The sequence below is a fragment of the Solanum dulcamara genome, chromosome 12 (genome assembly GCF_947179165.1).
Source record: "Solanum dulcamara chromosome 12, daSolDulc1.2, whole genome shotgun sequence".
In the NCBI taxonomy this organism is placed as follows: Eukaryota; Viridiplantae; Streptophyta; class Magnoliopsida; order Solanales; family Solanaceae; genus Solanum; species Solanum dulcamara.
The window spans coordinates 39,958,152-40,030,240 of record NC_077248.1 but is presented as its reverse complement, the minus strand read 5'-3'; the positions used below and the strand labels follow the sequence as shown (position 1 = coordinate 40,030,240).

The window sequence follows — 72,089 nt, the reverse complement described above, 5'->3', positions numbered from 1 at the left end:
TAATTGCAGAGTGAGTAATAACTTTTCTTAATCAAATACCCACAAACAAGTCTTCATAAATATTATTTTCTCCGTTTTAATTTGTTTGTCTTACTTTTTTTAGTTCTTTTTAAAAAGAATGACATTTTTGGCGATGCTTCGCTCTAGTTTTTCACATGATATGTTTGAAATTATAAGATTGAAGGATATTTTGGTACATTCCACACATTTTTAGTTTAAGATTACTTGTTTTCTCCCTTTTTTTGGGTTAAAATCGGGCCAAGCCTATTTATTAGAAAGAAAACGAGTTCAAGAACTTGGGTCCAAAAGTGGCCCAAGCCCCGAAACCAAAAAAAATCCGCCTACAAGACAAAAGCAACAAATATAGCCCGTTTGGATGAGTTTTAAAAAAGTAACTTTTATGTATGAAGTGTTTTTAGAACTTTGAAGTGCTGAAAGTTATTTTTATAAATAAGCAATTGAGTGTTTGGATAAAAGTGCTTAAATGAGGAAAATGATGTGAATTGTAGGATTAAAAGAATAAAAGGGTAGTTTGAAAATTTAGTTAAAATATAAGAGATATAAAAGTAATTTCGATGGTCAAAGAAAATGACTTTAAGCACTTAGAAAAAAAAGTTAGGAATCTTAACTTTTTATTTTTGACTGAGTTAGCATTAGCCAAACACGTTCAAAAGCTAAAAAAGGGCTTTAAGTTGATTTTGATCAACTTAAAGATCATCCAAAAAGATCATCCAAACAGGCTCAAAATAGGATAACAAAAAGGGTAAATCACCTAAATGTACAATATTCAAAAAATATTTACCACATAGAGCAACATAATTATTTTAACCTTATATAGCAAATTGTTTGAATTAAATTAAGTACGCTCTTTATTCTTCTAAAACTCTCACCCGCTATTTTCTCTTCCATGTTTCTCTCCAAATTTGCCATAGCTTTGAATTTGCCTCAAATCTTCTCACCCATAATTTTTTCCAAAATTAGGGCAATACTTAGCTTCATAGCTTCGAATTTGCTGGATTTTGAGTTGAAAAATAGAGTGATCGCCGGTGTAAACTGATCAGCTGCTGTCAAAGTTGTAGAAAGAGAGAGAAAAGGGAACCACGACTTTCTACAACATTTGTACTCCAATTTTGGAATTAAGTGATGTGTATTCGGTGGAATCTCACTTCTCAGAAGAAAAATATTTGTTCTCCATAACCAAAAAGAGGAAGAAGCAAACATGAGCAACGAATAGTATGATATTTCAACAATATTCATGCGAAATTTTCTCCATAATTTTTCATTTTTATTACTGATTTTCGTTTCTTTGATTGCAGCAATTACTTGTTCAAACTGTTGTTAATCGGTGATTCTTCTGTCGGCAAATCTTGTCTTCTTCTCAGATTTGCCATATGTTCATCTATTTAACTTTGATCTCCTATGTTTACAGTTTATTTGTAATGTGTGAATGAACGTTTTGTGTTGTATAATGATTAATGTGTATGTTATTGCAGAAGAATGACAAAATTTAGGTGAATGCAGATTTGAATCAGTTGAAGAATTGTGATTTCTGAGTAGAGATCTGTGACTACTTAAAGGTTTGAATGGTTGAATGTTTAATTGTTTGAAGGTTTGAATTAGATTGCATACCTAATTCATTAGCAATACACGATTTGTATTCTGTTGTGATTCAATATGAAAGTTTATTTTTGTTTCTACTTTTATCACAATTACTTGTTTACTTATTTAATGTGTGTGCAATACAATTTTTGTTCAAGTTTAATTCATTTTTTTGGCCTACAGATCACTGAAGGTTGGTTTCATTAGATACAAATTTCATTCATGTCTAATTCTCTTCTAATTCAAGTTTAATGTGTATGTAATACGTTTGTTGTTCAAGTCTAATTCATTTTTGTGGCCTACAGATCACTGAAGGTTGATTTTGTTAGTTACATATTTCATTCGTGTCTAATTTTCTTCTAATTCAAGTTTAATGTGTGTGTAATACCTTTGTTGTTCAAGTTTAATTCATTTATGTAGCCTACAGATCACTGAAGGTTGGTTTCATTAGTACATGTTTTATTCGTATCTAATTCTCTTCTAATTCAAGTTTAATGTGTGTGTAATACATTTATTGTTCAAGTTTAATTATTTGTATGGCCTACAGATCACTGAAGGCTGATTTTATTAGCTACATGTTTCATTCGTGTCTAATTCTTTAATTCTCTTCTAATTCAACAAAAAAATATGCAGGAGAAAAACATGGCTAATTTGGCTGTGCTGCTTTACTTTAATGGCCGATGGAATTCTAGCAATAAATATATTAATTACTTGGCAGATGGTATGTTGATAAATACCGATTCAACATTTGCTAGCCTCGTTTCTGTGATTGCTTCTCAATTGTCAATAAACACATCAACAAGTAAAGTTGAAATCAGATATAAGATTGATGAAAGGTCTCCTCTAATTCAAATTCATAACGATATAAGAGTAAAAGTGTATATTGAAACCAAAAAGGAACATAGAGATATGTCAAAATATCCTTTATTCCACCTTAATTCCACTATTATATTCAGACACTTCAGAAGACATGAGGATTACACATAATTCATACTTTTCTAATGCATTTAGTGGTATCGGTGATGCGCTAGAGTTAATTGGTTTTGGATCATGTGAGGAAGTTGATGAGCAAGAGGAAATACAACCAGGCATCATTATTAACCCCAATCAATCTTTTTTTGAGAAAGATCAAGTTTACAAAAATAAATATGTCCTTATCAGTGCACTAAAAAGATATTTCATTCTTAAACACTTCGAATTCAAGACATTGAGATCAAGATCAACATGGTAAGACTCAAATTCAAGTTAGTTTATACTATTGATTGTCTATTAATAAATATTTTTCAACAGCTATTCAATACAATGCCTCGGAGAAAATTGTAGTTGAAATTTACGCTCTTCAAGCGTGAATAAATCTCAAATGTTCGCTATTAGAGATTTTGAAAGCGAACACACGTGTTTGTTGCTACATAATTCATTACGAAAAGACAAGCAACAAAGACAGTTGTTGGGAGTATTATTGTTGCCAAATGTATTGATCCAGATGCCAGCTACACACCAAGAGATATATAAAATGACATGTTACAGGAATATGGTGTGTGGCTCACATATAAGCAATGTTGGAGAGCTAAAGAAAAAGCTCTTGAATTAGTCCGAGGTGATCCAGCTCAATCATATGCAAAGTTGCCAAGTTACTTTCACATACTAGAGGCAACTTTCCCTGGTTCTTATATAAGATTGCACAAATCAGAGGATGACCATTTCCTATATGCATTTGTAGCTCTGTTTACATCGATAAAAGAATGGGAGTATTGTAGACCAATTGTAGTTGTTGATGGAACTTTTCTAAAAGGAGCACACAAAGGGACAATGCTAACAGCTAATACCTTAGATGCAGCAAGTAAGATTTTTCGAATACAATAATAATGCTTCTATAAATGAAATTCTAATTTGTATTAAAAGTCTGCACAATGTATTAAAAGTGTATTACACATGAAATAAAAATGTATTAAAAATGTATTAAACATTGTACCTGATGCAAGGAGTATACGGCATTTTGCTTATGCCATTGTTGATTCAGAGAATGATGCATCTTGGAGGTGGTTTTTTGAACAATTCAGAGAGGCATTTGGTCAAAAATCAGAGATGTGTACCATTTTGGATAGCCATGCAAGAATTATTAAGGCAACTTCAACTGTCTATGATGAAATACCTCATTTCACGTGTATATGACACTTTTTGCAAAACATAATGAAAAACTTCAGAAAGAGTCAACAAAAGGTAACAGAATTGTTCTACTCTATGGCAAAAACATACATCACGATAGAGTTTAATCAACATATGACAATTATTGAGAAGATAGAAAGAGGATTAAAGACTACTTGCTGAACATTGGATACAACAAATGGTCACGTGTTCATGCTCAGGTAAATAGGACTTGGATGATGACATCAAAGATTGCAGAATCAGTCAATTCAAGAACAAGACATGCCAAAATTCTTACAGTCTTGCACCTCCTAGAATTCATGAGACAACTTGTTCAAAAATGGAATAACAATAACAAATCAAAGGCAATATTTTCAGGATTTTACCTTGGAAAAAAGTATGAAAAAATTCTACAACGTAACAAAACTGCATCGGAGAAATTAAGAGTATAGTATCTGTAAATTTCTTTTTGCTAATATTTTTTCTTCTGATTCACATGTAACATCTCTCTTGCTTATATTTCTTCTTATTTTTCATAGGTTAAGGAGACAAATGAATATGTGTATATAGTACTTGATGGCATTACACGATTCACGATATGTCTTCAACAATGTATATGCACATGTGGGAGATTTCAATTGAATGAGCTGCCATGTCCACATGCTTTGGCTGTTTTAACAACAAAACACACTAGTTATGAAAAATATTGCTATGATTACTACACAAGAGGAAATTTATTGTTGACATACCAGTTTCACTTGAATTCCCTCCCAAATGAAAGTACCTGAAATATACCAACGCACATTCTTGAAGAGGTTGTACTTCCACCACTTGGAAAGAAACCTCCTAGGAGGCCAAAATATAAAAGACACACGCAATTGAGAGAAGATGGATTCAAAAAATCAAAAATAACATGCAGCAATTGTGGACAACAAAGTCACAACAGGAAGACTTGTAAGAATGTTAGGCTTTTGAATTAAGAATAAAGAATGACATTTGAAATAAAGAATAAACTCTGTTTGTTTTAGGTCATTAGTTTGCTACAAGAATTTATTTTTTAGTTCAAGTTTAATTCATTTTTTGTGGTCTATAGATCACTGAAGGCTTTTTCATTAGCTATAATTTTCATTCTGTCTAATTCTCTTCTAATTCTCTTTTAATTCAACTTTAGTGTGTATGTAATTCATTTTTAGTTCAAGTCTAATTCATTTTTGTGTTTTATGGATTACTGGAGGCTTTTCCAATAGCTACATTTTTCATTCTTTTCTAATTCAATTTTAGTGTGTATGTAATTCATTTTTGTATTTCTATAGATCACTGAAGGTTTTTTCATTAGCCACACTTTTCATTCGTGTCTAATTCTATTCTAATTTAACTTTAATATGTATGTAATTTATTTTTTATTCAATTTTAATTTATTTTTTATTCAAGTTTAATTCATAATGCAGGTTTCAGTTTGATAACACTACTGAAACACTTTAACATTAACATAGCTATGTATTGCATTATAAAAAAAGATATATTTTACATGAATAAAAAATTATATTAAAAGTGTATTTTACATGTACAAAAATCATCTTAAAAAAAATAGCACAAAACAATCTTCAAAACCTAACTAATACATCAGCTATAAACTGTTTTTAGACAACATAGTTTTCATAGACATTTTAACTAATATAATTACATTTATTTATTTATGTGGTCTTTCATCTTCACTTTAAAGGTTACTCTTTTGCTTCTTCACTGCATATTCCCATAGTAGAGCCCCAAACCTCTTTCGGAGATTGTCTGCACTTAGTTGTTGATTTGCAATATCTTGTCTATTGCTCACTAATTCCGCAAATGCAGCCACAAAAACTCCACAGTCCCTATAAAATTTAAAATATAAAATCATTATAAAAATACTATTGAGTTTAATAAGACCAATACAAAAGATAGTATTTATTTGATAAACAATTAAACTTACAATGAATCTTCTTATTATCTTGGAATTCCTTCAGTTATGAATTTATATTCAATGAGCTCAAACTCATTTTTTCCATTGTATTTAGGTGATTTCTTCAATTCGGGACGCTTATCATAGAACTTGACCACACTCAAGTAGTATGGTAAAATCAATGAAATCATGCCAACAGCGTTTTGAGTCAGAAAATTCACCTCCCTCTAGCCGAAAATGAATCATACACCTTCAAACACCTTTCAACAATATCAAACACAATAAAAATCCAATGATAACCCTATTTAATATTTACTGGAAAGAGAACATAATCCACTTTGTCCCATGGGGTGCTTACCAACAAATGGCATCCGCATATATACTCAGCAATAGCTTCTGAAGTTTTGATTCCAAATTTCTTCTTATTTTCATGAGCTTCATAAAGTTGAAAATAAGATTGAGCAATTTTTGTCTTGAATAGACAATCAGTAGTTGTAAATCGAACATTATTGTTGGTCTCATACTTCTTCTTCTTTCTAATATAATAAAAAATGACGTCAAGATACTGCAAAAGATTTAAAATGATGTCAAGTGTCAGATAATACTTCAAATCTGTAGCAAGTGTCAGTCAATTCAGTGAGCTCATTAAAGCTTGTCCAGAAAAATAGGAGAAGAAGTTGATTCAGAAAAATGAGAGTGTTCAACTGGAGTTTACATAACTAACCTCATCATTCCATACTTGACCAGAATGTGCCAATTTAAAAAACTATTCTTTTACTTGTACATTGCAACCACTTAATTCAAATGCTGGATTGAGGACATTAACACCATCTGGATACGGTTTCTTTCCCCTTTAAAGCATAAAAAATAAATTCAGTCAGTTAACTCATTTAAACTAAAGAAATTTTTTGACATATAAAACAACAAACATAAATAAATTACCTCTTTTTTGTACCCGTATAAAGCCACAAAGTGAATGAATCTATTAAATCAGTTTCATCATCTACTCTGATTACAAGTGAAAAGGGATGTTTTATCTCAAATATTTAACGTGTTACACATAAAGCCCCTCCAGATTCAAAATGCTGTATATAAAGAGATTTAATTGACTTTCTTGGAAATCTTTTCCTTGCACGCTTCCTCGGTGTCTCTTTCTTTTTATTTTCATCAACAATGACTTTCTTTTTCTTTTTCTTTTCCTCAATAGTGGCTACCTTTTTATTTTTGTTTTTCTCTACAGTGGCTTTCTTTCTCAGATATGATGCTTCTGCCTTACAGATCTAGGAAAGATCTTCAGCACACAATATAAATTTATCAAGCGTTTGAGGAGTTTTTTGACAACTCTTTGCCGCATCGACATCAGTAGACGCACCACAATCTAGTTCACCTTTGTTAACTGCACTACTATTAGGTTGCGCCTCAACTGAATTAAGATCAGCAACCTCTTCTCCTATATACAAAATATATCTTTTAATAATGTATTAAGGGAGGAGCAGGTAGAGTAATTAGACATCAAAGAAGTTTATTTGAACTTTCAAAATAAAACTAATACCATTTATATCAGCAACAACCTCAGATAAAACTTGTTCAATAGCAATTCCTGCAATATCTTCATATGTACATAACATGAACAATTTAAACAAAGTTGAATGAAAGTATATGAAATATGTATTATATTTGTATTAAACCCTTCATTACCAATTTTGCTTTCAGAATTCCCAACAGTAGCAAATTTAATGGAAGCTTTAAACACTTGAGATTTTTTATGCTGAGCTGATTCTACAACTTGAGTGTTATGCCCTCTTGACACATGTATTGATGCATCAACACAAGGAGAAAATGTTGTGTGTAATTAAAATATATTACAAGAAAAATATGTGAATAAAAGTTTGGGGAAAAGTGGGAAACTAATTATTTTTTGCAGATAATATTCTATGTTGCTCGGACTCTTCAAAAATATAGTTAGGTGCGTGTCGGATCATCTAAGAATAGTGTATTTTTGAAAGATCCAACATGGGTGTGATAATATTTTTGGAGAGTCTAAGCAAAATAGGCCATTTTTGGTTCCTTGAGGTGAGTAAGGGAGAAGGAAGATTGAAAAAGCCAAATGAACAATTACCCAGCTATCCTGCTGTTATTACAATTCCCTAATTTATTTCACTACCAAACTTGAGAAATGGATGACACCTATCCACTTTTATTTCCACTCCTCTTTATCCCAAGTTACACATAGAATTCGATAAGTATAAGCATTTTCATTATCATGGAAATAGAGAATTTTTAACATATTAAAAATCTCCAACTTCAAACAACAAGCTCTGTTACAATAAAAAATCTCCTCCATCTCATTTACATCCAATTTCTCTATTCAAGATACTTTAACAAAATTTATGGAGTAAAACGGAAGACGATTAACTAGACACTACATTAGAGTATGGAAATCACTAAAGCTAAACTATATATGACAGTGCTAGTCAATGTCACTTGAAAACTATAGCACACAAATAATTTTAGTTTGGTAAAAGAACTCATCCACATTAGCACAGAGAATACAAGTACGCAATCCACTATTCAGCTCTGCAATGCCTATGATTATGAATAGTAACACTAGCAGCTAAATCATATACAATAACAACATACCATGTGTAATCCCACAAAGAAGGTATGGGGAAGGTAGAGTCTTCACAGACCTTACCCCTACTTTGGGAGGTAGAGTCAACTTTAGTGTGTATGTAATTCATTTTTGTGTTTCTATAGATCACTGAAAGCTTTTTCATTAGCTACACTTTTCATTCGTGTCTCATTCTATTCTAATTCTAATTTAATATGTATGTAATTTATTTTTCATTCAAGTTTAATTTATTTTTCATTCAAGTTTAATTCATAATGTAGGTTTCAGTTTGATAACACTATTAAAACACATCACTGAATGCTTTTTCATTATCTACAATTTTCATTCGTGTCTAAATCATAAAAATGTAACTCCTCTACATTAGCACAGAGAATACAAGCACACAGTCCACTATTCAGTTCCAAGGTCTATGATTATGAATAGTAACACTAGCAGCTAAAACCATGCAGTAAATTATATTCATAGTCAAAGTTCACCATTCTTCTAAGTGAAAACATGTGAAAAACAATATTTACCTCAATTGTAAAGCAAATACAAAACTCATCAAGCAAAAGGCAAAAAAAGAGCAAAGACTCACGAGCTACCACCAGCAAAAATGAAGCTAACCTAATTCAAGAACTCCTCTACATTAGCACAGAGAATACAAGCACACAATTCACTATTTATTTTCAAGGTCTATGATTATGAATAGTAACACTAGCAGCTAAAACTATACAGAAAATTATATTCATAGTCAAAGTTCACCATTCTTCTAAGTGAAAACATGTGAATAAAAAATTCAAGCTTAAACTACAACTTAGATAAGTAAAAACTCTAAACAGTAAATAAACTTAAGTCCCTGCCAGCAAGCAAAACAAGATAATATAGATGTATTTAAAATATAAAAGAACCTCCATTAAAGTCTAATCCATCCGAAAATATCTCGCCAGCCTTTTTGTTAGATGATTCCCTGGCTTTTTGAGTAAAAGAACTGTTGATGTCTCTCTTAGCAAACAACAAAGAAATATCCTTCAATAATTGTTTGTTGAAATTCATCACAAATTCTTTCATTTGAATAGATTGTAAGTCTATCTTCTCTTCAAGAGCTTTGTGATTTTCATTCGCCTAGTATATAATCAAATATAACACAAATATTAGAATAATAGTTTTGAAAAAGATAAAGCCTAAAGGCAAGTTAGCTTATGCCTTTACAAGTTCTTTTCTCAACTCTATAACCTCCCTGGTCAACATATCTAGACTATGCTTTGATCCTTTCGGCTCCAATTTCAAGATTTCTGAATGGTAATCACGAGGTTTAGGAAGCCTCAATTTAGATACCTCATCTTCACTCGCCACTATATTCTCAAACTGAAATTAAAATACAGAAACAAATAGATGTATTAACTTGAATTGAAATAATATATATATGTGTCATAAATTGTATTAACTTTGTATAGATACCTTGCATTTCGTAGGCATGAAGATGTCATTTTCAATATGCTTTTGCCAAGGACTTTCAGCAACTGTTTTCCACCTCAAAATTCTTGGAATAGAATCAGAAATTCGAAGACCTAAATCTTCATCGACTCTATAACAACACTCAAATATCTAAATTTAAAGGACAAGAGGCAATCCACCTAATCTATAGTACTGATTGGTTGAATTAAGCTTGTGCCTCACATTATCAAGCAACTTCTTGTAGACATCTAAACCCCACGGGTAAGAATTGAATTGTCCACTTTCCACAAGGTAGAAATCTCTATTACTAATTTCGTATTCATTGTTCTCATATGAGAACAAAAAATCATTAATAAAGAACAAAACAGCTAGTGAAACGGCAGAATCATCATCTATGAATTTTTTTGATAAAAACAACTCGCGTAGATGATTCTTTTAAACAGTAATTTATTCAGGAAAATCATTGCTCAACAACCGATAAGGAGAATCTGGAACATTAATAGAGCAACCATCACTAACACAATTTAAGCTTGTAATTAACCCAAATTCCCTAAACCTGAAAAACAACAGCTTCTCATTTAATTCAACAGAAAACACATCATCTGGTGTGTGTTTTAACTCCCTGTTCATAAGGCAATGAATAAGTTGGAGTTGTGTGGTCACTTTCGGAAGGTCAAGAAAGTAATCAAAATAAATATTCCTAAACAACTCGAGCTATTTTTCAGATAAAGAAAATTTTATTTTCTCAATCACGTCATGATTAGTATATGACGACCACCTACTTGAAGAATACAAAACATCTGGATGTCTCCAGAATTTATGATTCTGCATATAAATAATATCAATCTATCACTATAGATAATTATATCTTAACATGAACCCTCAAATAGGACTTAAAAGACATGTGAGATTTCAAGGAAAGAAGAGTAGCTTTATCAGTGCTAATATTAGCTAGTGAAGAAGAATGGTAATGAAGCATAATGAAAACTACAAGGGAAAACAGAAGATTGCAAATTCTACCCATGACTGTTTTTATATTGGAATGTCTTTTATATGACAATAATTGATAATACAAAGCAATGATCTTAGAAGATCTATTTATTGATATCAATTCTGCCTTTGGTCTTAAGCTCAACAATAAGATAAGATAAATACAAAAGATTAAGGGATTATGAATCTAACGTAAGAAGTGATTTCAAAATAGAAAAACTGCACTCGACAATAAATCAGAATTTTATCAAACTACACATGATTTAAAGTGAACATACAGAGATACTGTAGAGTGTAGATATATAAAAAGGAGCTAGTCATGCAATAGTTATACATCTAAAGATATCTTCAGCAATCAAGGAAAAAGGAAAAGAAACCGGCATGACTCCAATGTAAAATAAAAGCAAATCAAATATTTCATTTAAAAATGAACTACTGCCAATGTGTACTCCTCAAGTTTCAAGGAAAACACATCATCACAAACATACTAAACTTTAATGATTGCTTTGCTTTTTGCAAAAAAGAGGATATTATTGTTTCATTTTTCACTCCTCTTTTAATAATGAAAGACTCTTGAAAGCAGTCTTAGCTTAGATTAAATTATTCTCATTGAAAAACTAATAGTTGTGAGGGAGAATAAGCTTGAAGAATCATATGGTAAATAAATCTGCATTGGATTCATTTTTGCCTGCAGTTTTTGCTGATTTACATGTGGCTAGTTCTAAAAATATTAGATTTATGGGATGATGATGAATGAGATTATTGATTGTTCCAATAAGTAGGAAGATGCTAACATAGGTTGCATATTAGAATTAACGATTACTGTCTCTAATTCTCTTCTAATTCAACTTTAATATGTGTGTAATACACATTTTAGATCAAAGTTTAATTCATTTTTATGGTGTACAAATCACTGAAAACTTTTTTCATTAGCTATAGGTTTCATTCGTCTCTAATTCTCTTCTAATTCAACTTTAATGTGTGTAATACATATTTTCATTCAAGTTTAATTCATTTTTATGGTGTACAGATAACTGAAAACTTTTTTCAATTAACTACAGATTTCAGTCATCTCTTATTCTCTTTTAATTCAACTTTAATGTATGTGTAATACATTTTAGTTCAAAGTTTAATTCATTTATATTTATTTATTTTAAAAAATAAACAAATTGCAACACAAAAAATCTAACAATTCATGGCAAAACTCTCAACAATCACTGATATAATAAACTTGAGCAAATAAATTTAGACTATAATAAAAGTATCAAATACACAAATTTTTCTTCAACATCTAGCACACAAGTTCAAAACAACAACAAACTAAGAAAAAAATACATAAACAGATTGAAAATGCTATCAGTTAAATAGTGTTTTGGTAGAATGACATACCGAATATAAACTCTCCGGTAGAATCATATTTTTGCATAATCGATTTTGAATTTTTGGATTCTTCTCCTGAGCAATTGTAGGTTTCACTTTCTTTGACTGAAATTGAGGAGGTAAATCTTCAAAATCATCATCACTGTCAATAAATTTCTTAGATGCCGATGCAACATCAACTCGTTTTCTTTTCGATTTAGATTTAGAACTCAATTCATTGGTTTTTTCTTACTTCTACCGCCCTTTTTCTTCACATGAAATGCTTGAAAATTTTGATTAACCTTACCACCAGCTTCTTCTGGAGATTGATTTGCAGAAATTCCCAAACTAAAAGTTGGACCGACATTCACTTCACTACTGCCGGTTGAATCAACAATTCGAATTCATGGGCTTCTTTTAGGAGATTTCTGACTTTTCATTACAATTGTGCACCTAAAACCTCTAAGTTCCGTCTGAAATAAATAAGAAGATGAAAGAATAAGGGAAGAATGAAGAAGAGACGAAGGAATAAGAGAGAGACGCAGAAACTGAAGAAAAACCTTAGAGAGAGAAATAACGCCCTTTCCTCTTCCTCAAATAAATAAGATATATAATATCTTCTTTAATTAAAATATTATTATTGATTGTTAAAAATGATAATAAAATAAAAATATATTTAAAAATAATAAATATTTTTTAAAACACATTCAATTAAATAATTTTTTCAAACAAAAAACGAAAACTACTCGAAGGTCTAGAGAAATCGATCATCTACATCTTCTTCAACATCAACTCCAATCAGGGATTTCGGCGGCTTAATCCCACCAAATTAGTGAAAGTAGAAAGCAACCGAGCTTGAGTGGCATCCACCTGGGCGTTTAAAATCTCACAAACGCCTGAATCCAACTCGATGAAGATTTCTTCAGCTCACCGCACAGTTTCAACAAATCCAAATGAGGTATAGCCTAGAACTAGACCTTAAATCACTGATTCAAGTTTAACTGATGGCTTTACCAACAAACCCCTGCTTCGTGCAGGTTGAGCTTCGGGGAGCTAATACTTCTGCATCGAGTTCAAGATTCATTGGTAGAACCTCTGAGCAAGCTCGACTTTACAACACATTCAAACACTCTTAAAATGCAAGACTGGTTCTTTGATTTTGTAACTCATAAACCACTTAGATCTTCAACATTGTTTAACCCTGCTTGACCTTTGTTTCTCCTGTTACTGATAAGTGTTTTCCTTGCCTTCAATTTTATGCTATTGTTATATCTTAATGAGTGCTGAACTTTGAGTTTGACATTTCCTAGTCCGGAGGTTTGGAATGCCTTGTCTATCACTTTGTATGATTAATTTTGCTTGGGTTGGGAGATCATTCATAGAAACAAACTGAATATGATGTGTACCTGCAAAACTAAAAACATAGTTAGTTAAAAAAATCTGTCAAGGTGTTCCCTTCTCTGAAGATATGTCTCACCACCACCTGTCTATCCTTCAATTCCTTCTTTATACACCTTATATCTACTGAAATACTCCATGACACCTCTCACCTCTCTTCAATGATGTTTTTTTACAATCAAGGAGTCTGTTTCCATCACTAGAGAGATTAGATTGTTCTCCACACAATACTATAAATCCTCCTTAAAGACTTTTAGTTCAAATTCTAATGCATTTATAATTCAAACTCTCAGCCATTGCATAAATCAAATCCATTGTAATATCTTATACAAAAAGCCTTAGAACTCAGCGTTAGATGATCCCTGCTAGACCCATCAGAATTGCACTTAAAGACTCCTATAGAAGGACAAGACCATCTCACCATTTTACAAGAAATAATAGGAGTATAGGTTGCAAAAAATTCTACAATCAGAGGACAAGTGTTAGGGATGTTAGATAACCAAGGATATCTAAATCTCGACATTAAGTAGAGAATCCTATAAATCTCTCTAGTCATAGCCAACCTAGATATTTTTTCCATGTTTATAACATTCTTCTTTTTTCAGAGCTGCCATATAATAAAGATTGATACTGCTTTAAACAAAGGCTTCAATTTAGGTATACACTTGCACTCCACCATTTCTTCACTGTTTGTTTCAATTGAATGAAAGGACCCTGTATTCCAGATTCACCTGATAAATTTAACCATAAGAAATTAGCACCAGGACATGCTACAAAGAGATGGTCAAATTTTTTTGGAACTGAGTTATTACAACAAATACAATCCACTGTTTCAGCTATTTTACTTCTAACAAGAAATTCACCAATAGGAATTCTTTTAAACCACATCCTTCATGATAAAAATGAAATCATTAAAGGAATCCCCTTTTCCAAACATTCATTATACCCTGCCGAACCTCCTTCCTTTGTCTCATGATTTCCCAAGCACTCTTCTCTGTGAAATTTCCTTTACTATTTGGCATCCACCGTGGTTTATCCCTTTCTCTGATAACTGAATAGTACCCAACACAGTGTTTACATGTTCATAGAATTTATCATTAAACAGCTCATTCATCTTATTCATATTTCATCCATCAATATTCATTACCTAGTTAACTTCAGCATACTCATCAGTAACCTTATGAGTGACAGGTAGTAAATAGTGTAGTACACCCAGTTGTGTCCAATTGTCATGCCAAAGGCTTGCATGACCACATTTTGGTTCCCACCAAATTTCTTGATCCATGTTATCCCTAACTTGCAACATCAACTTCCAAGCTTGAGACCCCTCTTTCCACTCTACAGTTTGAGGTCCATGTCTCTTGCAGTATTTATTCCATAGGAAGTTGGACCACAAAGAATTCCTAGTCCAGAAACTCCATCATAATTTAGAAAATAGAGCCTTAGACACATCAAAAAGGGACCTGAAATCAAGACCTTCTTCCTTCTTAGGTAGACAAGTATCATCCCAGGAGATATAATTTTTTGCTCTCCCCTCCTCCTTTAAATTCTATAGAAACTTAGCAAAGATTCTATGAATATCAAGAATAATGCATTTAGGGGGCACAACTACAGATAATAGATGAATGAGCATACTCTGTAACACACCCTTTTACAAAACCATATTGATTTTATGATATCAACCTAGGTAAGATCCCTTCCAATCTGTCATGTATAATTTTGAAGATAACTTTATTGATGAAATTACTAAGACTAATTGACCTTAAGTCTGAAAAAAATTGAATAATATCCTTTTTAGGTAATAAAACCAAATTAGTATGAGTAATTAATTTTGGTAAAGTGTGACCCTGAATGAAAGCATGGACAATTTTAATAACATTCGATACCACTATATGCCAACAAACTTGGTAAAACAGACTTGTGAACCCATTAGGCCCACAAGCATTGTCTCCATTCAACTTAAAAATCACAGATTTTATTTCCTCTTCACCTGGCAAGGCTTTGATCAGTGAATTTTTATCAGCAAAGATTTGAGGCTGAATTTGTTGTAATAGACTAAGCTCTTCAGTACACTCTGACCCAGTGAATTGCTCAGAATAAAATCTCAAGGCTTCAGCAGCTATTTCCTCATCTCCCACAGTAGATGAACTATTTGATTTCTAGATCCTTTTTAGTGCTAAACTCTTTCTTCTCCCTTTAACCAACCATGAAAGAATATGGCATTCTTGTCCCCTTCAGTGTACCACCTGATACATGCTTTCTGCCTCCAGAACTCTTCCTCATAGTGGAAATATAACTTGTATTCTACTTGAGCTTGCTGAAAAACCATCTGTTAATAGGTGTGGGATGAACTTCAAATAATTCTTCCTTCAATCTAACAATTTCCTCTATAATATGTAGTTGCTTAAAAATATCCCCAAATTTATCCTTACTCCACCTAGATAGAGCTAATTTGGTTTTCTTTTATCTCCATTTCCATTGTACAAACACATCATCAGATACTTCAGATTCCCAACTATGTTTGACCACCTCCATAAACTTATCACAGTCAATCCAGAATTTTAGAACCCTAAATGGTTTGATAAAATTCTAAACAACACCCCACAGGATAATAAGAGAGGAGCATGATATGAACCTGTTCTAGCTAAGTGTTGAATATTCATGTTGCTAAGTAAATTCTGACATTCTTGATTAGCCACCACTCTGTCAAGCCTTTTAAAATGCACTCCTCATCAGCCCTACCATTCCACCAGGTGAAAGGACTACCAGAGAACTGTAGGTCAAATAGGTCATATGAATTAATACAGAAAGCAAAGTCTTCATATTTTTGTGGATATACAGGAAGTCCCCCAATTTTCTCTTCTTCCCTCCTAATAACATTGAAATCACCTCCAACCATCCAGGACATTGAATAATTATGGCCTATTGAGTACAGATCATCCCATAATATCAATCTCTCAGAGACTGAATACTTCGTATACACCATTGTATCCAAAAACTGATTAACATTCTCTAATGTTGAGTCAATTGTTATTCAGTGTCAGATACTACACCAACTTGAATATGTTCATTAATAAACACCCAAATTTGACTATTGGTGTTATAATTAACATACTGCATACCCAGCCTTCTTTTGTAATTCTGTATTTGCCTACTGTCTTGAAAAGGTTCCATCAATGTAATAAGAAAAAATTTGTGATGTATATGTAATAGTTGAACTTTATGAAATGTATTTTGAGTTCTAACAGACCTGATGTTCCAAAATAATGTCTTTTCTATCATTTAGAAATATTTTTACCTACCTTCTTTGCTTGGATCCTTGTTGGCTTTGATTCAGACACCTTCTTGCCTTTCACTTTGTTCCCTTTAGCTAATATCTGAGGTGATAAACCAGCATCTTTACAAATATTAATCTCTAGCTGAACATATTCTTCTTCCTCATTATCTTCAATAATTCTCTCAACAGAACCATCATTGTTAGATCTCTTATTGCGGCTTCCACTCCATTCTTTAGATGAATTTTTTGGGACACAATGGCATGAATTGTTTCCATAGGTACTGATTTGCTAGACTTAACATTGGAAATGGTATTATCTGTTGATGATCTCATTATTTGCTGATTCTTCTCATTGTCAGGCATCAACTCTAAGTTACAGACAGTACCATCATCACTTTGTAATGCCTGATGCTATTCAGTCTCTGGAGGAAATCTTCCACTTTTACAGGCCACTACTTGAAGAGGTTCATGATAGGTAGTATTTCTTTGCTCAACATCTTGCTCTTGATATGTCACTAACTCCCTACCGTATTCATTCTCCACATTGTTAATATTCTGTCAACCCTTACTGATTGTTCTATTGGATTGGTATCATATCCACTGATAACAACTTCATCACCCTAACTTGTCTTCTCTACTTTGTTATCTTCTGAAGGTATGGTGGCTTGCTGATCCTTTCATGTCCCCTCTTCAAGGCTGCTGATCTCTGGATGATTCTGCACATGATTGGAATTATTTATATGTTGCTCAATGATCATCTTCTGGTTCTTGTCAAATGCTTTAGTGATCCACTCTTTTGTGGATTCCTGTTTGTTGTTTTCATCATTTGTAATAGTTTTCTCAACTTGTGACTGCCCTTTATCTGCCATATTTTCTTTATCATGTTGTTGTAGTTCACCCTCTCCTATTGACATACCCTGTTCCTCCATAGTAGATATATCAGCTAGAGCAGCAAAAGAATTGCCCCTATTTACTCCTTTAACAGGTGTTAAAGCTTGTTCACTTATATTAGCCCACTTTTCCATACTGAATAACCTGTTAATTGGCTACAAGTATCTCCTATTGATTCTTCTCCTTCCATATTGATAATTTTTTTGTCTTTGATCACTCTTGTGCCCTCTTGCTCCTCATTCTGTACTTCCTTATCCTTTGCTTGCTCTTTGTCCTCGTCATTAGTTCTTTTAAGCTCAGAATGACCACTCCTATCTCTTCTTTTGCATGTCCCTGAACTTTATAGTGAGTATAATACTTAGGCATCCTATCATAATAAATTTTAACATGTTCCACCCTAGACTCCTTAGTCTTTTCGTTCACAATCTTCATTTCAACAAACTTAGGGAATTCAAAGGATAGGTCTAACTTAACCTTAATTCTCGCACAACTTGGTCTAGTCTTGTTTATTGTGGCCATGTCTAAGTGTATGGGCTTACCAATTGATGTAGCTAGAGAAGATAATGCTTCCTTCAAAAAAAGGTTGGCTTGAGATATGGGAAAGATATCCAAGCCATCGCCTGAGTAGTTTCTTCATCAACCTTAAACTTTGCATCATAGATAAGAGGCATCATGGTATACGAGTATCCGTCTTTAGCCAATATCTAGTAAATATTCTTTGACATTATGTTAATGAGGTCTTCCTATTGATCAAGCCTTATGAGAACATGCCTATTACGTACCAGACCTATCTTACATTCTCCTTTAATATACATTATCTAGGAATAAGCATCATCAGTTCCTCTAATTCTGGCCAACCATAAGAAAAATTCTCCACTACTGCAAATTCGAGGTTCTCAATTATGTTCCTCCTCTCCACTTTGCCTTCCGTCCATGTAATTCTAGGAACACCATTCGAGTATGATACTTTTTTCAGAGGAATTGGGTCAACCCATTTGGGGGTAGCCTTAGTACTAGGGGTGGCCCTAAGAACATTGGCATAGTTCTCCTGTGAAGGGTTGTTGCCAGTATTAACGATAGGCAAATCAGGGTTAATACTAACTGGATAATTGCAAGGATCTAATGGTGTAAATAAAGCTTCATATAGTAGTAATGACTGGCCAACTCTAGGGATGGGCTGGTGTCACACCCCAAGCTAGACCCTAGGAGTGATACGTCGATCGAAATTTTGAAGGATTCTAACCAAGCCAGCTTAGCATACATTGCATTCAAAAGGTAAATAAAACATATTGAAATCACGCGGAAACAATATCTCAATCACATAGTCTAGATATGAACGAAGAAAACTCAAGTCATATGTCCAAACGGACTACATCTACTCTATGTCTAAACATGCCTCTACATTCTAGATGGGGGCTTAGGACAAGCTCCTAGCTCACCCTAATATAAAAGGAGTCAAAATTAGTAACATGAAAGAAAATCTCATCCTCGATGAATGAGGCCTCACCAAACAACGTGGAAATAATATCAAGCTCTAGCCACGAATAGGATGTATCGGATGATGTCCGTCCCTACATTATGATACAATGTAGGCAAATATGCATTAGTACTACAAAGTACTAAGTATGTGAGATATGCTTGAACAATGAGATACAGACACAATCAATATGAGTATAGGATGCATGACCAATGTAATGAGAAGTGTAAGTAAGACTTAAAAGCATTTGAAATCGTGTTGTAAACATGTGGACAATACATCATAAACATCATAGTAAAACTTACATCACTTCATATAACACTTGTGGGATAGGACCTTTAACCGATATCTAAGACCATGCGAGCTATAACATGAAATTTGATGTAACTCCACATTAAGAAGAGAGAGGCTACTTTCTAAGGTAGACTCCGTGAGAATATCATAAACATCATGAGCTATTTGTGGATCCACTAGCTAAGACCTAAAGGCAACCTACGGGGGCAACGTAGTTTGAGACTTTAGATTGCTACTAGGATTTCCTTGGGTCAAACTTTTGGTTACCAGATCGAAATCCACCTATAAGTCCTCTCGGTGCTTAGTCAATATTTCAACGGAATTCATTGAAACATCATCAATAACATCATCATGAGAATAACCATAAGGGTGGCTCATTAACATAGTGATTCATAAGAACCCATGGATTGGTGAGAATTGTCTTTATCATCTCTTAAATCATGATTGTGTGAGAATTTTCCTTAATCTAAGCTTGACATATTGAAATCATAATTCATCATCATTTATAATCTTCATAAATCATTTATAAAGCCATTTATTGAAACCTTTGAAATTCATGTTCATAGCTTATTGAAATCATAGTCAAAATTGATTTCATGCATGGGTACTTGTAAAACATATCAAAATCATGCAATTGAGATTGAAGTATTCATAATCAAGTCATAGGAATCAACTAAAATCATAATCAAGGCAACCCAATGCAATTTGACAAAATTCTAAAATTTATAGACTTGAGATTAACATTGAATTTGAGAGAAAAACTTTGGGCTCCATGATGAAAGGAATCCATGGATGAAACCCCACACAACTTAGCTACCAAGGCCCTAGCAATGGAGTTTGAGTGATGAAACCCTAGTTTGGAGAAGATGAAGTTCTTGGGAGAGTCTTTTCTTCCTTGCCTTAGAGAACTTGAGAGAATGAATAGGAGTAGGGGGGAATTTTAAGAAAGGGGTAGTTATAGGCTCTGAATCTTTCCCCAAAAGTGTCTAGATTCATTGAACATAAAATAGAAAAGACGAAAATACCCTTTATTAAATGTACCTAGAAGATCTACGAATGAGACACTATGGGTCGTAGAAAGCTTCATGAGTCATCAACATGGGTCGCCAAAGTGATGCACTAAAAGTCAAGCTATTGGAATTTGCACACCTCCCCTACGAGTCAAGTCTACGGGTCGTAGAAAATCTATGACTCGTAGAAGACCCTTACGTTTGGTCAACAACCTGATCCCGGGACTCACCCCACGAGTCCAAGTTATAAGTCGTCATTAGGTCTACCACTCATCCTGTTGAGTTGTAACAAAAGTACTGAGGCTTGTTAATTTTTAGAACTCAGACACTGCTCCTACGACTCATTTCTACGAGTCTTCATCACTTCTACAAGTCGTACATTGACTCGTAGACTCACTTTTTCACTTAGCCGAACTTCCCAACTTCAGTATCAGTCCTACAAATCACTCTTATGACTCGTAGGAGTGCTTAAGACTCATAGGTCGACTCGTAAACTCTAGGACAATCCATTTTCTTGAAATTTTCTTTCTTTTCGACTTTGCAATTTCTGGGGTCTTACAATATCTCCCCCTTGGGATCATTCGTCCTCGAATGAGATTCAACTAGTATAGTAAAGACACGAAACGAGGACTAGCAACCCAACATGAATGTAATGACATCTCGAAAAATGCATAAACTATGACATCTTTAAACTCCATATAAAACATGACTTTAAAACCAACTTCATGAATATGAATGTGTATGAATGACATAGGGAAACTGAAATATAGGAATTTCGTAGACTTAGATCATAAGGAAACTGAATACTTTGATCGGAGATGGAAGGAAAATGATTAGGGTAACATATCATTATGTTGGCCTCGGCCTCCCACGTAGCACCTTCAACCTTTTGGTTCCTCCATAGCACTTTAACGGATGACACTTTCTTATTCCTCAACTTTCTCACTTGTTGGTCTAAAATCTCAACCAGGACTTCCTCATATCTCAAACTCTCCTTAACACCCCAACTTTCCAAAGGTATCTCCAATGCATTTCTTCAACAATAGGACATGATGCACCGATGCCAACCCCGAAGGCAATTCTACCTCATAATCCACTTTACCAATGCACTATCTCATAGAGGCAAACATATCGGGGACTAAGCTTTTCTTTCTTACCAAATCGCATTACACCCTTCATCGGTGAAATTTTTAAATAGATCCAATCATGAACTTTGAACTCAAGTTCTCTCCTTCTCACACCGATATAAGAATTTTGTCTACTTTGAGCGATATTCAACCTCTCTCTAATAAGCCTAACCTTTTTCATGGACTCAAACACCAACTCGGGTCCTAACAAAGTGACCTCTCCAATTTCAAACCACCCAATCGGAGACATACACCTCCTACCATTTAAGACTTCAAAAGGAGCCATTTGGATACTAAAGTGGTAACTATTATTGTAGGCAAACTCAATCAATGGCTGATGCTCATCCGAATTTCCTTTGAAATAAATTACGCATGCCCTCAACATATCTTCCAAAGTTTGAATTGTATGCTCGGCTTGACCATCGATTTGAGGGTGAAAAGGGATACTTAGCTTGACTTTTGTTCCAAGAGCCTTTTGGAGTGACTTCCAAAAATGTAAAGTGAATTGAGTACCTTGATTCGATATAATAGACAATGGATTACTATGAAGCTTGACCACTTCTCGGATATACAACTTAGCATAGTCTTCGTCACCATAAGAAGTCTTAATTGGTAAAAAATGTACTGACTTAGTCATTCGATCTACAACAACCCAAATTGAATCATGTTGTTTTCTAGTATGAGGCAAACCCGTTACAAAGTCCATATTCACATTTTCCCACTTCTTAGTAAGAATCTCAATGTCTTGAGCTAATCCTCCTAACTTTTGATGCTCGACCTTCACTTGTTGACAATTAGGACACCTTTCCACATAATCTGCTATGTCCTTTTTTATGCCATTTCACCAATACACTCCCCTCAAATAATGATACATCTTGGTGGCTCCTAGGTGAATGGAATATTGAGAACTAAGGGCCTCTTACAAAATCAATTCCCTTAGACCATCATCATTAGGTACACCCAACCGACCTTGATAACGGAGCACACCATCTCCCCAACCTTAATGGATTTTTTGGCAATCGACTTCTTCAATTCCACTAACACCAAATAGTTATCTTGATTAGCCCTAACGTCCACCACAAGAGATAATTCCGAACCATTTTGAACCATCACACCACCCTCACTAGAGTCAATCAAATGAATGCCCAAATGTGCCAACCTATGAACGTCATAAACCAACTCCTTTTTCTTATCTTCAACATGGGCAACACTAATCATGAACAACCTACTAAGTGCATCGGCAACCACATTAGCTTTACTTGGATGGCATAATACGCTCATATTGTAGTTCTTCAATAATTTAAGCCATCTCTTTTGTCGAAGGTTCAACTCATTTTGCTTAAACACATATTGCAAGCTCTTATGATCGGTGAACACCCACATACACACCATAAAGATAGTGTCTTCATAGAAGCATAGGCTATCACTTTACTATGTTGCATCAACACACAACCAAGTCCAATCCTTGAGACATCACAATAGACAAAAAAACCATTGTACCCTTCCGGTAAAGTCAAAATTGGAGTGGTAGTAAGATGATCTTTCAACTCTTAGAAACTCTTCCCACAAGCTTCCGACCATTTGAACTTCACTTTCTTTTGCGTCAACTTGGTCAAAGGCGAAGAAATTGTTGAAAAACCTTCCACGAACCTTCTATTGTAACCGGTTAAACTCAAGAAACTCCTAATATCCGAAGGTGATAAAGGTCTAGGCCAATTCTCAACCACATCTATTTTCTTAGAATCAACCATAATACTTTCACCGAACACGATATGACCAAAAATATTAACCAATCTCAACCAAAATTCACACTTACTAAACTTGGAAAACAATTGATGATCTCTAAGTACTTGCAACACTATCCTCAAATAATCTTCATGCTCCTCCTCACTCCGTGAGTAACCAAAATATCATCAATAAACACAATCACGAACATGTCCATGGATTGCTTGAACACCCAATTCATCAAGTCCATGAAGGCCGCAGGGGAATTGGTTAGCCCAAAGCACATGACTAGAAATTCAAAATGGCCATACCTTATTCGAAACGTTGCCTTAGGAATGTCACACTCCCTCACCCTAAATTGGTGATAACCGGAACATAGATCAGTTTTTGAGAAGTAGCTTACCCCTTGCAATTGGTCAAACAAATCATCTATCCTTAGGATTAGATATTTATTCTTTGTGATCACTTTATTCCATTGTCGGTAGTCAATACACATATGAAGCAAACCATCCTTCTTTCTAACAAACACAATGGGAGCACCCAATGGAGATATACTTGGTCTAATGAAACCCTTATCCAATAAATCTTTTAACTGATTCTTTAACTTTTTTAGTTCCACCAGAGCTATTCGGTAAGGAGGAATAGAAATAAGTTGGGTGTCGAAAAAAAGGTCTATGCCAAATCAATTTCCCTTTCGAAAGGAGCACTAGGTAGATCATCGGAAAACACATCCTAGATTAACAATAGGGATCGACTCTAGAGTAACAACTTCGAAATCAGTATCACTAACCCACACAAGATGGTAGATACAACCTTTGGAAATCATTTTTTAGGCTTTAAGGCACGAGATTAATTGACCCTTAAACATGAAATTACTACCCCTCCATTCTAGGATCGACACATTAGGAAATTGAAACTTACCACACAAGTTCTACAATCAATAGAAGCATAACATTCATATAGTCAATCCATACCAAGGATAACATCGAAATCGGTCATATCAAGCTCTACTAGATTACATGAAGTAACTTTGTGAAAAAACAAAATCGGACAATTTCTATAGACTCTTTTAGCCATAACTGACTCACCTACGTGAGTATAAATAAAAAAAAGCTCCAATAATATTTTGGGAGTAACATCAAATCTCCTAGAAATATAAGGAGTAACAAAAGATAAATTGTCACCCAAATCAAGGCATAAACATTATAGTGAAAGACAGTAACACACTGGCAACAACATCGGGAGTCTCCTCCACCTCTTACCTAGCATGAAGAGCATAGAACCGATTATTGTGTTGACCACCTTTTGGTTGAGCTTGGGCACCTTGTTGCACTTCTCCTCCATAAGCAACTTGGACTTGAGGACAACCTTTTTTTACCCTTACGCTCCTTAGCATGATGGACGGCTTGCCACATCTATAGCACACATTTATTCCCTCTAAACACTCTCCCTTGTGATTTTTCCCACACTTTTTACATGCGTGGATAACTTGGGCATTAGGAATTCCTCCTTGAGGCTTAGGGTTGTCCACCCTATCCTTGTCAAACCTTGGAATCAGATCATTTGAAGAACCTTAGCTGGAATTCCTTTGGCGAAATTGAGGATGCCCGCCATTTTCGGATAAGAGAAATTACCACCATCGGTCCTTGCCCCTTTGGAATCCCTAGATTTATCCCTTAGCTTCTCATCCTCTATTTGCTCTGTATAGGTCATGAGTCTAGAGATATCCATTTCTCTAATCAACATGTCCGTCTTGCACTCCTTAGACACCAAATCTAACATGCCCGAAATGAATTATCTCATATGAGCTCCTGCGCTGGCAACCATAAATGGGGCATACTTTGACAATTGGGTGAACTTGAGGGCATACTCCCTCACAATCATATTTCCTTGCTTGAGGTTAATGAAGTCTTATATCTTGGCCTCCCTCAATTCCAATAAGTAAAAGCAATCAAGAAACACTCCTTTGAATTCTTCTAAATTCATAAGACCCGCCTATCTAGGCCTCTCACTCTTTCATTGATCAAAACTATATTCTAGCAACGCCTTTAAATTGGTAAGTAGCCAACTCTGCCCTATCAACTGGGCTAACCCATGTGATCTTCACAATCTTATGCATACTCTCAACCAATTTTTGTGGATCCTCATCCACCTTGGAACCCCAAAACTCTGAAGGATTCATTCTCATAAAAACACGAACCCTTGTCTTTACCATACCCACATTTGGGTTCACGAGAGCAACCACCTCATGATTTTATTATGCTGTCATAGCTTGAGCAAGCACTTGGAAAGCCATTCAAAACTCGACATCTGAGACTTGTTCATTCATGGGATCATTTGGAGCTTGTTGCTCCTCCTCAATGTTTATTCGTACGGCTCTTCGTGGATGCATTCTCTGTAATTACAAAGAACATACGTTAGAAAGGAAATACTTATAGTACCATTCTATCGCAAGACATAGATTATGAACGAAGTGAGATTTTTCCTAAGACGCCTCATTGCCTCTTATTCATAGATGTGGCGTGCTTCACATCCATGGACAAGACTCTACTCGACGCAACATGTTAAACTCCCTAGGACACTCTTAAAATCTTGTACTCTAATATAAAGTTTGTCACATCCCAAGCTAGACCCTAGGAGTGACACAATGACTGAAAAACCCGAAGGATCCTAACCAAGCCATCTTAGCATACATTGCATTCAAAAGGTAAATAAAACATATTAAAATCACACGGAAGAAATATCTCAATCACAGTCTAGATATGAATGAAGAAAACTCAAGTCATATATCCAAATGGACTACATCCACTCTCTGTCTAAAGTTGCCTCTATATACTAGATGGGGGCTTAAGTGTCACGAATCGAAATCCTGAAGGGCTCCAACCAAGAATCTTGACATATTGTAAGCATACATAAGGTAAAGTAAAGCGGAAATAATATAGGAAAGAGTCTAAAACATGAATCATAAAAGGGAGTACAAACTCGACTACATAGACTCTACATCATATGTCCAATAATGCCTTTACTACTTAAGAAGGGAAGGGGATAAGTCATGTCCCTAGATCACCCTCAACATGAATGTAACCAAATTCTTTGACATTAAACAACTCATAACTCACTTTCTATAGATGAGGACTCACCAAAACGTCGCTGGATGGGAACTCTACTAGCCATGTGTAGAAGGAATGTGATCCTCAACCCCTACATTATGAGACAATATAGGCAACAAACATATGGGTATGACATGCAATATAAATCATAATATGCAATGATCAACTAACGTATATGATAAAAGAAGATAAGTATGGTCATGAGAAAACCATAACGATCAAAGCATTTAGAAGACATAGTTGAGATCATAAAAGAACATAAAGAGAGTATACATATGTGGAATGGAACCATAAATGACAATAAGACCATGCGAGCTATAACATGGAATTCCAATGTCTCCACATACAACGGAAGATAGGGGAATCTACTTGCCAAGGTAGACTTTACCCCATTAGGCGGGTGTCATGAACATATGGTATATATGGATCCAGTAGCTAGGCCATATTGGAAAAACAGTGGCACGTAGTTATGAGATTAGAGACTTTATATAAGGATCCCTAAGTCGAGCCCCCACCTCAAGCCTCATTCGGTGCTAAGTCAAATCTCACAAAATACATAACATAGTAATATACTTTAACATATATCATAAACTTGTGAATAGGTCTAACATTCATAAAGTAACTCATTTTTATGTCATAATTGCAACGTGAGTAAAAGTCTCTCAACATTACAAATTATACTTGCATAATTCATGCCATTAGGTTCCTAGGTCACCAATTAAGGATCCTAAGTCACATTTCTTCATAACTTGCATGAAATTCATATGTTGAACATAATTGTAATCCATGATCATAATTCATACTTAAATTTAGAGAAGAAATCGTATACATAGACAATTGAGTGAAAACCATGGGAATACTTTGAAATCTTTGAACTTCATAATCATAATTCATATAAATCATCATTTAAATTAGCTTCATGCATGAGCATTCATAATCCAACTTGAAATCATGCAATTAATGTAAAACCATACTTATAATGACCATTAATAATAATAAAAACATAATTGAAACAGCCAAACACAATTCATCAAAACTAGGATTTAAAAGTAATGAAAGTATAAGAGATTTTTGAGTCTCTAAATTTCCATTACGAGTCAATGTTATGACTCATCAAGTGGACAACAACTCATCGTGTTGAGTCGTAGGGGCTTCTTCAGAGGATGGTCCTGAAAATTTTCAAAGACTTACCCTACGACTCATTCCAATGAGTCATAGGAAGCACTATGAGTCGTAGAGTGATTCGTGGACTTGAAGTCAGTCCACTTTTTGGGAAATCCCTCCTTGGTTCTAACTTTCTAACTTTTGAGGTCATATAATATCTCCCCTTTGGGAACATTCGTCTTCGAATGAGATTCAACTAACATAGAAAGGACATAGAAAGAGGACTGTCATGATCCAAGCCTAGGGCCTAGACGTGACATAGTGAATGAAGCACTCAAAGGTACCTTACCCAAGCCTCTCAACATTCATTGAGAATTTTATTGGTAATGATAAACAATAACAAGCGAAAAGGTAAGGGGGTAATCAGGACTAAGGGGTTTCGCATTTAATAAGAATCAAAGTTGCCATACCATCCTTTACTATGTCCAACAATACCTTCTATATTAAGATTTGGTGGGGGCTAAGACATGTCCCTAGCTCACCCTCAAGATTAGGTCAAATACCAAAATATAACTCAATTGTCTAAACATATCATAAGCTAGATAGGTTAGGAGTGTTGTTCCTGTAACATGGAAACTCACCAAAAGTGGTAGCCTTCAACGATCAACTTAGCCACACAAAGGAGAGTGTGGAGCAACGCCGGTTCCTACAAGGTGATATCATTTAGGAAAAAGTATGCGTTAGTACTTTGAATGTACTAAGTATAAGAGTATGCTATAATGAAGAGCATCAAGACATCTATATAAGCAATATGAAATAATGAATGCATGCATGAGAAATATCATGTGGAACCTTAAAACATTCAATTTTGTAGGGAAGTGATTGTAACTGACATTTAAGACTATACAAGCTATACATGGAATCCAACATAACCTCTTACATTGGCACAAGGAGACTACTTGCTGGGTAGAACTCCGTCAACTTTAAAATTTCTTTAACTTTAGTGGCTTATCGTGGATCCACTAGCTAGAATAGCCGATAAGGGTCCCTATGCTGGCGCATAGTTAATGCATCATGAGACTTTATTTAAGGACCCCTTAGGTCGATTTCCCATCTACATGCTACATTCGATGCTAGGTCAATCCCATAGAATATAATTTAAACATCATAATGGCATAAGCATTTATATAACTTTAACATAAAATCATCATTCAGTGGAATAGCTCATTAAAATTTTTCATTTGATTCAATGCGAGAATTTTTCTTTCACATTGAAACCTTACTTTCACCAAGAAGCCCTTTCATCATTCAATCATTTCATAAGACTCCCTTTACATAAACACTTACTTCATAACTTTCATTTGGAGTCAAAAACTTTCACTTCAACTTCACTTTATCATAAGGAAACTAGGTGGGTTCATTTCATAGAACATTCAAATGAATTTCAAAGAGTTTCTTGCATGCATGAGAGTTATGGAAATACTTCAAAGTAAACATCTCAAAACAACACACCATATACACTTAAAATCACCTACAAGCCTTCATGTAGGTATTTTAGAAAATCATTCATTTTATGGAATTGAGAGTTAATATACATCAATATTTGTAAATAAACTTAAAATACGTCATAATCTATGCATTTAGAGTTATCATGTAAAGACCCATAAAGATTCATCATTAGAAGTGAAATATCAAGTTGAGAAGAAATTTTGGGCTCCATGGGTGGAAGAACCCATGGATGGAAAACTCACATACCTTGGGGACACAAAATCCCTATGGAAACTTAAAGAAGAAATGAGACTCAAAATGCCTTGAGATGAAAACCCTAGCTTTGCCTTGAATTTATTAGGAGAGTTTGAGATGATGGGAAATTCAGTGCATTGAGTCTAAGTATGGAGAATGAGTGTTTTGGGGTTTCTAGATAGAAAGATTCAGCCTCCAAAACGACATCATTTAGAATTAAAATGCAGAAAAGACTAGAATGCCCTTCTAAAAATCTGGCCGAAAAGGACTTCACGGTGACCCCTTCACGGTCCATGGTGGGCTCCCTTGGTAAAGGACTTAGGAATATCTGGAAAAGGGCCTGCAGGGGTAGTATCTAAAATTTTACCACGGAGCCCCTTCACGATTTGTGAAGGGCATTACGGGCCGTGAAAAGTGGACGTGGTGCAGGTCCTGCAAGTGTTCACCACGGTCCATGGAGAGTTCCATGATCCATGATGGCCTCCGTGGTCAACCCTTGTTGCCATTTTCTGCAACTTTCTAAAATTTCATCCTTTATTACTTGGTTTTGGACCTCACACATTTCTGGGGCCTTGCAAGGACTAGCAACCCAACATGAATAAAATGAAATATAGAAAAGCACAAACCATGAGATTTTAAAACCTAACTTAAATCATACTTTAAAACCAACTTCATGAACATGCATGTTTATGAAAGACATACGAAATTGAAACGTAAGAGTTTAAGGCGATTCGAACAAGAACAACTTAATACCTTAGTCCTTAAGGTAATGATATTTTAATGCATTGACCAATGAGTTTAATGTTCTAATGTTTTCATGACTTATTTTATGTTTTAGAGATATTGGTCTCGCATCTCATGATTTATATTGACTATGTCCTATGTTTAATTTTTATGCATCTTCTCACATACTTAGTGCATTTTATGTACTAACACATACTTTTTGCCTACATTATATCATAATATAGGGTCCGACGATCACGTTGATCCTCCTCCCACTCATGGCTAGAGTCATCATACTTTTGTACTTATAGTGAGTCCTCAAGTTTCGAGGACGTGACACTTTATTTTCTTATGAGATTATGACTTCTTTGGTCGATTATTGGGTGAGCTAGGAGATTGTATTATGCCCCCCATCTAGTAGTAGAGACATGTTAAAGAGTAAGAGTCTATGTTGTCACTTTCTCATTTTGAGACTCATACTTTTATTGAGATGTTGCTTCTGTTTCTTTGATCTTGCTTATTTACTTCATTTACCTTATTATTCTCATTAATGATATGCTAAGAGGCTTGGTTGGGGTCCTTCGGAATTTTAATCATTGTGTCACAGGTACACCCTAACTCAGGTCATATCATTATAGTTGATCCGACGAATATTGAGGCTATTCGAGATTGGGATAGACCTACTTCTATAATTGAGGTTCGTAGTTTTGTCAGATTAGCGAGTTACTACAAATGCTTTGTTGAGAGCTTTTCTATTATTATAGCCCTGTTGACTCGGTTGACTCACCAAAATGTTCCTTTTGTGTGGTTAGAGGAGTGTGAGATGAGCTTACAAAGGCTTAAGGAGTTATGTACCACCACTCTTGATTTGACTCTTGTAGTAAGGCAAGGGATTCACGGTATATTATGATATATTCGGTGTTGGTTTGGATTGTATATTAATGCATTAGGGCCAAGTTATTGCTTATGCATCGAGGTAGCTTAAGTTACATGAGCACAACTACCCTACTCATGACCTAGAGTTGGCAGCGGTAGTTTTCACGCTTAACATTTATAGGTACTATCTGTATGGAGTTTTTTATGAGATCTTAATAGATCAAAGGTGCCTTCAGTACATCATGAGCCAGAGGGACCTTAATTCGAGGAAGCGTCGGTAGATTGAGCTCCTAAAGGACTATGACCTCTCTATTCTCTACCATTCGGGCAAGGCGAATGTAGTAGCAGATACCTTGAGCCGAAAGGCTGTGAGTATGGATAGTCTAGCCTTCCTTTTTACTTTGAAGCGATCGTTGGCTTTGGACATCCATTCCTTAGCTAACCAGATGATTTGACTTGATATCTTAGATTCCAGATAAGTATTAGCCTATGTGGGGGTTCAGTCATCTTTGCTAGATCAGATTTGGGGTCATGAGCTTGAGGATGAGTCTTTGGTGGCACTTAGAGATAGGGTGTCAGCCGGTGATGCAGGTCATACTATTTTAGACTCAGATGGGGTTTTGAGATTCGTTAGCCGATTGTGTGTTCTAAAGGTTGGGCATTTGATTCAGCTTATCCTTAGCGAGGCCCATGATTCCAGATATTTGTAAGACCCCAGAAGTTGGAAAGTTAGAATGAAGGAGAAATCTCAAGAAAAGGAATAAATTTCATATCTGCAACTCTTGTTACGGATTATAGTGATTTCTACGACTCGTAGGAATGAGTCGTAGAGTAGGTCCTTGATTTGGTGCAGGGCAAATCTCAGATTTACACCCTACGACTTAACAGGACGAGTCGTAGGGGTGTCTACGATTCGTCAATTCGACTTGTAATGGGAGGTTCAGAACTTAGGAAACTTGCAGGTTCTTAGACTTGCAGGACAATTGAGATGACTTGTAAGGAAGATTACGAGTCATAACAATGACCCATAAGAAAACTTCAGAGATCTTCAAACTTATAGATTTTTATACCTACATGACGAGTCAAGTTGATGACTCAAAATCATGAAGAAAAGTCATAACAACGGCTCGTAGAAGCAGTCTTCAGAGACTTTAATCTCGGGGATTTTCATACCCTGAAAGACGAGTCAAGAAAGTCTATGAGTCATAGGGACCAACTCGTAGGTCCAAAATTCAAAATTATTGAAGGGCAATATTGTCTATTTCCAAAATTTGGTTCAATGAACCTAGACACTTTCATGGCAAAGTTCAAATTCTATATATACCTAATTCTTCAAATTTCCCTCCTAACAATTCATTCTTCAAATTTTCCTACGGCAAGACTCTAAATTCTCTCTCAAGCTTCTCCTTCAAATTCAAGCTAGAGTTTCAAGTTTATCAAGGTTTCCTCTTCAATTCTAGGTCAATTTTACCAAGGTATGTGGAGATTGATCCATGATTCCCTTTCACCCATGGAGTCCCAGGGTTTTCCTCAAAAATCTTATAAAATTTCATTATCTTTAAAACTCTAATTTTGATGAATTATGTTGGGCTATTTTCAATCACATTTTTAATTATTGTCAATGATCATTATAAGTATGTTTCTACATAAACTACATGATTTCAAGTTGAATTATCAATGCCCATGCATGAAGTTAATTTCAATAATGATATACATGAAGTATGATTATGGAGTTCTATGATTTCAAAGTATTTTCATTGTTTTCATCCAAATTGACTATGCATATGAGTTTTACTCTATATTCAAGTATGAATAATGATCATGGATTTCAATTATGATCAAATTGTGAATTTCATGTAAGATATGGAAAAGGTGACTTAAGGTCCTATGTTGGTGACCTAGGAACCTAATGACATGAATTATGCAAGTATGATGTTGTGATGTTGAAAGGCTTATACTCATATTGCAAGTATGATATGAAAATGAGATACTCTATGAATTATGAAGTTTATGAACAAGTTTATGATATAAGTTAAGTATGATTACTATGTTATGTATTCCATGAGATTTGACTTAGCACTGAATTATAACTTGAGGTGGGGGCTCTACCTATAGGTTCCTTATATAAAGTCTCTTATCTCATAACTACGTGCCACCGTAGGTTTTGTCTTATGGCCTAGCTAGTGGATCCATTTATAGCGTATGTACATGACCTACCTAGCTGGGTAAATTCTACCATAGCAAGTAGATTATCCTTTTTCAGTTGTATAGGGAGACATCGAAATTCCATATTATAGCTCGCACGATCTTATTGTTGGTTATTGTTCCTATCCCACATATATATACTATTCTTATGTTCTTTTATGATTTTGACTATGTCCCTTAAATGCTTTGATCATTATGGTTTTCTCATGACTTTACACATTTTCTTTATCATGTATGTTCTTTGATCATTGTATCCTATGATTTACAATGCAGGGCATGCCCACATACTTAGTATATTAAAACATACAAATGCATATTGTTGCCTACATTGTTTCATAAAGTAGGGGTTGAGGACCATATTGATACACATGGCTAGTTGAGTTCCATTCGGTAAAAGGTTGGTGAGTCCTCATGTTATCGAGGGCGAGTTATGACTTGTTCTATTCTAAAAACTTTATTATGTTTCGATTTGAGGGTGAGTTAGGGATATGTCTTAGCCCCTCTCATCTTCATTAGTAGAGGTATTTATTGGATAAAACATGTAGAGTCTATGTAGTCGAATTACACTCACTTTTATGCTTCATGTTAGACTCTCTATTATATTATGTTTCGCTTTACTTTACCTTATGTATGCTTAAATAATATGTCAAGAGGCTTGGTTGGAGCCCTTTGGAGTTTTAATTATCGTGTTACGACTAGGCCCTAGGTCAGATCGTGACATATTCCATCCATCCGAGAACATCTAAGATGTATCTTAATTTAAAGCAACACTATTGGTGGAGCGGTATGAGGAGAGACATCTCAGACTATGTGTCGCGTTGCTTGTGTTGCCAGCAGGTGAAGGCCGAGTATTTGAGGCCTGGTGGTGAGTTTCAGAGATTACCCATTCTGGAATGGAAGTGGGAGCATATCACTATGGACTTTATTGTTGGGTTTCCTCGAACTTCTAGATATCTTGATAGTATTTGGGTTATCGTGGATCAATTAACCAAGTCAGCACACTTCTTACCCGTTCATACTTCCATCAATACTGAGAGGTTGGCTCCTATCTATATTCAGGAGGTGGTTCATCTTGATGGTGTGCTTGTTTCTATTATCTCAGACTGGGGTTCATAGTTCACTTCTTGCTTTTGGAGGGCTTTTAAAGAGTAGTTGGGCACCTGTGTTCATCTTAGCATAAATATTCACCCCCCAGACTGATTGTCAATTAGAGCGCACTATTCAAGTTCTTATGGACATGTTGCGGGCCTGTGTTATGGATTTCGAGGGCTAGTAGGACTAGTTCTTGCCTTTAGTGTGGTTTGAGTACAACAACAGCTACCACTCCAGCATTCAGATGGCCCCGTTCGAGGCCTTATATGGTAGGCATTGTCTCTCTCTGATTAGTTGGTTTGAGCCTACGGAGCCTAGGTCGTATGGTAAAGACTTACTTAAGGAGGCCCTGGATCAAGTGAGGGTGATTTAGGATAGGCTTAGGATAGCTCAAATAACACACTAAAGTTATGCGGATCACATGCATCGACAATAGAGGTTTGTAGTTGGTGATTGGGTATTTCTTTGAGTAATTCCCATGAAGAGCGTGATGAGATTTGGGAGGTAGGGCAAGCTTAGCCCCAGGTATATAAGGCTTTTTGAGATATTGAGAACAATTGGTGAGGTTGCCCATGAGTTAGCCCTACCTCCAGCACTATCAACTATCCACCCAGTCTTTTATGTTTCGATGCTACGTCGGTATGTTCTAGATGAGTCTCATATGCTCCAGTATGATTTAGTTGAGTTGGATGATTGTCTGGTAGAGGAGTTAGTGACCATTCTAGCTCGAGATGTTAGACAACTTCGATCGAGAACTATTCCTATTGTTAAGGTCCTTTGGAGGCACTATCCAATTGAGAAGGCTACCTAGGAGACCGAGAAGGGGATGCGGAAGCAGTTCCCCAGCCTATTTAAGCCTTCAGGTACTTCTTGACTTTTACTTTCGTAGACAAAAGTCCTTTTTAGTAGTGGATATTGTAATGAGCCTCTAGGTTATTTTTGCCTTAATTCCTTCTTTTCATCGTTTAGAGCGTTCCTGTAGCGACCCCAAGTCATTTATGACTTGCTGGCACTAACTATTTGGTCGTCTGATCGTTTGTTCGAGTTTTAGTCTTGTTTCCCTATTTTAGAGCTTTTATAACTTAAAAAGATGATTTTGATCATAACTTCATGTAAACGACCTCAGAACGAGATTTTGACAGTTACATCTGCTTCGGAATGACCAAATTAGACTAGTAGCATAGTCAGCATGAGTATCAGGCAATCGGTGCGAGTTTGAGAATGTAATTGCATGTTGATTAGTTGGGATTCGAGATTGGGTAGTATTGAATCATGCTTAGGCTTTTAGAAATCATGTTTTAGGCCTTTACGGGGTTTTATCGGCTATTTTTAAGCATGCTACTTTCCTTATTGATCATCCATGCCTTGTGGTACATTTGTATACTTATTTTGTTGTCTATTCGAAGTATGTTCGGCCTTAGTCTAGGTTTGACTAGTGCTTGCCTTAGAAATGCATGATTCGTACCTGATAGCCCCTTAGTTTTGCCCCGATCTCGTTCGTTGCCTTAGATCCTTGTAGAATGGTATAACAGACTTGATTATGATAGTTTGGGCCTTAGTTAGGCGATATGCCATCTCCAATGACCTTCTAACTCTACTTCCTCGATTCTGCGGCGACACTGGTTTTGTTCTGTGATTTAGGATTGGTTTGGGGTTTAGCTCTGATGTTTTATTGATTAAGTAAGTGTGGACGGTGATCCAAGGAGTTTGGAAACTATTGATCTTTGGGAGCACTTACAGTAGCTATATTGGGCACCTTTGTCGGACATCTAAATTCAAGCTCCGACCTCGGCCGTATTGGCACTTTCGATGAGCATTTGGTTAGAGGTCCGTCCTCGAATATTCAAATCCTTATAAAGAACATCTGGTTAGAGGTCTGTCTTTAGTTACTTGATACTTGATCAATTACCTGGATATTTCTGATGAGCATCGGGTTAGAGGTCTTGCCTTTATAATGTCAGATTCTACTGGATTGGGTTGAGAATCTAGTTCTATATTCTCTAGTTTTGGATTCTCAGTTATAGTTCTCAAAAGTTGTAGCTATTCTGTGTACTCGTCGGGCTTATGAGAGTCTAGTCAGATTTTTATTTAAACTTGCAAACGAGTGTACCTTCTGGGCTTATGGCGTCCAATTAGGTGTAGTTTAGTTGTAGATTACTTAGTTAGTTCTTTCTACATTCGTGTGCATTCCTTTACTTTACTTTAGTCTTCTGCTCTTGACCTCTGTTTTGTTCTATTCCCTCTTTTTATATTGCCTTTAATTTTTAAGCTCAGTCGGCCTTTGATACCAACTAGGTACATGTTTGATACTCATACTACACTCTATATCTATTTTTGTGATGCAGGTCCGAGCACCAGTAGCCAGCGTTGATTCAAGCTCAGAGCAGTCTGATCCGTAGACGGGGGTGAGCACTTGGCGTTCTGTACTATTTTGGTCTCCATCTGTATATATAGACTAGTCTTTTTCTTTAGAGATAGGTCTTGTTTCAGTAGTCCACTTTTGGGACTTATACTCTTATGCTTAGTCAGCTTTGTACTAGTGACTTCAAAGTTCTAGGAAAGATTAGTTGTATATATTTATTTTGGTCTGTCTTCCGTTTTATTGTGTTATTTATGTGAGATTATTTATTCCTATTTAGTTTCTACCCTTAAATTCATTACTAGTCGTTCCGGGTTACGGGTTGGCTTACCTACTAGTGGGTTGTAGTAGGTGCCATCATGACTAGCGGAATCGGGTCATGACATAATAGAATGTGGAGTGTCGAACCTTTTAAATATGAACCTCTTGAGGAATTGAACGACACTTCGCCCCTCATTGTTAGGTAAGGCCACCGCTTCTGCCCATTTTGACACATAATTAATCTTAACAAAAATGTACTTGTTCCCATAGGAACTCATAAAAGAACCTATAAAATCAATTCCCCACACATCAAATAATTCAACCTCTAAAATTGGAGTGAGAGGCATTTCATGTCGCTGAGATACCTCTCCTTGTTTTTGACATTGATCACAGTTTTTGACAAACAAGTTGGCATCTTGGTATAAGTTAGGCCAGTAGTAGCTGCTTTGAAGGACTTTAGCTGCTATTCGTACCCCACTATGGTAGCCACTGACTGGCAACACATTAAACACAAGAAGGATCACCTCAACCTCCACTTCCAGAGCACATCTCCAGATCATATGGTATGCACATTCTCTAAACAAATATGGCTCATCCCAATAGTATTTCTTTGCATAAAAAAAAATCTTTTGCGTTGATGAAGATTCAGACAATCGGGAAGGAGCCCACATGCTACAAAGTTGGCGAAATTGGCATACCATGGGGGCGAGCTATTAGATACCCCTATTACTGACTCATTCGAGAAGGACTCATCAATCTCCTTCTCTCCGGATACTACCACATCGGATTCCAGTTCTGATAAATTATTAGCCACCTGACTTTCAAAACCCTTACGATCCTTGACCTCTAAGTCAAATTCTTGCAACAATAGCACCCAACAAATCAATCGGGGTTTTGCATCTTTATTTGCCATTAAATATCAGATCTCACCATAGTCGGTGTGGACTACCACCTTTGTACAAAAAAGGTAGGCACGAAATTTTTTGAAAGCATAGACAATAATCAACAACGCTTGCTCAGTAACTGGGTAATTCTTTTGGGCTATTTTCAATGTCTTACTAGCATAGTAGACGGGATGGAACAAATTTCCTTTCCTTTGGCTAAGAAGATCCCCTAAAGCTACACCGCTCGCATCACACGTGAGCTCAAAAGGGATGCTCCAATCTGGAGAAAAAATAATCGAAGCCGATATGAGCTTCTCTTTAAGACATAGGAATTCATTGACACAAGCGTCGTCGAACTCAAACACACTCTCTTTTTCAAGTAGCTTGCACAAAGGATAGACCACCTCAGAGAAGTCTTGAATAAATCTCCGGTAAAATCTGCTATGTCCCAAGAAACTCCGGACACCCTTTACCAAAATAGGAGGATGTAATTGAGAAATAACTTCAATTTTCGCTTGACCAACTTGTATACTATCTTCCGAGATTTTATGGCCCAACACTATACCTTCTTTCACCATAAAGTGGCACTTCTCCCTAAATAAGTACAAGATTAGTTTCCACCCACCTTTCCAAAACCTGACCAAGATGCTCAAGGCACGCATCAAATGTATCCCCCACAACTGAAAAATCATCCATAAAGACATCCATTGTATCGTCTACCATGTCGGCAAAAATGGAAAGCATACGTCTTTGAAAAGTTGTGGGATCATTGCATAAACCGAAAGTATCCGCCTGAAAGCAAAAGTGCTATATGGGTATGTAAAAGTAGTCTTCTCTTAGTCCTCGAGAGTAATAGAAATATAGTTATACCCGAAATAGCCATCCAAATATCAGTACCAACCACAACCCTTAAGACTATCTAACATTTGGTCCATGAAAGGCATAGGGAAGTGGTCCTTTTCTGTGCAAGTATTCAATTTTCGATAGTCCATGCATACCCTCCAATCGGCCACTGACCGAATAATATAAGTTCATTCTTTTCATTTAGCACAACCATTATGCTATCTTTCTTAGGGACTCATTACACCAGGCTCACCCATTTACTATCTGCTATAGGGTAGACAACATTTGCATCAAGCCACTTGATGATCTCCTTCTCCACTACCTCTTGCATTAGAGCGTTCAACCTCTGTTGGTGCTCCATACTCGGCTTGCTGTAACTATCCAACTGTATCTTGTGAGTGTAAACACCGGGAGGAATACCCAAAATATCGACAATTGTCCACCTGATAGCCTTAATAAACTTCTTCAACACGCTCACAAGAGCTTGTACTTGCTCATCAACCAAATCAGCAGCTATAATGATGAGCAAAGTACCATTTTCCCCCAAGAAAACATAATGAAGGTGAGAAGGAAGTACCTTGAGCTCAAGCTTTGGCGGCTCATCATTAGACGACTTTGTGGGTGGTGTGTCTCTAGTTTTTAAGTCAATATCTAACCTTATAGGATTCTTAGGGTAAGACCCAATACCCGAGAGATCATCCAACACTTCATTATAGTTGGAGATCTCTTCCCTATCAAATTTCAATAACCCCGCTGCCAATGATTCCCCAACATCAATGACCGATATTACATAAAGTTCATTCGGTTGCTTAATAGACCTACACACATTAAAATTGACTTCCTCAACATTAACCCAAAACTTTGGTTCACCATTCTCCATATCGATAAGTGCTTTACCGGTAGCCAAGAAAGCCTACCAAAAATAATAGGAACTTCAGCATCGATCTCAAAATCAGCCAAAAATATGAATTTATCAACCTTCACCAAGATATCATAGAGAATGTTGATGGGACGCTTAATAGAACGATCAGCCATGAGTAGACGCATTGTGATTGGCTTGGGCTCACCTAAACCAAGTTGTTTATGGCATAGGGATCAAATTTATACTAGCACCTAAATCACAAAGTGCTTTGGCAAATTGATACAATCCAATAGTACATGGAATGGTAAATGCCTCGGGATCATCTTTCTTTACCACAATATTACTTGACATGATTTCACTACAACTATGAGACACCTCAATAGTCTCAAAATCCATGCTATGCTTTTTCATCACCAATTCCTTCATAAACTTAGCATACCCAAGCATTTCCAATAATGCCTCAACCAATGGAAGATTAATAGAAAGAGTCTTGAAGATGAAAAGAAACTTTTGAAATTTGAGGTCCTCATCTTTCTTTTTCAATCATTGAGGGAATGAAGGTTTTACCTTGGAAAGTGTCTTGTAGGAACCACCGGTGGGATATCTCTCACATTAGATTTTTGAGTCACACCAAAATCAACAACCGTTGGTGCATCATTCATTTCATAGTATGATTCATTGTTTAGATCTTCGGCTAACTCATCACTTTCGAATACAATGGCCTTACCCTTGCTTGAACTAGCCGCTTCATCATTTGGTGCTTCATTACCAACAAAAATTCTAATCCTAGTCAATATGGCCATACATTGTGCATTGTCGCTCTTAGGATTCATCACAGTATCACTTGGGAGACCACTTTTGGGCCTCAAATTTAAGTGGGTTGAGATTTTTCCCATTTGAGCCTCGAGTTACTTAATTGACACCGAATGTGAAGTGACTATTTGGTTTAATAAGGATAGATCAACTTTCATCTTCTTTAACACCTTGTCCGAACCCTTAACCTTGTTGAGAATCCTAGCATGCATGTCCTTCGTTCAGAAGCTTTCGGGGTCGATATTCGACTCCTTGGGATTTTAATGAGGAGGGACATATTTATCACATTCACCATGACCTTCCCTCCAAGTATTACCTCGGTCATTCCAATCCATCTCTCTCCAACCACCTTCTCGGTCCTTGTTCCAACCTTGATTCTCATTCGGCCTTGAATAAGCCAGACGGGAACCCCCGACTGATTTTCTAGAAATTGTATTTCTTCATTGTACATGGTATCAAACTTGACATCTTTTGGATTCAGCCCAATATTTGCATTTACTGCATTCACCGCTTTGTATCCTCCATCCATAATATGTTTGGAGAGCAAATTAAGTTGAGTCATCATTTTCTCCATGTTCTCATCTCGTTCATGGTTCTTCTCAAGTTATTCCTTAGTCATCCAATCATGAATAAGAGACACATAGTCCTCTTGAGTGTGCCAAGCACAATTGATTTTCGCCATTTCATCAAGCAACGCTAAACCAACGGTGAAGGGTTGGCGCATGATACCACCCTTAATAAATTGATCCGCTACACCGTTGTTTACTATATCAAGGCTGCGATAGAAATATTGTAGCAACACGTTTTTCGATAGTCTGTGAGTGGGGAATTGTAAGAGCATCTTTTGAAACCTAAGACAAGTCTCATGAATCAATTCCCATCAACTCTCTTGAAGTTTTGAATGCTATCTCTCAATTTCAGCATCTTGAAAGGTGGGAAAAATCACTCATAGAAAGCTTCCATGAGCTCATCCCAAGAGATGATGGAATCCCTCGATAGGTGCTAACCACTTGGTTGCCTCCCCCATAAGAGAGAAGGAAAACAACCTTAGCCAAATAAACTTCTGCGAGATATTCTTGAAAGAGAAAGGGATATGCACATCCATGAAGTTTCGGATATGGTCATGAGGATCCTCGTGAGTGAGGCCCCCAAAGAAGCCTTTCACTTAAAGCAATTGAAACCTAGTACCGGTCACGTGGAAGATTGCATTACCCACAGTCAGGGGTAACCTTATAGCTCCGGCACTACCCATTTGGTCCATGTTTATATCATTCATGACCCCAACGTTACTCCCATGAGCACTCATATCTTCACCTAACAAAGAAAAAAAATAAGAAAATGATAGTAAGGGAGTCCTACTACAAATAACTAGATCACAAACAACATCAATAAAAGAACTCTAACCACCATTCTCCGACAACAGTGCCATTTTTGATAATGTTCAAACTACACTTCTTACAAGTCGAAGTGTAGACGGTTGCTAATAAATTATAAACCCAACGATGAGTTGGGATCGATCCCTCGAAGAACAGTTTGGAATAGAATTCGATTAAGAAGTAAGAGCGTGTTCTAGACTTTTGTAGCGTAAAAATAAGTGAATCAAAACATAAGTTAAATCAATAATTTCAAAATATCAATTTATAAGAGTTAACTAGATTACTGTTAACACGATCAATAACAACGGAGTGTAACAAGTTTTAGGAGACTTCTAGGGTAGGTGCGCAGTTAAACATGTTGTTCGAATAAGGGTAAATATTGTTAACTATCAATGGATAGGCAAGATTAAACAATCTTACAAAAAGCATCTTTCGACCACTATTCATCTATCCATGTAAGCACTTTCGAGCCTAAACATATGTACTAATAAAACTAACTCGATCCTTAGCAAAACCTCCCCTCTCTCTCGAGAGATTACAGTTGATAAATTCAAATCAACGACTATTTGTTAATTCAACCACTTCACATCACCTTTTCAAGCTAAGATGAAAATCTAACATAGAATTACGTTTGCAACCATAAATCATAAATGAATACATACCAAATTAACAAAACTCATATTGAATTAACAAATCTTGAGCTAATACAAAAATCCAAATTCCAAACAAGAAGTTAATTACATAAGCACCTCCCCTCCCCTTAAAAGGATGGGGTTTAGCTACACATTGAAAAATTAAAAGAAATTTTATCAAAATAATTGTCTTCCATTGAGTTCAACAAAGTTTCACTTCAAAATCTCAATGCCCAAGCTTAAAATCCCACTAATTACCCCAAGAACAATGTTAAAACCCCAAGCAAAATGGAATACTCTATTCTCAGGTTCTCTACAATGCAAAACGTGCTTTTTTCTGACTTTGAAAACCAATTTATATTTTCTCTAAAATCAGGCCAAAATATAAGATGCGAGGCGTAAGTTGTGCTTGCCGAAGTGGTCGGTGAGTCGCCAAATGTATAAGATTCTCGCATTTCAGCGAATTGGTTTTTCAGTTGCTAGGCTGACCAGTTAGGGAGCACGTTCCAGCCCGCACATCTTCCATGAGGCTGACCCAATCCAACCCTTGAATTAAGTGAGATTGTGCTACATTTTTTCAGCCTATTTAGAAACGAGACTTTTTAGCGTAGCCTCATTTGGCCCGCCAGCCTCATAGGCTCAACCCACGAGCCTCAGAGGCCAACTTGTGGGTCTTGAATTTTAAAAATATTTATTATATATATTTTAAGTAGTGTTTTATTTTATCAAATCTTCAGCAATTAGGCAATTGAAATTATTATAAATATGAATATTTGACCTCTTTTACTTTTGTGTTTATACTTAATTTCTTATTTCTCCTTTCTTTTCTAGTTTATGAAAAAATAACCATGTAATGTATGTTGTTATGATGAATCTTATGATTGTTGACTGTTGTATCTTGCCTATTGTTTTGTTTTGTAACTATTTCATTAAAGTGTGTGGAACTAATGAATATGTGAATTTTTGATGTATTGTTATTGTGTTGATTAATATTCGATAATATTTCTAAGAGACCAATGTTGTTCATCTTTTAATTGAAGGACTAACTCATATCCCGCTTAGGATTGGATTGAACTGCTATTTTACAAGATCTTTAGCTAAAAATATCAGATTGTGCTAATTCATTTAACTCGATAGCCCTTTAGGATTGCATTAGATTGAGTTGCACCAGCCAATTTTTATAGCTGTACTCAAAACACCTAAATTCGTGATCCCATGCGCCGTTTACGCACTAAAAATAGGCAAAAAAGAATTCTCCCGCCAAGCCATTAGCACCCATTTTTTCTGAGTCTCAGTTGTTGGAAATGGAGCTTCCTGTAATCGATCTCGCACCCTATCTGGAAATTTCGTCCGATCTGGGGCAAGAGTTGGATTCCAATATTAAGAGTCTGTGCTTGGAGGTGAGTGGAACCCTAAATGACACTGGAGCTTTACTGGTGAAAGATCCGAGGTGCACCGCTGAAGATAATGATAAGTTTATTGATATGATGGAAAAGTACTTCCAACAGCCTGAAGAATTTAAGCGACTTCAGGAGCGCCCTCATCTACATTATCAGGTCATTTCATTTTCTCCAAATCCCAACATTTTATTTCCCATCTCATACACATTTCTAATACATCTCACAAGTTATGAATAACAAAACTACTGACATTAATTTTGGGTAAGCTTGTTTTCTTGCAACGTGCTATTAGATAATCCGATCAAAACGTGGTTGTTTGAGGTTTAAAGTCTGAGATTTAAGCTTGTTTCCTCAATTTAGATTGACCATATATTGTTCTCTAGATCAAAGTCGTTCAAATACTGATTTTAGCTAAAATCCTGATAGGGCATTATATTTACTCCAATTTGAGTGTGTTGTCTTATCTGATCTTTATTCAGTTTAGTGGCCTGAGTACCTAGACGCATATTAGTTGGGCATTAGCAAAGGCAATGAATCACAACCCTAGCCTGACTTCCTTCTTCCAGATTTGTTCTCATTAGAGGCTTGAGCAAACTCCAGCTTCCCTACTGTTAGTGAAATGAAATTAGGGTCAATGGAGAAATACATGGGTTTTATGATAAAGGAAAGACTTCTTGCTATTTTTGACCACATCAGCTTTTATCAAGCTTGGCAAAATAATGTGGCCAGTAAAAATTGCCTTTTGTTGGGTGAAATTATGCCATCTGAAATTTTACTTGAGAGACCAATTTGGTTTAATTACTATATTCTCCATTGTCTGCATATGTCAAACGTCGATCTGTCAAGCAGAAAATAACTTTTTTTTGCGTAATCTTGTTGCCTCACCAATAATTTACTTGAAAAACCCCCGTTGCTTAAAAAAATTATTTTAAAAGACGTGTTGGTTAAAGTACTATATTCTCTGCTGTTACTGTTTATCCAATGTAAAAGGAAACTATAGTACATACAGAAATTGGGAAGCTTTGCTAACTACAAATACTTTACATTTAAGCAAGTGAGGGTCCTGATATCATTAGAAAAGTGTGATTATTTAATTAATAATTACAAGCACTGGCGGAGCTAGGATTTTTAGTAAGGGGGTTCGACATCTACTGTATGTACATAAAAAATTATTTTAACCATGTATAAATAGTATAAATTTTCGACAAAGGAGTTCAGATGAACCCCCTCACAGTAAGGTGGCTCTGCCCCTAATCACAAGAGTAAAATGCATAAAAGGAGTATTATTTTATTATTTGATTTTCTAATCCCCGTATTGTTGCATGTTTGCTAACTTATGCCTTAAGTGCATGTTCTCAAAATCTACATACTTAAAGTATTGCTTTGCATAACTGAAACACAAAGCACTAGAAATACCTTTTTTTCTTAAAAGATACTGTTTATTCAATTGATCTGACCCGATAACAGTCAAGCTTCCTCAACCGGACCCTAGCTTCGCTTGATCCGAATTCAGGTCAGTTTCTTCATTCACTGTTTTTTTAGTTCACAGTGAATTCGAAGAGGAAAAGCAATTCTTGTGGGTATCAGCGACAATTTTGCAACAGTTTAGAACTCTGTCCAGGTGATATCTTCCATTTTTGCCTCTGTTTCTATTTCTTTTGGTGTTTATCCCTGTGTTTGTGATTTCTTGCTCCTCCTTGTTTAATCCTCTTTTGCAGTTAGTGTAAGCAACCATTTAAATAATTTTGTCTTATATTTGGTGCATTACAGAGGGAATATTAAATAATTTTGTATTCATCGGAGCTCCGATCTGTCTTTCCATTTTTTTTCTTCTAGAAAATTTTGTGGTTCGTCTCGTTGTTTTCTGTTTTCCGACTCTGACTAGCTGAATTTATTCTACTATTACGGTTCTTCTCATTCCATTAGCCCAAAGATTCATTCAATCCAAGATCTGCTACCCACACAACCCAAAGGTCGTTGTGAACAACATCTTGGCTAGCCGACATGAACAGTAACTCCGACGTGAACAGTGTTTTCCGATGGCAACCAAGTTCATTTCAACTGGAGTTGGTACCTCCGGTTTTCATATCTTTCCATATCTATTCTTTGCTCATACAGTTGTAGTTACAGTTTGCTGACTTTAGACCTTTGAATAATTTATTAGTTCATACGCGTTTTCGTGGCTTTGGGTAGTGATGGTAGACTAGGGTCATGTTCTTGATCAGGGATGAGGACGTGGACGAGGGTAAGGAGGGGTAAGTGGGTTAAAGGAGCGTCTAGACTGAGAGTAGGTTCTTGGAATATTGGGATGTTAACGGAAAAATCCATAGAGCTAGTTAAGATTCTAAAGAAGAGGAAGATTAATATAGCTTGTGTCCAAGAGACCAAATGAGTAGGTTCTAAAGCTAAGCAGGTAGACGGGTATAAGCTTTGGATCTCTGGTAAATCGAAGTATAGGAATGGGCTAGGCATTTTAGTAGACAGTGATTTAATGAATCAGGTGGTGGAGGTTATGAGAGTCACTGATAGGATGATGTCGATTAAGGTGGTCGTTGAAGGGATCACGTTGAACATTATTAGTGCTTATGCGCTGCAAGCGGGCTTAGGCGAGGAGGATAAGAGGTAATTTTGGGAGGATTTGGATGAGTTAGTGGGAGGCATACCGCCTACTGAGAAGCTTTTCATGGGAGGGGATTTCAATGGGCACATCAGGTCTATTTCGGGAGGGTATGATGATGTGCATGAAGGCTTTGACTTCGGGGACAGAAATGGAGGAGTTTCACTTTTGGATTTCGCAAGAGCTTTTGGGTTGGTGATAGCCAATTTGGGTTTCCCAAAGAAGGAGGACCACTTGTTAACCTTCCGTAGTTCGGTGGCTAAGATTCAGATAGATTTTTTACTCCTTAAGAAAAATGATAAAGGTCTGTGCAAAGACTATAAGGTCATTTCGGTTGACAACCTTACGACCCAACATAAGCTCTTGGTGATGGATTTAGGGATCAAGATGACGAGGAAGAAGAGGGTCGGGGATGATCGATCTAGGATCAGATGGGGGAGTTTGACCACGGCTAGTGCCCTGGAAATGGGAGAGAAATTGAAGGATATGGGGGCCTGGGATAATAGCGGAGATGCGAACAGTATGTGGGATAAGACGGCTAGTTGTATTAGGGTTGTAGCAAGGAAAGTGTGGGAGTCTCAACAGGTAGCCGTAGTCGGCATCGAGGGGACTGGTGGTGGAATGGAGAAGTGCAAGGGAAGGTGGAAGCAAAGAAGATGGCGTATGCGAAGTTGATAGAAAGCAAGGATGAGGTGGAGAAGTGGACGAATAGGGAACTTTATAAGATAGCGAGGAAGGAGGTGAAGTCGGTGGTTTTGATGGCAAAAATGATAGCTTTTGAACGCCTTTATGCTGAACTAGAAGAGAAAGACGGGGATAGAAAATTGTTCAGGCTAGCCAGGGCGCGGGAGAGAAGGGCACGCGATGTGGACCAAGTGAAATGCATTAAAGACGAGCATGGAAAAGTATTGGTAGATGAGACCCTCATTAAACAGAGATGATAGTCATACTTCCATAAACTTTTGAATGATTAAGGGGACAGAGTGATTGTGTTGGGAGATTTGGAACATACAGGGAGGCGTCACAATTTTGGGTGTTGCAGTAGTATTATGGTTGAAGAGGTTAAGGGTGCTGTGCGTAGGATGCGCTGGGGAAGAGCTACCGGACCTGACAAGATTCTTAGGGAATTTTGGAAGAGCGCGAGCTCGGTAAATTTGGAGTGGCTGACTAGGCTATTTAATGTCATTTTTAAAACGGCAACGATGCTCGAAGAATGGAGGTCGAGCATAGTGATCCCTCTATACAAAAACAAGGGGGATAACCAGAGCTGCAACAACTATAGAGGTATCAAGCTTCTAAGCCATACTATGAAAGTGTGGGAAAGAGTGGTGGAGATAAGGGTGAGGAGAGGCGTGTCTATTTTAGAGAACCAGTTCGGATTTATGCCGGGACGCTCAAATACAAAAGCCATCCATCTTATGAGAAGACTGGTGGAGCAATATAGGGAGAGGAAGAGGGACTTGTATATGATATTCATCCACCTAGAAAAGGCTTACGATAAAGTTCTACGAGAGATACTATGGAGATGTTTGGAGGCTAAAGGTGTACTTGTGGCGTACATTAGGGTGATCAAGGACATGTATGAGGGGGCCAAAACTAGGGTAAGGACATTAAGAGGGGACTCAGAGCACTTCCCAGTTGTGATGGGGTTGCATCAAAGATCAGCTCTTAGTCCGTTTTTATTTGCCTTGGTGATGGATGGATTGACGTGACAAATTCAAGGTGAGGTGCCATGGTGTATGCTTTTCGCGGACGACATAGTCCTGACCAATGAGACTCGTAGCGGAGTTAACGCTAAGCTGGAGGATTGGAGACATATCTTGGAGTCTAAAGGGTTTAAGCTGAGTAGGACCAAGACAGAGTACTTAGAGTGCAAGTTCAGTGAGACACCTCAAGAGGTTGGCGCGGAAGTTAGGCTTAGTGACCAGGCCATCCAAAAGAAAAGTAGTTTCAAGTACCTTGGGTCTATCATGCAAGGCAGTGGAGAGATTGACGATGATGTCACACATCGTATTGGGGTAGGGTGGATGAAATGAAGGCTCGCTTCCGGTGTGCTATGTGACAAGAAGGTGCCACCACAACTAAAAGACAAGTTCTACTAAGTGGTGGTTAGACTAGCTATGTTATATAGGGCGGAGTGTTGGCCAGTTAAGGTCTCTCACGTTCAAAAGATGAAAGTTGCCGAGATGAGATGTTGAGATGGATGTGTGGGCATACCAGGAGCGACAAGATTAGAAATGAGGTTATTCGGGACAAGGTAGGAGTGGCCTCGATGGAAGACAAGATGCGGGAAATGCGACTGAGATGGTTTGGGCATGTAAAGAGGAGAGACACAAATGCCCCAGTGCGGAGGTGTGACAGGTTGACCATGGATGGTTTCAGAAGAGGTAGGGGTAGGCCGAAGAAATATTGTGGAGAGGTAATTAGACAGGACATGATACAGTTACAGTTTACGAAGGACATGACCTTAGATAGAAGGGTGTGGAGGACCCATATTAGGGTAGAAGGCTAGTACATAGTCTCGTTATTCTTTCATATTAGTAGGCGCATTAGCGCACTATAATTTCTTGCGCTCTGATTTCTGTTATTATCTATTACTTTCTGTACTTTAATTGCTTTATTTTATCTGTATCTCTTTCGTTATTTGCTTTCCCATATCGCTTTGAACTTCTTAGCCTTATCTGACCTCCTTTTATGCTTCTATTGAGCCGAGGGTCTCTCAGAAACAGCCGTCCTACCTTGGTAGGAGTAAGGTCTGCGTACACTTTACCCTCCCTAGACCTCACATTGTGGGATTTCACTGGGTTGTTGTTGTTGTTGTATACTGTTTATTAATGAAAACAGCACCAAGAAGGTACCAAAAAGAGTATAAACGTATTGGACTTGTGCGGAGACTACCCAATAACTTAATCTAGTAAGTCCAAGAAGTCATCTGCTAATTACAGTATCATCTTTATGCCAGCAAAACAAGTGCTGTAAACACCTATATTTTTTAACAAATATCTGCTCCTTTTGACCTCCAGAACATCTCTTGTTCCTTCTGTTCCAAACTATCCAAATGATGCACAAAGGTATAAGCTTCTAGATCGTATTCATCTTTTTCTTCGTATACTGTGCTTTCCAGGTGTCCAGTAGATCCTTAAGAGTTAAGATTCTTCATCTTAATACCTCGCTTAATGATTCTATTTTGTGTGTTAACTATAAGGAGTTGAGTTTTATAGCAGTTTGATTGAATGGATCACAAATATTTGGAACTGTTCTGTTTCTATTTCCTTTGCTATATAAGCTAGGTAAGCATAGAACAAGATGCTCTGCAGCTCTTAAATGTTGCCAATATACTGTACAGAAGCATATGATAAAAGACTCTGGGAGTGATAGGTCTGCAGAGCATCTGGCTTTAATTTGGAAATGACATTGAATAGTACAATTGCTATTTTCTGCTGCTTGTACTACATGTTCAAATAACAGACTTCTTTTGCTTTGATTATCTTTCTCATGGTTTTTCTGTCAATTATAGAGAAGTGATAGCTAGTTTTATCAATAAATAACTAGAAAGAGAGATGTACTCAATCGGTTCAATAAATTCCAAGTCTGCTCATTAAGCCTCTTTTTTGGAAGACTATTCATGTCAATGTCTGACAGGTCGGGGTGACACCTGAAGGAGTTGAAGTCCCGCGTAGCCTGGTTGATGAGGAAATGAAAGAGAAGCTTAGAGCAATGCCTAAAGAATATCAACCATCTAGTCCATCTGGACCAGATCCTAAATGGAGATACATGTGGAGAGTTGGTCCCCGTCCAAAGATTACCCGTTTTAAGGTTTCTCCACTCATTTCCCCATTTCAATTATGTTATTCAAAGATGAGATTGATCTACGACATTCCTTGATTGTAGTTCCAATCAATTGTTACAATTAGTGCCATAAGAACTGAAAATTGTTTCCAGTAAGTAAAACAAGCATTATACACTTGCAGGAACTGAATTCAGAGCCAGTAATACCTGAGGGCTTTCCTGAATGGAAATGTACTATGGACTCATGGGGATATAAGATGATATCTGCTGTAGAGGTGGGTTATAACTTATAAGCATTTGCATCTTTTATTTATGCTACTGGTTTGAGAATTCTGGAATGTGACTGCTCGGTCTTTCTCAGACTGTTGCAGAAATGGCTGCAATTGGTTTTGGTCTCTCAAAGGATGCATTTACTTCCCTAATGCAGCAGGTGACTGTCGTTTCATGTCAGTGGAAATTTTTACATATTGCGTCTCCAACTGATTGCTTGTGTATCATCGAATTTGATGACTTAATTAGTTATCGTTTGTCTGTTATGATTCTGTTTTGTGCTATAGCTCAAGAACTCCCCCTTCAACCTCAAAGGGAAGGCAGATGGCATGGTGAATTACACTTAAAATCGTTTTCAATGAACAATGGATATGCCTAAGATTGCTTAAATTTGACTGATTCTTGTTGGTGAATTGATAAAATCCAATCTGTCAAGAGCTTGAATACACTTCTTTGTCTGGAAATGGTCTGATTTTAATCATTTCTAGTATTACTTCTATCATGTTCAAAGATTGCTGAATTACTTCACTTGTTTACAACTAAATCTGTGGATCTATTACATGTATACTATATCTTCATCTTTTCTAGAATTTATCAGAACAAGAAGCAAATGTTGATACTTATTAAAAAGTTACAGCACTTTGATCTCTCCCTCTGCTTTTCTTATTTCAGATTCTGTTAACATTGTGACTTAAAACTTCCTTTCAAATGAGCTTTCCCTGCCTTAATTCAGTCACTGTTACCACTGTGACTTAGTCCTTTTCTGTCTAGTGACTTTTCATATCATTGACATACAAAGAACATTTTGGATTAATACGTTTAGTGGTCTTCAGATTTTGTGGGAAAAATAACTCTCCCCATGTTTGGTTGGGTTTAAGGGCACAGAGTTGCAATTTAGGGGCTAGGGTCTGGGCAGATTGGAATTTGTGCTACCTATTACTTATTTGGTAAAGTTAGTGTTCAATCACATAGTTTCATTTTTAAAGGCCGAGTGTATTTCTGGAAAGCACCAATTGAGTGCATTGGGATGCCCTTTTAAATACTAAATGCACATTTATTCATCTCCAAGAAAAGGTTAAGGTGAGGGATTATAAACCGAATAACCTTCTAATCCTTGGTGAAATATAGTTGGCTCTTATCTCTTTTACAACTTGAGAGAGAATGCACTAATAATGTGCAAAGTTAAAAAGGTATCCAAACTATACAATAGAGGACCTTCAAAAAATATATTGCTACCCTGTAAATAACAGCTTGATCATGGAGACTCAAAGGTTATGTTAGAATTCTTTAGTTTGCTTCTCCGAAAGACGTGCATATTCCATCTGTCCATGTTCATAAGCCCCTTGATTTGTGATGATAATTCAGCAAAAATTGATAAAGTTGTTTCTGGTTGAGGGAATGGCTAAGGGAAGCAAGCTGTCTGCAACTTGATTGCTCTCCTTGTAGCAGAGTTTAAGTGTAAATCTTGAGTGGTCCATGTGCTCTTGAAGTTCTTCTACTTCACTTGATATCCTCCATGGAGTTAAGTTCACAATCCACAAAATATTTGGAGTTACTGTCAGCATCAATTAATTGAAAGCCATTTAGTAAGCACCATTCTGTGCAATAGTGAAGAACAGAATCCTCTGCCCAATTACTTTGTCACGCCCAGTGAGGGTACCCTAGGCGTGACCGGCACTCGGAAGCCATTTCTGGCTTCCAAGCGAACCACCTAGTCCAGTCACACATTCATTCAAACACATTCTCTCAGCGGAAGACTCATTCAATGAAGTACTATTCAAATCAACAACAGTTATAGAAGAACTACTCAAAAGAACAATCCAACATTTATACACTCCGGTCTATGAAGCCTCTATCAACAATCTGGGAGGTGCCAATGACAAGCCCATGGCTACCAACAATCAAAATAAAGGAAACAACACAAAACTATACAAGAAACTCAACATCCTCCAGAAACTAGGAGGACTCACCAACTAACTGGGAGTGTGTGGATCTTCAACGGTGCGCCTGTTGATGATCTCTAGTACCTGTCTCTGCATCATTAAACGATGCAGGCCAAATAACGTCAGTACATGGAATGCACGAGTATGTAAAATGGCCGAATGAAACAACATCAGAAGGAACCAAATCAACTCGGGAATCTCAACTCAGAAAGAAATACAATTCAACAAGCATCCTGAGTCTAAGCAAGAATATAGTTTAGACGGGACCAAATCATATACAAATCAACTCAATCCGACTCAGAGTACTACCAAGACCTATGTGGGAGTTTCTCTTATCCGACAACCATCACTTATGAGCTAGTGAAAGTACAACAAACCGACGTTGTTGCCGCGTCCGTTCATACTTTGCCAGGTATGAACGAATCAACCAATCATGGATCCAATCCAACCAAGTCCTATAATGTCAGGACAATAATTTTGGGGAAGCATCCGACTTTAACGGTTCAATCCCCTCCTACGTTTGGCGACGTAGTTATTGGGTTCAAGTATGGACAATACTCTTGCCCAATTCGGTGCTCGATACTCCTCCCAAGACTTTATGCTCATAAAACTCCATCCAATCAACTCGATCAAATCATATCGACAAGTCTCATTACAACCTTGTCAACTCATCAACTCTATCACAATTAGACCTCTCCCAATCATACAATCCGATCAATCCCAATCATATTTTTCAAGAGTAGATTAAATATGCATTTATAACAATATACAAATCTATCCAATCGTTCCTCTATTCGTTTAACAAATCTTTTGAGACTCATCACAACTCCAAGGTTTTAATTCAACAATTCAAGATAAACAACATATTTAAGGAAATTAGCATTTTTTTGTCATAATCCACATAGTCAAGAAAATCAATAAAGCATGTTTAACAACCCATCTCCATCGACTCATGCTAACAAGAAGATTTAGGAATTTCTTAGTTCAACAACATCAACATAATAGACATTAATTAAATAAGTGACAAGACTCATTTGAACATAAACCTACCAAGAACTCCATTCTTATGAACCTTTAACCTCAAAGAAAGTGTAGGGCACATGGGTGGACTCAACCCATGTTTTGAGTAGCCTTACATACCTTAGTGAAGACTTGAAGAAAACCTTGTTGTTGGGTCTTCAATGGAAAGCTTGAATCTTGAAGCTCTTGGAAGCACATCTTGTTGAAGAAGGGTTTGGAGAAGAAGAGAGGAGAGGGAAATTTTCTAGGGCTTTTAGAGAGAGAGAGTGAGGGATTGAAAATGGTCCCAAAACGTGCTAAGGCTGATACATATATAATTTGGGACAATTCCCAAATTGCCCTTTCTTCAAAAATCTGGAAAATAGGCCAAAAATACCCTTGGCGCGATAGTGGCGTGTCGCGCCATTGCAGCGCCAGGTCGATTAGGCCTAAAACCTGCACATCTTTTAGTGGCACGTCGCGCCAAGGACCAAGCTACTGAGGCATGTTCTTGGCGCGATAGTGGCGCGTCGCGCCCTTACAGCGCCAAGGCCATATTTTCTGGGTTCTGGAAAATAGGCTTGAAAACCCTGCACACCTCGTAGTGGCGCGCCGTGCCAGGGGCCAAATTACTGAGGCATGTTCCTGGCGCGATAGTGGCGCGTCGCGCCACTACGGCGCCAAGCCCAGATTTCCATGCACCCCAGGCCTGAAATTCCTGCCGTGCTAGTTCATCTTAGGATCGTCGTATCTTTTGACTCCGAACTCCAAAAATTACATTCTTGGTGGCGTTGGAAAGGAGACTCGACGACCTTTAATTTGGTAGGTCGTGGGCCACCCAGATTGTCGTCTTTCAAAAGGTAGGGTCGTTAGAAGTCGACCCCTTATACGAACTCATCCTAAAACTTAGCCACGACGAACCTTTTGGACTTAGCTTGGTCCTAGGGGTCCTTTGTGACCCCACATCACCTCCAACACTCTTCAATTACTCAGGGACTCATCTTAACTCAAGCATATACTTCACAATAAATGAGTTCGACCCTACACGTATACAAGAAAGGTCCGAATCTTAGGGAAAAATTTTGGGGGGTGTTACATACTTGTTCCGTCTCCAAGTACCACAGAGTAAGCAAAACCAAGACAACCTTTCTTATCCCTTATCACTCCTCTACCACCACACTTACCATCCTTAAAACTACCATCAGAATTTAACTTAACATATGAAAGAGTAGTTTAATCCATTTAATAGGAATAGTCTTTTCAATGTGCAAGTTGCTTCTCAGTAACTGAATAACCTCTTCTCAGTTTTGACTCAAGTTAAGATGAATAAATTGCAGATTCACAAGATTGGTGATAGAGAATGCAATAAGAGATAGTGACCACCTCACATTGGTTCTTGTTGTATCATATTTGACCGTGCACCTAGCTCTCCATATCTCCCAAGAGGCAATTATTACCAGACTTTTAATAACAAAGGCATGAACAGGATTTTTTATTTTGCATCTCCACCAGTTGATCATTTACTGTCTAAAAGGCCTGTCTGCATAAATACCTATAGTGCCACCCAATGTTCTCCACAGTTCTTGAGCAAATGAACCATTGCAGAAGAGGTGGTCAACAGTTTCAATCCGTGGTGATCTTATCTGGAAATTCTTGAAATGAATGACTTTTTGCCATTTCATAGCATAAACCCAAGCTTTTTGCTTCTTCTTTCGGAACAAATTCCAGGCTGAAGTCACAGAAAAGGTTCCGCTGTTGTCAGCCTTCCAGATTGGTTTGTCACCGACTGTGAATCTCAGAACGACATGGATACTGTGAACTATATCAGCCACAGGTTGAGGAAGAAAAAGAGATCCCATCCACCCCAATTCAAATGATTGTTAAAACCATTTCAGTAAGCTTAATTCTTCTGGCCTGTGACCTTCAGGTAAACAGTTGCATAAAGGACCTAATGTTGTCCAATTTCAAACCAGCTTGGACCTAATGTTGTCCAATTTCAAACCAAAAAACTGCATCCCCTTTTCCAACCTTCCATAAAATTTGCTGGTCGACTAACTTTTTAACCTTACTCATGGCATTCCAAGATTGTGATTTGACCAGAGTTCCATTTTTTCATCAAAGGGTATACTCTTGTCACGATCCAATTTGCCTAAGCCTCAAAGATACCTAATACCAATCCGTTAGGCGAACCCAAAATCAATAGAAACCCATCATGATATTTAAGAAACGTGAATAAGTGTTAAGACATTGAATCTCATAAACAACAAGTTCTAGAATCAACAATGCGGAAAGACTGAAATACCTCCAGAACCTGGTAGTACAAGTCACGAGCTTCTATGAATAGTTTAGTACAAACCTGTCCAAAATGATACTGTCTGGAAATGATAAGAACATCGTATAGTAAATAAAGATTCCAAGGCACTGCAGACAGAATCAAGCAACTCACCACGACAGTCTCAACCAGTTATTCAACACTCCCGAGCTCGACTGGTTTCTAGCATCAGAATCTCCACCAGTAGACAGGAATTTAGTGTGCTAGCCAGAAATTTTGTTTAGCATTTTGATTATCATTTATGAGAATATTGAAGTCTTGTTCCTCCCAACATTCAATGGACATGCCACCTATTCGATAGGAAAAAACTTGCGCTCAATCCCTGTAATGTTCTCAACCCTTGAGATTGCTTCAGGTTGAGCATTGGGTGCAAGTATGACACATTAATTTAAGCTTGTTGACCAACTTCCTGATACTTTCTCATATTCTCATAGAGCCTCCATCAGTAACTTCATCCATCAGTAACTTCAGAGACTTTCTGCAGCCACTATAAAAGAGAATAATATCATCAACAGAGGCAAAATGATTAATTAAGGGACCATTCTTGTTCATCTGAAAACTTGTGAAATCAGTAAGAGTAGTTATGTTGTTTAATTTCTTAGAAAAGGGGTGTGGAGGAATATAATGAAGGGATGGGGAGCCTTTTATGATAACATTGCTTCAAGGTTTGGGATAGGAGTAGAGTTTGATTTTGGGGGCAAAAGTGGTGTGGAGGTTAGGCGCTAAAGGATGATTCTCTTTTTTGTATAGGGTATCTTGCCAAAAGGAATCATCTGTTCAGCAAGTTAGGGGGACACAAGCGCGGTGGGCTTTTTGGGGCTTCAGATTCATGAGAGATTTCTAAGATTTGGAGGTGACCGAGTTTTAGAGATTGCTAGATTCACTTCACAAGCAATGCGTGCTAATCCGCAAACCCGATGTTTTTATTTGGGAGTTGGAGAATTGGAAACAAAAATTTGTCTGCATAATTTGGTGCTTTCTTTGTAAGGAGGCAGGTGAAGACTTGAAGCGCTTCTACTTAATTGCAAATTTTTCACGAATTTATGATGGGATATCTTTAGCTGGTTTGGTCCGTGAAGGAGTTGATGTTCAGCTGAAAGAGTGGAGCTAGGAGAAGAAGGCATAAGGCGTGGAATGTTACTCCTCTTGCTGTGATGTGGGTCATTTGAAAAGAGAGCAATAGGATAACTTTTGAAGGGGTGGAGATGAGCTTTTCTCAACTAAGGAGTAGTCTCTGATCCCTTATTTTCTTTTGGTGCATCCTTGTAGTTCCTGTTTGTATAGAGGATTGAGTGGTGTTTGGATAAAACTATATTTTGTAGGTTTCTCCTTTTCTGGTATACCCCTTGTAATCGACCAGGTTGGCCTTTTTATTATCAGTGAAACCTTTTACTTGATCAAAAGAAAAATTTTCTTAAAAAGAAATTCAACAAAATTAAATAAAGAAAAGAAGAAAGATAGATCTTCTTGCCTTGGTCTTCTTTCAATTTTGAAAAAAGCTTGTCTAGTACCGTTGACAAGAAAGGAATACCGATTTTTTGATATGTGCCTAAAAATGATATCAATCCATAATTCACAAACCAAGCTTTCTCATAAGAACTAAGTTACTTAGACTCTTCATTTTTGGTGCCGCACCCGTATCGACAAGATGTGGGTGTGGGTTTTGTACCTGATTTGGTCAATTGATTTTGGGTACTTGGACCAAATTGATAGAAAAAACAAAGAGTAAGGGGCTACAACCTGGTGAACTAGAAGACTAGATAACTGAGCAGAAGACTGGGTGGGTGGTCTGAGCATTAGAGATTTAAAGATCTATAACAATTACCTATTGATGAAGGGGCTATGAAGATACAGTAAGGAGGAACATTCTCTCTTGACGGAGGTAATAGAATGCAAGTTTGGTGAAACAACCCCCTGGTGCACCAACAAGATCACTAATTCTTATGGAGTTGGAGACTTGGAGTTTGGAGGTCCATTAGATCTCTGTGGCCAAAGCTTGTAATGAACCTATACCATAAGGTTGGAGATGGTAAATGAATCCAGTTTTGGAAAGATGTTTGGAAGGGTCAATCTTCACTGAGGGAGTCACTATGCAACAACCCTGAGGCAAAGTAAGTCAGTCCTGGAACCTTTCCTTCAGAAGATTCCTAAATGATTGGTTGGTGGAGAGAGTGACAATGATGTTAAATGAATTAGAAGACTTCAAGGGGGTCATACCTGAACCTGGAAGAATATGTTGGAAACATCACAAAGATGGGATCTTCTTAATAAAAGGATATACAAAGAGACATCAATGATCATCTCAAGAGTTTTCACTTTCCAATGGAATCCCATTTGGAAGAGCATGATCTCTACTAAAGTTAAATGCTTCACATGGTTGGTGGCTAGGAAAGCTTGCCTCAACCAGAAAGTGCTACAAAGGAAAGGAATGCTATTAGTTCCCAGGTGTTCTCTCTGCAAAAAATCATAACAACCACCTCTTCCTTCATACCCTACATCTAATTTCAAAATAACATTTACTTTATCATTAGGTTTCCTAATATCTTGGATGATTTCTTGAAAAAGTAAAATATAATCAATAATGGCTCTACCTTAACAAAACCAATGTGATTCCAGCTGATCAATTTAGGTAAACTATGACTAAGTTGGTTACCAAAAAAAAAAGGAGGTAAAGATGACAGTTTGGAGTTGAGTAACTTGGCAAACAACTTATTAATGACATTGCACAGACTAATAGGTCTAATGTCATTAAATTGTTTGGGGGAGGGGAGTATGAGTGAACCACTTGGAAAGATTAGCACCACAAAAATAGAAATAGAGGCCTGGACAATATCATTAGCAATGATTCCCAACAAGATTGGATATTTTTTCAGTAAACCATCAGGTCTAGAAGAGTTGTCTGGATCCATAGAAAAGACACAGGATTTCAGTTCATCCTCAGAAGGCATTGCTGTTAAATTGTTGTTGATATTCTCAAAAACAGTTGGTTCTATGATGTCTAAATCAGAAAAGTTATTCTGTTAAGGTTTCGAGAGAATATTCCCTGAAAGTATCTAACTGCAGCATCAGAGACATCTTTAGTCCCTTCCATCCATTGATGATACTCATTTTGGATTTTGTTAATACATAATCTCCTTCTCGTATCTTTGATTATACTGTGAAAATAAGCAATATTATTATCGCCCTCAGAAAGCTATTTAACTCCGGCTTTCTATTTTTAAAGGGAATCATGAACCTTCAGGTGTCTAATGTAATTAGCCTTCGCTTTGTTCAACTTGGTTCTGTTGAAGTCACTGTTATAATTTAACATCAGTAGATCCAGGTTAACAATATGCATTTCCAGTCTTTTAGCATCATTGTCAATATCTCCATAGTTGTGCCTGTACCAAGTACTAAGCTTAGTAGCAATCTTCTTCAGTTTCTGATGGAAGGACCATAAAAGACTGCCTTGACGTTCCTCTTCCCAAATGCTTTTAGCCACCTCATGGAATTCCTCATGCTCAGTCAAGAAATTAAGAAATTTTGAAGTACATATACCACTTCAGCAGGGGTGAATTGAATTAGAAGTGCTTCATGATCAGAGCATGCATTGGCAATATGAGTTACAGACATTTACCATACAAGTCAAACCATTTTGAGTTATAAATCATCCTATCAAGCCTCTTGCATATAGTATGAGGGGTCCCTCTTTTATTACACAAGGTAACCATATTTCCCAGAAAGCCAACATCCTAAATACCAGTCTCTCAAGCGTTCTAGGAAATCACAACCCTTGTCTAATCGATAAGGATTTGTCCCTACCTTTTCCTCAGGATCAGTAATGACATTGAAGTCACCAATCACAACCCAAGGTCCATTTAAAGTATTAGAGAATTTGATCAAATCTCCCGACAACTCCTTCCTCAAAATAGTCCTACATTTAGCATAGACAGTAGAGAGGTGGACCTCAATATTGGTACTACTCGGTGTTTTGGACGACGAAAGGCGACTCGCCGCTCGCCTTTTTGAAGTGTGGCGCCAGTTCATACCAAAAATTTAAAATATTTAATTGCATATATAAATAATTAAAATCTCAATAGCAATAACATATTAGCAAATATTTCAATTCAAAAACTGAAAATAGATAGTACATACTAAAAGTCTAGAACTTGAATGAGAAAAAAGAGAACAAAGGTCAAAACAGTGAAAAAAAAACAGAGGTAGAAGTAACTCTGGAGTGTGAAGAAGAAGAAGGTAAACGAAACAGAGGAATAAGAAAAGAAGATATTAGAAGAAGAAAAGAAGAAATGTGTATTGGTTGGACTTTGGAGTCGCCGAACAGTTTGGCAGGTCGCCGGAGAAGTCTAGTCGAGTTGACTGGTTGGAGTCACAGTCCCACGATTGGTTGGAGTCACAGTCACAGTCTAAGAGTCCAACTTTGCAACTTTGAAAAGAAAACCCTAAAATTACCTTTTAACTTTTAAAACCTAAATTGGTCACCTTTTTTCAAGGAAATACAAAGGTGACGCCCTTCTCGCCTTTGTCGCCATGGCATTGCCTTTTGAAGATCGCCTCTCCACAAAGCTAATAAGCGATAAAGGGTCGCCTCGACTCTCGCCATTGGCGATGAGGCGATCGTCTTTCACAACACCGGTACTACTAAGGAGAATCTTGCAGATAACTTCTTGATCTACATCCTTGATTGTATGAACTATGAACATCAAAGTCATCGGACTAAATGCCCCAAGTTTTGTTATTTACATTAGAGTAACAGCCATTCATGCCAAGCTATCTCACTTACTGATTCATATATTTTGCCTTCACTTTGGGTTCTTGCCAACAAATAAGGGTGAGTTTGTATTGATTTTGAGAGTTTTTTTTTGATGAAGTAATTAGTTCTATTGCAGGCATCAAGTAGATGCATAATAGTTACAAAAACAAAGTAGCAAAAGGTCAGCTCTCCTTTACATTGTTAGTTAAGAGTCAGGGAGCTGAAAATGTTCAGAAATGAACAGGGGAATCTAGAGGGGATAAATAAACCCAACTATACAAAAACATGAGGCAATTAGCTTCTAAAGATTTGTAGGTAGTTGATATTCCATCAAAGCATCTTCTATTCCTTTCGTTCCAGATACTCCAAAAAATGGCTGCAGGTATCATCTTCCAGATTCTCTTGATGGTGCTATCAACTTTTCAGCAACTCCAGCTTATCAAAACATCCCTGATATTCTGAGGCACGACCCATTTGAGACCGAAAAGAGCTAAAAAAATATACTCCATAAGTCTGCTGCTATTTGACATTGTAGAAATAGGTGGTTGTGTTTCTGCTTCCTTCATGCACATATAACATGTGGTAGCCATCTGAAACTCTGGCCAAGTTGTCTTGGGTCAGGCAAGCTCCATGAAGTGCAGTCCAGCTGAAGCAACTAATCTTAGGGGGCAGTTTGATCTTCCATATAAGCTTCCAGGGCCAGTGGTCTGTAATTGCATTTTGTGGGCGTAGAAGCTTGAATGCTGCTTTAACTGAGAACTTCCCACCCCTTTTTTCTCTCCAATTGAGCTGGTCTGGTGTTTCAATGTTAATAGCAACATTGTGAAGTGCTGCTAGTAGGTTGACCAACTCCTCCATTTCCCAATCCTGTATGTTCCTTCTGAGTATGATGTTCCAAGAATTCCTTTCTCTATATTGCTGAATAGTAGAGTTTTGAGTCTTTTGAAGACACTTCGAGTTCTAATACTCCTTAAGTTCCATGAAAGGGAACACTGGAAACAATGTGAATTAGAGCTTTGTTTTCTTCTTTGTGGATTTGACTCCTTGAGAAATAGCCAATCCTTCTCAGGACCTAGCTATGTAGGGGTATGGTCTGCGTACACTTTAACCTCCCCAGACCCCATTTGTGGGATTTCAGTGGATATGTTGTTGTTGAGAACTAGACAATCCAGATTGATTTCCATCCAGACCTCTAGGGGACAGGTCAATTTCGTCGGACTAAAAATTGATTATTTAATAAATTCCTGCCTTCTACAAGGTGTAAAATGGATTGTTTCCTAGCTGATGTGGGGATTTCCCCCTCAGATAGGGAAGCTTGTTCATTTTGAAACTGAGTCTCTTCAACCTCTTGTTCAGATTCAGATTCAAAATGAGGATAATCATCTGTCACAGCCACCAGTTTGAGAATTAGTCTCTACTGAGATATTGTCCATGACCATCAGTATATCATTATTCTTCTCCTGAGCCTCGTCTCTTATATCTGAGAAACCAGGAGGAGTGTTATCTGTTTAATTCTTTCCAAGAAGTGGCTCCATATTTTCAACTGGAATATCTGGAGGTCTAACCAGAAATGCAAATTCGCAAGGCTGTTTTCTGAATCCCGAAGTCCTCTGTTAGGAGTTGCAGTTCTATATTTTCCTAATCCTTGGTCCCCTCACAGTAGGGAGAGGTAGTTCTTTTGATACCTTCCTCACCTTTCTTTTTGCTCTTATCATAAGGAGGGCCAACCTTCTCGAAAGGGAGTTCTTTTTGGTCTCTGGATCTTCCTAGGAGTAGGTTTGTCAGCCTGATTTTTGGAGATTTTGGATGAGTCCAAGGATAATCTGCTTTTCGGCTTTTCCTCAACAAAATCCATTATGAAATCCTTCTTTTGAGATGATTCCATGGGTTTTGATCCTGCCTGAGTCTCCTTTGGTTTCAGTTTCCTGAGTGATCTTTTTGGGGGGTGGGGTGGGGTTGTAGCACTTGCAGTTATTATCCGTTTAGGGCTATTTGTGTTATTGTTCCCCTTTTTTCCTTTCCTTTCCTTTTTAGTTTTTACTACAGTTGCCCAGCCCTTTTCTTCTTCCACTATCTTAACTTCTAGAGCTATAGCATTTAGATCTTTGTTGCCAACCTGTATCACACTCGATCTCCACCTGTGTTTCATTAGTTTTGGCCTTTGGGGACTTCTACAACACCATTGTTATTTTCCTCAGGTCTAGTAACAAACTTTTTTCTCAATTCAGGGTGGAGTATTCTACATTTTAAAATTGCTATGACCCTGGACTTTGCAGTGACTACAGCATTCCAGTATCAATTCATACTCAACCTTCTGAACTATGATTTCCTTGTGTCCTACTTCATTAGTGAGATCAATCAGAACTTCCTTGAGAAGAGGTCTAGTTGTATCAATTTTAACCTTGATTTAAGTTGTAGGCCTACTTTTGGACAATGCTTTGTCCGTGATGATGGAAATGCCTATAGGTTTGACAATTCGGCACAGTGCAGCTCATTCAAAGAATGCCACTGTAATTAGGGAGGTTGATCCATAACGGTGCCGGCATTCTTTCCTGTTCTGATTTAAGATCAGTAGTCCATTTGAGTAGCTTCATACTAATGCCACAAAGTAGGAAGGAGATTCCTGCTGTATATATTTCTATGATCTTCCTCCAGATCAAAATCGACGAACACATGTTTCATATTATATGCACCTATCTTAACCTTACCCTTTAGGAGGGGTTTATTTGAGGAAGTCGGCGCAAATTCTTTAAGGGTCTGTTTGGAAAGCCACCTGGTAATTGGAATTGATGTAATTATTAGGGTAGTAATTATCAGCCTAGTAATTATACAACCTAGTAATTACGATGACCTGTTTGTTTGCCACAATGTAATTACAGTGTAATTACAAAGTGTACTGTTTGGTTGCACAAGTGTAATTACAAGGTTATAGTAAATTTTAAAAATAAAAGTTAATTATCGAAACCTAAAATTCATATTAGACAAATAAGGGCTTTTATAAATGATATTAAATTAAATATTTAAGATATATGTTGTCTTTTGAAAATATATTAATTAATAAACATACGTTCTTACTAATATTATAAAAGAGTATATTTTTATTAAATTAATCATAAAAACTAAAAATACAAGATTTCTCTGAGCATCATGAAATGCATGTTTGACAAAAATATTAATATTATAAATATAAGTCATAAAATTATTAAAACATTTGACAAAAATATAATCGATCAAATCTAACTAAAAACACAATTGACTTGCAATGTGAAATATCAAGTCAATACTACTAAAATAAATGAAATTGAAAATATAACATAAGTTCTAAATTCAAAATAAAATTTTTAACGTAATACTACTCTTATGTCAAATTTCAACATAACATACATAAATATGATCTAAAAGAAAAGAAAAACATATGTCTATAACTTCATTCAACAATGACTCCTACTTTAATTTGAAAATTAGAACACTAACAAAATTATGCTAATAAAAAAATAACCATAGAATTAAAAAAGGGTAATATGAAAAATTTCATGGAATCACATGAAGTGAATGTTGAGAATGAGAACGAAATGAAATATAAATAATAATAAAAAATATATTTAGAAAATATTAGGATAATAAAAATAATAAGAATTTAAAATAGTAATAAAAATAAATTAAAACAAAAATAAAAATAGAAATAAAAGGAATTTTTTTTAATAAGTAATCTACTTGTAATTACACCAATTCATAGCTTCCCCCTAAAAATTGGAGAGTGTAATTACACCCTGCCAATTACACCCAATTACACCCAATTACCTGCTGATCATGTAATTACATGGCCAACCAAACGTGTCAGACAATGCAATTACAACTAATTACACCAAATTCAATTACCAAAGTGGCTTTCCAAACATGCTCTAAATGAATGATTTGATTCGTGGAAATTTACCAACGGTTGTGTCACGGCCCAAGCCTAACTTTAGGCGTGACGCAGCTATTAGAATCCCGAGAGACTCCAACCAAGCCTCTTAGCATACATCGTATACATAAGGTAAGTAAAGACATCAATAACAATCATAATGCGGAGGGTAAGTCTCAAACTAGTATCTCGAATAAGGAGAAAGCTCAAAGGATATGTCCGAATAAACGGAGCTACATACTCATGATAGTCTAAACATACCTCTACTAGTCTAGATGGGGGCATAAGACAGGCCCTAGCTCACCCAAAAGATAAAAGATAAAGTCATAATGAAAGGAATGAAAACTTATTTTGGTTACGCCCTCAAAGCATGAAGGCTCACCAATCAAGTGATATTAGCAATAGACCAACTCTAGCCACGAGCGAGAGGATGAGTGTGATGATCGTCGGATCCTACATTATGATAAAATGTAGGCAAAAAGTATGCGTTAGTACTTGTAATGCACTAAGTACTGGCCTCTAGTATTTGAAATTGGGTACTCGCCTCTAATCTCTTTTAAACCTACGGTGGCATGTAGTTATGAGACACGGGTAATCGCTACTAGTCCACTCGGTGCTAAGTACAACTCCCAACAAAATACATAAATCATCCTCATTAAATATATTAGGAAAGGCAATAATCAATACCAATCCACATCATAAAATAGTCATAAGAATAACTCCTTAAAATCATGATCATAACATAATTCATATAAACACTTACCTTTTCTAAGCATCCCAATCATGACTTCTTTCATGTTGTGAGAAAACCTTCCACAATTCATTCATACTTGCTTGAAAACATACTTGAAATCATAATTCATCATCATCATAAACCATTCATAAATCCTTTATCAATCCATGATCATAATTCCATAAATTCATACTTGAAAATAGCATAATGCATGGGCCCATATAAAATCAATTGAAAAATGCAATTAAACTTGAATCATGCATAATTGAATCATTAACATTGATATAAATCATAATTGCATTGACCCAATGCAAATTTCATAAAAACTTAGGGTTAGAAGATAATTCATAGAAAGAGAATTTAGAAAGCCATTGGGACTCCATGGATGGAAGGGATCCGTGGATGAATCCCCACATACCTTGATCAATTAAAACCCTAAATTCTGTTTGAATTAGGAAACTTGAACTTGGAGATCCTTGGAACCTTTGCTTGAGAAGATGACCTTAAGAAAAGAATTCTAGAGAGATAATTTTGTTTAGGGTGAATAAGAGAATGAGGAATTTAGGAGGGTTTGGGGTAGTTATAGGTTAGGAATTAATCCCCAAAAATGTCCAAGTATATAATTAAAATAATGGGAAAAGACCAAAACGCCCCTTGAAAATTTACTGAACGGGTCACTGACGGCCACCTTATATGGTCCATGAAAAGCACCATGGACTGTAGAGTGGTCCGTAGAAATGAGGGTTCAAGCTTGGGAAAAAGGGAACTTGGCCCGGGGGGGGGGGGTTACGGGTCATCGAACGCATGACGGGCCGTGAAGGACCTCGTGAAAACACCCCCCATCAATTCTACTGAAGCACTCCTCTTTACGATAGGGTCTATGGATCGTTGTCCTTTCTACGGGTCATAGAAGGCTTCGTGATGTTGACTCTTCTGAAGATTCTGAGGTTTGAGTTCCACGGATCACCTTACGGTCCGTGAACAAGTACGGGTCATGGACCCGGTCGTGGACTTCACCTATCCTTTTCTCTTTTCTTGGTCACTTCCACGAGAGCCCCTGACGGACCGTGGTTCCTTTCACGGTCCGTGGAAGGGTTCGTGAACTCTCTTTCCCTTGCCAATTTCTAGTGGCCCTTCTACGGTTGGTCTCCACGGACCGTCAACCTTTGTACGGTCCATGAAGGACCTCCATGGAACCCAAAGAGCTGGATTTTCTGAGATTTTCTATTCCAACTCCATTTTCCGACTTTCCAACTTCCGGGGTCTTACAGGTTGAACCAACAGGTTTCAGCCAACATTGATTATTCTTCTTTGGTGAAACTAACCGCAGGTTTCTCATCAACGATATCATAATTGAGGAAAACTTTTTTCTTTGTAGATATGCCATTATTGCCTGGACCACAAAGTACAGCTGTGAAAATTAAGGAGTTATCCCCTGCTAAGTTTCTGAGAGCAGAAATTCCCCCAATTTGAGGAGTGATAGCTTTGGTAGTGATTTCTCCTTGATGAATTAGCAGGGGAGAGGCTTAAAATTGGGGTTAGATGGGTCAAGGGAGCTGGTGTGGAGGGCCGAGATCTTTCCCGAACAAGTCGACGGAGAGCTTTTGCTTCAAGATGACCATTAATAGTTACCATTAGAACCTTTTGGGAAAATTCTCGAAAAGGGAAAAGTAGAGAGAAGTGGGAGCTTCTCTTGCTAGATTAGTTTGGAAGGTTGTTAAGATTTCATATTTGGCAATAGAGTAATCAATGTCCCAATCTTGTCCTCAACTTCATGAATTAGACACACATACATAATTATTTTTCCTACCCTTCACCTCTCGCTGAAAATCCTCTCCGTATAGTCTGGGTCCGCGTTGTGAGTAGTGAAATGGATCATAAAAATGTGACGACAACTCTTGGCATTTCCTTGCTTTACGAGTAGAATGTTGCTTAAAATGGTTTGGACAAGAAAGAAAATTAGAAGAAAACAGATTCATTTGTTTTCTGAAAAGAAAATTTGGCATAGTCTCTCTCTATTGAATCAAGCTTTGCTAATTTGTACTTGGGACTCACTATCAATGTTCAGGGGTGTATGAGCATGATACTTTCTACGAGTTTAAAAATGTTTTCTAGAAATGTTATTCTGTTATCATTTTAGTTCTTCTTAACATAGGTAGGACAGACGTTTTGTTTTCACTCTATTAGTTCATCTCTTTATGACTAATTCTAATTATCAGGGACCACATCTGCTTGCTCCAACGGGAAGTGACCTGAGGCGTTATGGCAAAGAGGGAACAGTATTTGCAGGATACCACTATGATCTGAACTTCCTTACAATTCATGGGAGAAGTCGATTTCCTGGACTAAGTATTTGGCTTAGAAATGGGCTAAAAATGGAAGTGAAGGTTCCTGTAGGATGCCTCCTTATTCAGGCAGGAAAGCAGGTATAAAGTATTTGATGCACTTCCTTATTTTCTTGACAGTATTAATGCATTTAACATTTAAATCTGCTAAGCTCCAGCAATCAATATCAACATGGTCTTAAGATGATTATGCAACCACTGTGTTAGACTTTCCTTGGCATGGTGAAATAGTAAACTGTGGTCCTATGTTTTTCCATTTTTATTGGAGAAAAGTGAAACAAATGTCATGTTTGATCATTTTCTATGTTTGAACAAGTATGTTTACTTTTTATAAGAAAATTAAAACTGGTTGTTCTCAGTTCAATGTTTGCTCTATGGTGTGTCTGGCGTAAATGTAATGTTAAAATGCTGAAATTTTTAATCAAGATATATCTTAATATATTCAATTTGCAAGATCTGTATCTTAGATTCAAAGTTCAATTTGATTTATAAGTGTATTCCTATTGACCTTGCATATTGGTTGAAGTTTCAGTTGCTACCATTTTAAACTTATTGTTCAATAATATACTCAGATAGAATGGTTGACGGCTGGAGAATGCATGGCTGGCATGCATGAAGTTGTTGTGACTAATAGGACCACTGATGCGATTAAACGAGCTCTGGAGCAAAACTGCAGTTTGTGGAGAGTTTCCTCAACGGTGCGTGAGGAAGTTAGGCTGATTTTTTTTTTCTGGGTCAATTTTTTATTTGAATTGCAGCAGTTGACTTGTTTGAAGGTTGACTTGTTGAAAGTGATACTAACTTGGATTTATTTTCTGTTTGCCTAGCTATTTGCACACATAGCATCCGATGCAGTGCTAAAACCTTTAGGGCATTTTTCAGACAGTTCTCTTGCAAGCAAGTATCCTCCTATTTGTGCCGGTGAATATGTTGAACAAGAGCTTGCTGTCATAAATCTTAAAGGTAATAAAGGAGCTTGATGATCCCTATTTAAGATAGTTAGTGGATACCTACAGCACTCAAGGCTGTAGCTATAAATGATGAGGCAAATTGAAATTGGTATCTTTTGTTCAATTCCTGGCCAATAAACTGTCACAAGAGCCTTTGTAAAGGAGCAAAGTATAACTGTATCATCAATTCCCTGTTTCTACTTTGTTCAACATTAAGGTGATTGGATATATTTCCCAAATAACTGCAAGTTATGCTTGATTTGTTCTATCATTTCATTGGCTAAAAGATGAAAAGCCATTCAAGTTTAGTAGTATTGGCTTTGCTTGATGTATTAACGGTTAGTGTTTATTCAATTGAGTAATGTCAGTTTCGTAGTGTCTATTATGTTGGTGATGCTTTACAGATATTCAAATATTTGTGCTCGTGATAGAGGGCTGAAGTGCACGTGACCAGATTTGGGACCACCTTAAAATCATACCCGTAGTGTCTAAAGATTAGTAAGTTTACCTACTTTGAAATCTAACTACTTTAAACATGTTATGTTTAAAGTTTTATATGACGGAAATTCAAGCATATATGACTGACTTTAGCTACTTTGAAGCAAGTGTAGTTCACCGGTTCCACCGAATGCTCCTATCTCTCGGCAAAGATCTTGCTTGAACTTCATACATGTGGCTGAATTTAGTTATTGTTTGCTTATACTTTAAGCAGAATGATTGAACTTCAGCCATATGAAATTTCAGACATTGAATATTTAGAGTTATTTTGAAGTTAAGTAGACATAAAAGTTTTCAAAAATTGGGTACATGTTATATAGCGTTGTTAAAATGGGGTACCCAATGAAAAAATTATGTGATGGAGATAGTAAAAATAGTCCATGAAAATATGAAACATCTTGAAACTTCCAAATTCAGGCATTTAAAAGTAGGGGTGATTTGGACCAAATTTGTAGGCCAAATTAACTAGTGAGAAATTGTCAAAATATTAATTTTTTCTTCTATATGTAAATATATATCTATAATTAAGAAATGAAAGTTTTATTAGTTTTGTTTGATAAAGAAACAAACAATAAATAAAATAAACAAGCAAATTAAAACTTGGATAAGAGTTCGGGGTGACAAATCAATTCAAATCCGTTTACTCTGTTCTGTGTTTATACGGGTTGAACCCACCATAACCCATCAAATAATTTGATTAAAATGAGTTAAAATAAGTAGGGATTACACAAATCTCATAGTGTTAAAAGCTAATTACATCATATCACTATTCTTTTTCAAATTACAAAAATCCCTTAAATTTGGTGGAATCCAGACACATTCCAAAAACACCCCGATACATCGCGTTTCAGTTCCGGATATATCCATCAACATTCAGATACATCGCGTCTCAGTTCTGGAAGTGATGTATCCTACTTGTGTGATGTATCCGATCGATACATCGCATAAGGTGACATATCTGAAAATAGGAGAGTGTAGAAATTATTTATAATTTTTTAAATAGAAAGAAATTTTAGAGAATATGATAAAATAAATTGTGTATTTAGATAATTTTTTCTAAAAATAATGTAACTCGCCGGATAAAAAATATAACTAATCCAAGACAAACAAAAAATATTATAAGAAAAATTTCACAAATATTACAATAAAGTAGTTTCATTTGCATCAAATATAGCAAAGTTTTCATTTACATAAAAAATAGCCCAAAATTAGATATACTATAAAAAGCTCAAGCAACAGAATTCACAGATTGAAAAATGGAAAAAAAATGCGAGACCACTGTTCATTGATCCAGTTGATTTCACTAGTGATTGTTCCTCAATTTATGCAGGTAATTGTTCTTCAATTTTTGTCAGTGATTGTTCTTAAAATTTCGCAGTTGATTCTTCTTCAATTTTATCGTTGATACTACTTCAATTTCACAGAAAATTCATCGAATTTGTCGGTGATTTACTCAATATCTTTATTGATTCATCAATTTCTCTATCAATTCATCAATTTTCATGGATTATTTCTTCCTTCTGATTCAACATAACGGTAGACAATCAAAAAGCTGAATATAGATTACGTATAGATGATCTATACACTAACTATATTAAAATGATACACTCAAGAAGCTGAGTATAGTTTCAATATATATGTAGTATAGACTATCTATATATTTATAATACACTCAAAAATTGAATATAACTTAATTATAAATTAACTATACACTGACTATATATTTATGATAACACTCAAAAAGTAGAATATAGCTTTCATATACATGAAATATACACTTATTATACAGTATGATACACTCAAAATTGAATATAGCTTCCTATACAGATGCTTACCCGAATCGAAGGTGAAGACGATGCCAATAGCATTTCAGCTAAGAAGGGAAGGTAAAAACTAAAGTGTAATTTGTCTTGCCTTCTTTTGAGAAGAGAGGTGACAATAATTGATGTGTTTAATTATCGAGAATGTTCAATTTACCTGTGTTTGGGCTATTTCGGATAATTTGTATAATTGGACTAAATGTATGATAAGTAAAATTTATGGATTAACATTCGACATAATTATTCTAATATTATAATCCAATTACGAAGAAATTAGGGCGAAAAAACATAAATTCCACTAGTTTAGGCTCTAATTACGTATTTTATCGCGAGTTTTTGAAATTACCATTCGTACTAGATTCTAGTCACTAGATACATGTATCTCGGATACATGAGGTCAAAATTAGGTGTAATTTATTCTAGATATAGTGTATTTTAGTGGATTTGCATGTATCTGGGATAGATTCTCACCTCTCCCCTCTCTCACTTGCCTTTCTCTCTCTCTCCCTCGCCCCACTCTCTCTCTCACTTGCCTCTCTCCTTATGTATTTATATTCTAGAATGTATCTGGTATCCCAGATATATATATGTAGTGTGATTCACATTTATCTAGGATACACCGACTCTTTCGCTCAACTCCCTCCTATCTCTCGCCTTCCTCTCTCCTCTCTCCCTATGTTTTGGTATTTTAGAGTGTATCCGTTAACAAAAATACATGTATCTAATTGTGTCTGACTTGAAATCTGATATGAACTTATTAATTATTGAGAAATATAATTATTTCAAACTAGGAAGAATTAGGAAATATGGTAGGAATATTTGAATAATTAAATAAATTTTCCAAGAAATTAAGGGAGATGAAAAAGCCTCAAGCTTATGGTAAATTACTTGACAGTTTCTACAACTTTTGATTAAACAAGGCATTTTTTTTAAAAAATTATAATCATACTACTTTAATTTGACTTGAGCTCAAAATGACAAACTGAACTCAAGTCCAGCTAATTAGGATCTTAATGATGCTTACTGAAGAAAATATTGAACCAATTGTATCATTTCCAACTTATGCTCTCTATCTAAGCTAGTCAGTTCCTTTTCACCTAATGATAGAGTTTCTAGATAAAAAAACATAAACTCAATCATCATGTGGGAGGGGCCATATATACTACCCATCCACTCTTCATAAGAACAAAATCATAGAATAGCTCTTTAACTTTGTCTCATGTGATGTAAGTGTAGACCTTTCATCATTACATATTATTAGGGCCTTAACTCACCCTATTATTAACTTTCTTCAACATTATAGAATCATCATTCACAAAATTTGTTTGTAAAAAGCACCTTTAAACTCATTTGTAGACATTGTCAAACATTCATTTGGAGTCAAACTTCATTTCAACTTTGCTTTATCATAAGAAACTAGGTGGGTTCATTTCATAAAAACCTTTAAATACATTTAAATAATACTTGTATGCATGAGAGTGATATAAATGCATCAAATCAAACATCTTAGAAACAACCCACCATATATGCACTTTAAAACTACCTTTCAAACCTTCATA

General features: G+C 36.5%; 2 protein-coding genes and 1 pseudogene across 3 annotated transcripts; 2 read left to right on the top strand and 1 right to left on the bottom strand.

The window, feature by feature from the left end:
- Positions 1 to 5,981: 5,981 nt before the first annotated feature.
- On the bottom strand, positions 5,982 to 9,770 carry LOC129877785 (uncharacterized; annotated as a pseudogene).
- A 3,070-nt stretch (positions 9,771 to 12,840) lies between these two features.
- Positions 12,841 to 17,755, top strand: LOC129877798 (uncharacterized). Of its 2 annotated transcripts, none has more exons than XR_008763616.1 (4): positions 12,841 to 13,056; positions 13,136 to 13,184; positions 17,133 to 17,237; positions 17,429 to 17,755. XR_008763616.1 is itself a non-coding variant. In XM_055953332.1 (4 exons), the coding sequence occupies exons 1-4, from the start codon at positions 13,052 to 13,054 to the stop codon at positions 17,622 to 17,624; spliced, it is 366 nt and encodes a 121-aa protein (XP_055809307.1). In that variant the 5' UTR covers positions 12,841 to 13,051; the 3' UTR covers positions 17,625 to 17,755. The 2 variants fall into 2 exon arrangements, 1 of the variants encoding a protein (XP_055809307.1); XM_055953332.1 differs by having other exon boundaries at positions 17,133 to 17,248.
- A 25,578-nt stretch (positions 17,756 to 43,333) lies between these two features.
- LOC129877633 (uncharacterized) lies at positions 43,334 to 68,592 on the top strand. The gene is made up of 7 exons (XM_055953157.1): positions 43,334 to 43,736; positions 49,840 to 50,013; positions 50,169 to 50,261; positions 50,348 to 50,416; positions 67,137 to 67,343; positions 67,835 to 67,960; positions 68,090 to 68,592. Exons 1-7 carry the CDS (start codon positions 43,485 to 43,487, stop codon positions 68,240 to 68,242), a joined length of 1,074 nt encoding a protein of 357 aa, XP_055809132.1. The 5' UTR covers positions 43,334 to 43,484; the 3' UTR covers positions 68,243 to 68,592.
- Positions 68,593 to 72,089: the final 3,497 nt, after the last annotated feature.

Coding starts and splice junctions, on each gene's coding strand:
- LOC129877798 (XM_055953332.1), top strand. Junction 13,185..17,132: donor ATCGAGTTCAAGATTCATTG/GTAGAACCTCTG, acceptor TCTCATTGTCAG/GCATCAACTCTAAGTTACAG. Junction 17,249..17,428: donor CTTGAAGAGGTTCATGATAG/GTAGTATTTCTT, acceptor TATCTTCTGAAG/GTATGGTGGCTTGCTGATCC.
- LOC129877633 (XM_055953157.1), top strand. CDS start 43,485: ATGGAGCTTCCTGTAATCGATCTCGCACCCTATCTGGAAATTTCGTCC. Junction 50,417..67,136: donor TTACTTCCCTAATGCAGCAG/GTGACTGTCGTT, acceptor TCTAATTATCAG/GGACCACATCTGCTTGCTCC. Junction 67,961..68,089: donor TGTGGAGAGTTTCCTCAACG/GTGCGTGAGGAA, acceptor CTGTTTGCCTAG/CTATTTGCACACATAGCATC.